We start from the raw sequence: 72089 nt of genomic DNA on the forward strand, positions 1-72089 counted from the left end.
TCACTTTTAAAATAAATGAACACCAAAACCGATTTAAAACATAGACTAAACCAAAACCACGTAAGCAAATACTTTTTTAAAATGGAACAAACGTTCTAAAGCATCAATTAAAAGCTTTTATAATACCAAGATTTTATACGTGCACTAAAAAACTATAATGACGTTTAAAAATATAAATAAAATCCCCATTATCTAAATATCTATACAGAAAAGTGAGGAGCGCTCAAAACTTTTTATTTTTAATCGACGTTTTCGACACCCACGCTTTTCATTTTAGATATTAGTTCCTTAAAAAATATATTTAGAGATTATCATATTGCGTTTTTTTTTCATTTTAAACTTATAAATAAAAAAAGTTATAAATAAGCTGGGTTTTCTTTTAATCTTTTATTTAATACTTATTAATTTTAATCAATTAGATTCGCATTGCATAGTTTACAACAAAGCACCGAAATGTGTTCAAAGCGACATAGCAGTAGAGCCATGTAAGGCAATCTGTAGTTTATTTTAGACAATAAATTAAGCATCTCAAAATGTTACATTTTACGACACTTTCTTTTGTCATCGGGTATTGAAGTATGTGTTCATTCTAAAAGAAATCGGTTCCTTAGAAGAAGTTCATATTTTGTTTTCAATTTTTAGCCAAAGATGATACTAGTGTGTGGTATCAAGCTATAAATAGAAGCGTGTAAACAGTTGATATTATGCATTTATATCAACTAGCTTCTATATAAGCGTAAAATTGAAAATTATAAAACGACTTACAAGAAATAATGCACCACTATATAAATAACTAGAAAAAGGGCAGGCATCGCTTATTAAAGGTGGGTAAAATTATTTTGAAAATTAATTATCGACCCAGACATTTCATTTACTAAAATATAGTTAAGTTTTGAATATTTGCATACGTTTTGTTTCTATGGTTATTTAACTAATTACATCAGAACAGCCCTGCCTTTACTTGCTCGCTAGCTCTAGGCCTAGGTAGTAACACAAAATAAACATTTGAGTATTTTATCCTGAAACCACATGAGTTAGCTAGGGAAGAATGCCTGCTTTAAACTGATACCAAATTTATATTTGTAATTCTATCTATTAATATGTTTTTTTGTTAACATTAAAGTTATATAAAAGCTCTTTATCGGGGTGAAAGGATAAGTTAAAATTGAATATTTCTTCAAAAAAATAATTATGAATAATAAATTATGTAACAAGGGTGGTTCTCCTGCATGTATTTACCAAAGCTAAATAAATTAAATTTTTCGAATTTGTTGGTATGCTATTTTTACAAAAAGCAGATTTAACTATCACTAATTATTCAGAAAAAAATAAGATGGCTAGCAAACAAAATTTGACAAGATCTTTAAAAAATGTAATAATATTCAATATCAACAGTTGATTTACATTTACCAAATTAATTAAGAATAATTTGTGAATCGTGTAACTAATTTCACATAATTAAATAGAATTCTATAGGCTTGCCAATACAAATAAATTTAGAGCAAGCGTAGTTTTCAAATTATTATGTTTTTAAGGAAAAACACATTTAAAAATGAAAAGAAGGTGTAGCCTACTAGATATATGTTTCAACTGAACCTGTTAATATTTTTAAAATGTGGTTGATTTGTAATATGGGAAAGAATATCATAATACCAACCTATATTGAAAATAATAAGAAATGGTAGACAGAAAAAGAAATTAGGGAACTCAATGAAGATACTCTAGACAAATTGTATTTAAAAATATCTTCCTTTTGGCTTTTGGTCTAAATCTACAGTCTGCACTTACATTTACTCTAACAGTTAGCTCAGTGCTTACCTTTATTTTATCGTTATGCCTAATCTTTACCCTAGCTGCAATAATAATATTTTCACTAAATTTATTTCATTTAGACTTTAGACTGTTAAATAATATTTCTTAAAACTGGAAGGGCTGAACTTACTATTCGTGTTTGTTGCTTAAACCTATCTTCATTCACTAGTGCAAAAATTAATGGCGAGTACATTATGGTGCGCAGCACCTAAAAGGCAGCGATCGTATTCGACCTAAGTTATCATGTAGACTATTCAATCCATTGTAGGTTGTAGATTGATTTAGAAAAATAATAATACAAATCTCAAAAGAACAAACAACACTAAAATAAAGTAAACAAGATGTCATGTATAAAATGATATTTTTGAGAAAAACTTAGTGAGAAAGAATATTTAAAATAATTTCAGGGTTTTAGTTGATTTTGTTTGTTTACTTTATAGTTCAAGTACACTGTAAAATACTCGTGAATGGTAGTTATTAACCATAGCTTACACTGTAACCTACCTACACTGGTTAATGTAATTTTCTTTCCTGGAACCACTCGAACCGTTACCTTTCCATAAACTCTCAATAACCTCATCACGTCACCGATCAGAGTTTCTTCCAGGAATATCTCAGGGGTCAGAGACTCCCCCCCCCCCCACCCCGAAAAACGGTTACTTCTCTTTGAGACGAACATATACTTTAACCAGTGTCCGCTGACGGTTCTAAAATCTGCAATAGGAAACAACACTAGGACCAGCTGTGATAGGTTGCAATGATTTTATCCTTTTAAAAATCTTCACTGTGGGATTCTATCTCCGAAATGTCAGGCACAAAACGGAACATTTAAGCCTCAATACATATCTATACAACAATATGGACATATTGTAGGGCTGGAAATCAAATTATATATTTTTGTATTGTCAGCAGTATCAAAAGCGAACTGCTTCAAAGAATCTCGCTCCATTCACTTAATTTATCGACTTGCCTTCATGTTATTGGCTAATATCCTGACGAAAATATCTGTATTTTCGAGCGATTGGTCAAGTAAACAAACGTGTATTCAGTGAGTTAATTCACTAGACTAGACCAGCTTATCCAAGACTTAATGCTTATAATATTATTCTCTTTTCATATAAAATGTCACCATTAATCTGTAGCTTATTTTAAGTATCCGATTATGAACAAACTTAATGGTGAGACCTTTATATCCATGAACCGTGTTTCATTGGTGCAACACTTTTTGTATTAGCACAGACTTAAAATAGATCCAATGTAGGCATAGTTTAGTTAGAAGATACGTTTCTTTGTCTTTAAAACAGTAATTTTTTACTTTCTCGTATATACGAAGTATAGAGAAAGTATTGTATTCGTGCACAAAAATAACATGAAATTTTGACAGTTTTAACCGTTTTACTCCTCAGTCCTTCATCACATCCGGAGTACAGAGGACTTATTTTAATCAGGCAAAAATTATAAATACAAATATATAAACATTTTGGCGTTTTATGCGTTATCGAGTCGTAAAAACTGGACTTTGCAATTATGTCCGTATGTCTATGTGTGTGTGTCTGTTTGTAAACACGAGAGTACCGTTAGATTTTATCAAAATCGTAGATCCTGATCAAATTTTCAGCGATTTCCGATAACTGGAAGTGGTACTTTTTCTACTTTGAATTTTTCAAAAGCCTATAACTTGAGTACTATTTCAGATAGATAAATGAAATTTCACATGTAAGTAAAAGATCTAATTCTCTACCTTCTTTCAAATTTTGAGTAATTTCCGTTGATTGAAAGTACTAATTTACGCTATTTCCGATTTCTCAAAAAAAAAAGAATGTAAATTTATAAAGTACTAATAATATACCGCACTATTTATTATGCACAATTTATTTGGCGTTCACAGGTGTGCTATTCTTTTTTCCATGAGATTTTATTCTATTTTAAAAAGTTTAATTTTTTAAAATGGATTAAAATTCATGTCTATATCCCGAGTTCCCATTCCCTGTTTTTTTTATTAAAGAATATTCGAGAAAGTTTAAGGGAGATCGCTTCCGGTTTATTTTAATGAAGTTTTGTTGGTGTAGGTGACAACAAATAATGTTCTTTCAATTTTTAGCACTTACAATATCTAATGAAAATACCTGTGTAAAATTCAACCCCTTAGTATGACGGTACATTGAAACCTTAGTAAACACATAGACAATGTGTGAAATTAAAGTATTTCAACCATTTTTGTTTTTAAATCAGCCTATATTTTCTATCATATGATACATCATTAATTAGAAATATCTCTATGACATGAGTTCAACACTTACGTTGACAACATCATAGTGATAACAATCGTACAAAAAGATGCTGAACCAAATCTACAACCCTACCATTAACCACATGAACATCACTATCACAGTCTACTTATACTCCTTCTATAAAATACCTAGGCAATGTATGTAATGTTCGGAATGGGTCGTCAAAATATGTAATACATTATTTTCCTTTCATATTTCATACATTTCTTTTTCATTCTATAGAATACCAAATAACAAACAGGCAGAGTGGAGAATTTCACACATAGTCTTAAAACGTCAGGTATTGTTTTCATTGCCCAGGTACTATATATAAGCCCAGAGAAGTTGGGTGGCTATTCTACCTTCCTAGACTTATATAAATAAACTTTCAAGTCAGTGCAAGTTTGGTCGAACTCAGACTGGTTAAAATCCTAACCTTGGCCTTATACTAAAATAAAACAAACAAAAAAGCTGAGAGTTTATAAAATTTATTTCACAAAAAAATTGAACCAAATGTCAAAAGAAAATTTAATTTTTAAAAAAGATTAAAAGGAACAGAACAAAACAGACTAAACCACTAATTGGACTACAACCTGAAAAGAGAACATATTAATGAGACGGGTAATAACGACAAAAACGTATTTAAAAAAGCTGGATTAAACAAATTGTAACAGTCTAGGAGTAGTCCACGTCAGGACAACTCACGATAATATCATATAGGTCCAACTGAACCAAGTCTTCCTCTCTCAATAACGTTATCCCTAAGGAGTGACAATCAGTCGACATTTAATGCTAATCATACTATAATTCTGGCTACACATAGTGACCTGGATGAGCCAAACGCTCCCCTGTGGATACAATAAACATCTCCATAGGAAGTGCTGGTCAACTACAATTAAAACAGTATTAAATAAAACAGTTACTAAAATTCAGGAGCATAACTCAACCTTATAGTCAGCAATGAACCATAACTTTGGGTCAAGTCTAAATAACCAAGCCAATCCCTGGAATAATTTAAATCCAGGAGACAACTAACAATAACCAATGCTGTGAAACATTCCCTCCACAGGAGGTTCACAAGCATGAGCCTTAATATTAGGAAAAATGCATAACATGAATAAAAAAATTGACTTTAAAATAAAGTCTTTCTACCACCACGTGGTCAGACACTACTTCCATTGTGGCTAAAAGTCTAAATGAACATGGTAGGGAGAAGTTAACCTATGACAAAAATACATATTTATATAAAAAAAAAAAATATATATATATAAAAGATTTTTAAAAAGCAACTATCATACTAGAATTCAAAAACGTAGAATCAAAATGTACAACTTTAGATGGACAGTAATAACTGTCGATGCCATGGATGGTCTCGGTTCTGACCTTTCTTATACCTCCCCTTCACACACACACACACACACACACACACACTCCTGCGCTCGAAAAGGAATTTGAAACTTGCGAACAATACGGACATACATACACTTTGCACACTACGCTTCAACAAATAGTTCCTGAACCACTGATAACAAACAATACGTCACGAAACATTGACCATAATTATACAAAATATACCCAGACTAGCAGTAGACAGCGACATAAACAAACAGCGGTGCCATAATTCTGGACTACTTAACGAAAAATTGCGAACAGTTTACGACCGTTAAATGAAACGGTACATTCGCGTTTTAATCTACATATAATAATAATAATAATCAGACGTACTTCAGCCACGCACATATAGAATGCAGGGTTTTGTAAATTGCATGTAACATATGTGTGTGTCTGTATCTGCACGTGTGTGTGTGTGTGTGTGTGTGCGTGTATACAATAAAAATAAAATAATAAACTTCTGGTTTCAACAACAGCTTCAGTACGACAGCATTGATTTGTCATTTTACTAAAATGATGATGCTGCCCGTCTCCGTAAAAGCGAAGTACATTTCAAAACCAAGCACTATTATTTACGCAAGGGAAGTAAATCATCTTTTGATATTATGAAAGGAAGAAAACATAAACTGTCCCAGTCATTTCCATGATATGATATTCTCGAGAAATGGTCCGGCAACTCTCTTATTTTTGTCTTGTTAGGCGGGTCATTTTTAGGGCAGTTACCAAAAATTATTAGTTTACTCTGAAAGGTTAACGCACCATACAGCTTCTTTGTAAAATTCCAAAGTTTGACAAGAAATTTAAATTCGACACTACCGGTGCCAGATGTGTAATCTACCTGCCACAAACTGCCATTGGTATGTAAAATGTAGTTGTGTTTGTCATTTTTAAAACTAATCAGCTGTTCAGCTGGTCCATCCAGATTGTCTAATCTGGTCCAAACTTTGGACAAAATCTCAAATTTATGAACGGCTATCTGCTCTACACCGTTCACAGATTCAGAGCAAAATAATAGAAGGAAATTTTCCAGAATCATTGCATGATTAACATCAACCATAGTTGAAGGGAAATCTGTAATTTTTTCTAAATTCGGTTTCCTCTTTTTTGGATTGACGTTATATAAAACTTTATCGTCTTTGTTTATGACGTAGATAAAATCACCATGTGACACCAATAACAAATCGTAACTTGGCATTTCCATCACCTCCTTCCAGCTGCTGCCACAGAAAACAAACATTCGATAATGTCCGTTTTGTTGAATGTTTTGTCTTCCCGTAGCATAAAGTTCACCGTCAAAACTGACCAGCTGAATATTCTGTTCTAAATATTTACATTTTTCAGCAATGAACACTTCTTCTTTGCATGCAGTTAGAAAATAAAACCACCCACCTCTTCTTACAAACACACCACCATTTATGTACTCACTACACGATCTGTGTATAGCCGCTGACGACCACTGACCGTGTCTAAACTCTTGGACATGATGTGACATGGCGTCCAGAATTAATTCTCGTGAATCTTTATTTTCTAAAAACAAATTCATCTTTAGCACGCGACATAAAGTAGCAGGACTTACAAGACACGTCCTCACTAGTTTCAGCAGCTCTGGGAGAACGCTTTTTCTAGAAGAATTTACACACTTCATCAAATCAGCTGATTGAGCAGTGAGTGATTCACCTTGCTCGCAATTTGTTTCAAAATCATCGCCATTTTGGTTAGGTTCGTAAACAGGGTTATCCACTCTTGGGTCAAACTCGTTCATATCTCCACTGGGGATAACATTTTTAAATGTCAAATGATTATTTCTGATTGAAAAATCAGGATTATCGTTCAAACATTTGTTAATGTTTATCCGACTTGTAGGTACATAATGTATCCAATTAATCACGGATTCCAGAACTAAATCTTCTTTGACGACGACAAGATCTTGGCTTTTAATAAAATTCTGAAATTCCGCGAAAGAAAGTTCTAGAAAAGTTTTTGAACATCTAATATGTTCAAAGTTCTTTAACATAAAATTACGGAGATGATCGAGAACTTTTTCTGAACACAAAAGTTCTGCATGGAAATATATGTTTTCCCAGGTGTCCAATGAACATGTTTCAATAGCAAACTCCTCACAAAATTTCACCAGAAAGTTTACCTGAAGCATATGAGCTGTCCGCCAAACTTCGATAAAGTTATCTGGAGTTATAAGACTTGTTCCAGTGTATATGGAGTTCAAAATTAACCGAAACACTTCACATGAAACGTCATCAAGAACCATGAACTTTTCATTAGCCTCCTTCATACCAGATCTGAACAGCGCCTTGAAAAAATCTGAACACGCCGCTAGGATGAGACGATGACATTTGATGGTATCATTCTGAACTTTCACAGCGAAGTCAAATAAAATGTTTTCATCCCACACATTCTCAAGACCCTTGACGATCTGGACACAAAATTCTTGTCTATTCATTGTAGTCTGTAACAATCTGTAAGATATTTCATAAACAACGCGTTGAATTAAGTTTGTAGAAATGATCATTATATACACTGATAAAATATGAAATTTGACTGTTTTTATATGCATGTTGATATATATTTTGTTATATTTATAAAGCAAAAATGCAGCTAAAATGAGATTGTAATTTGTTTTTCCAACACATTTTGGCGCCCTCTAAGGTCGGCGCCCGGGGACATATGTACCCCCCTGCCCCCCCCCCCCTCCCCTTCGCTACGCCTCTGCAAACTACAGACTGTCAGCTGTGGTTGACTCAAACATGGATCACCACTGCTCAATATACATATATGGCCTAACAGTCTCTCGTAAATACGCCAATTTTACGAAATTAATTCAAGCTTCCCTAATTTAATCCAAGCTTCCATAAAACATAATTTCCTCTTTGAGCTCAGAAAAAAAATTGTTTTTAAATCTGCAGTTATAGATTTTCGTTACCTAAAAGTAACATTGAGTTTATCTATTCACGTTACCTCAGGGTAACATTCAGTTTATCTATTCACGTTACCTCAGGGTAACATTCAGTTTATCTATTCACGTTTCCTCAGGGTAACATTCAGTTTATCTATTCACGTTACCTCAGGGTAACATTCAGTTTATCTATTCACGTTTCCTCAGGGTAACATTCAGTTTATCTATTCACGTTACCTAAGGGTAACAACATTGAGTTTAACAGACGAAACACATTTTTTTAGAATCTGCTATTCACAAAAAGATCAAATTTGAAGACACCACAGTTAAACGTTAAATTAAATCACAAATAAAAAACATACATGTACCACTTTATACAAACAGAAGCATTTTACAAATGCATTTTAATTTTAATTTGAAGAAAAGCTTCCAAAATAGTTAGAGTCGTACCAGAGTATCTTTAAAGTTTTAACCTAAAATAGAATAGAAATAGTTTACACACGATCAAATTATTTTAAAATAAATTTAATAACATAAGTAGCAACATAAATGTGCAGTTTTTCTTCCCTTTCTATTTTCATTATAAATTCTTTGTCTTATCTGCTGTAATCAGATGTATTGATCATTATTTATACTTACACCCTTTATTTACGTAATTAAGTTCTGAATGAAATTTTTTCTTAAGCAATGTGTTATCATATTGCTTTCGGCACATTTCAAGCATATATCGAAGGAAATTTCGTTTCATAAATTTTTAATGGCCCAAACATATATTGGTACTTATAAGTACCGTCAGGAATGTAGGACATTTTTTCCAAAAAAAATTTTTTTTACAAAACAGGAAAAAACGATACCATTTAGTAACTAATAACATGGCAATGATTATAAAAATAATTTTTGTAATTTTCACACATAAATACAGCACAAAAGTGTATTTTGAGTACGATTTTTACTGGATTTTCTATCGTAACATATCTTAGACCTCAAAGACAGCAGAAGTTGCCGACATGTCATGCTCCCTCATTCTTATCTGTGGTCTTTTTGGTGTAGCAACGGTTGCCGGACTAAACATGCTTTTTCTGAAAGCTTCCAACAGCTATTACAATGAGCCGCATGAACAAACAAAAGCCTAGTCATTCAGCACACAACTAGGGCCTACTAGTAATACTAGTCATAACATTATAGTAGGCTACAATTATACAAGTCTACACTACAGTGTAAAGTTCATAAATAGAAGTGAGCTCAATATGTTTAGGATAGTCGTAGTGGCCTACTGTTGTCTGTTTGTTGATTAAAATGTACCATATAGATCTATACTATATGCAGAAATATGGGCTTTTACTAGTCTACATGTATACAGTACGTAAATGCTAGTTATTGTAGGCAAGACAGTTTATTGCAGTAAATATAACTAACAAATTAAATATTACTACTAGAACTAGGCTTTGGTATACAAATGAAGTATACTAAACCTAGTAAATGAGCCTGCAACTGCTACCTTTATTATTGTTATTCTTTTACTACTAGAAATCAACATATAATTACAATATTTCTATGGTAAAACATATGCTAACCTTCTTATAAATGTGTAAATATCATTTTTTGAGTACATTTCGATAATTAATTTTCAAAATAATATTTATGTCATTTTCTAAAAATCCTAAAAAATGACCGTGTGCCCTGACGGTACTTATAAGTCCACTTGTAAACATCGATCTATTACATAGACAATTTGATAAAAATTGTAAAACTAGAAGCTAAACGCGTTTGCCTGACTGTTGAAGGTGCCAATAAAAAATATTTGGGGATGAAAACTTGAAAAATAAGGTAAAACAAAGGAAAATCAGGAAAAAATGTGAGAACTGTACAGAACAATTGTGAACTACCGTTACAGCAAGACATTTAAAATGGCGCCACACCAGAAATTTTCTAAAACCATCGATACCTCCAACTACCGGCGACTCAGGGGAGATAATACTATTAATTACCTCAAACAAAATTAAAATTCGTATTAAATTAAAAATAATACAGGCATCTAATTAAAGTGGTACTTATAAGTACCGTCAGTAGATAAAGGGTTAAAATTAATAAATAATGATTCGATTAATAAGTAACTTATGACAGACCAGAAATAACACAATTGTGAAGTATTTCACCTCGCTTTTGATTCTTATTAATTCTCTGTTGCAGCTGTAATAGTATAGCTAGATAATTATGTATACCTTATTATTCATACTTAATCAAATTAACCATTTCTGTTAATTTAGTATCTCAAGACAATCTTGTCAAAACTTGAACAATCTACTTTCTCAATTTAGAGAGCGATAATCTACACTTTACATTTTAAACAAAAAAACTTATTTTCTATAATTAAAGCAAGATAATTTACACTTTTCAAGCAAGACAGCCTACTTTCATGAATCAAAGACAGATAATCTATACTTTTCATTTCAAGCAAGACAGCCTAAAATTTATATTCCCATTTTTAGCTAGTAAACAAATCTCAGCGATTATGTTCTGTAATAGAAGGTATCGGAAATATCAAGCGGACACTGTGTTTAACTTAAGAACAGATAATTTAGTGCCTCTGATAAATATAATAGGCAAACTATATTTCCCATGGACATCATGTATAAAATCGTGTTTTGACGATTTTTCCATTATAGCGGTCGTAAAAATCCAAACTTTTTATTAGCAAAAATTTCAGAAATTTTATTTTTAAAGAATCAATGTTATAAAAGTTTCATATGTAGTGAACTTGAATATATAATTTTTTTGCGTTTATGGCAAGATTTAATTTTATTTTCATTAAGTCTAAACTATAACCTGAAGCTTCACTTTCGTAAGAGACGAACATGGATTGACAGTGTAGAAATTTGTAATCAATCTTCTGAAAACGCCACTATGTAGTAATTTGTACTCAAAACAGCCGATAAAAGTTTTTAAATACAATTATTCTTTTTTAAACCACATGCACTAATTTATGCTAAGTTTATTTACAATTTCAGTGATTAAAAAACTCGTATACTACAGACATCAAATACATACAATCTTTATAAGTGCCGACAGAAATGTCACCATTAAATTTTTATAACCAAATTGCTATTATTAACACCGCAAACCATCTTAAAAATCTCTTTTATCTATGATGTTCATTGAGATACAGCAGCACTGGGTATAGTTCTAGATTCTACAATAAATATTTAACTGTTATTTTGCTTCCAGAGCTATTAAATAGAAAATGGGCAAAGGTTTACTAAATGGTTATTGTAAACACAAAAATGGCATCAAAATACAATGAAAGCTTTTCTGCTAGAGCCCACAACTCTTACCACAATAATAACATTTTCGTTGGGATATTTTATATAAAAATAACGTCTTTAATCTGTCATATTGTAATCAGATTCTCAGAATTCTTAAGGTCGGAAGTAAACAATGTTGTTTTTAGATCTAGATCTACATACGGGTGTCTTCGGTGCGAAAGAAGTTTTTTTTTTTTTAAAAATAGATATTATTTTTAGTGCGTAAATTGAACTGGAATGTATTTTTTTTAATTTATATCAATCACCATCATCTTCATTACGTGCCCATCGCCGATGAAGGGTTATAGTCCGCTAACCAAATGTTGCCCATCTTTGTGGTTTAAGCCTCAAGGTCCCGTCTCCAGGTGTAGCCCATCTTTGTGGTTTAAGCTTCAAGGTCCCGTCTCCAGATGTAGCCCATCTTTGTGGTTTAAGCTTCAAGGTCCCGTCTCCAGGTGTAGCCCATCTTTGTGGTTTAAGCTTCAAGGTCCCGTCTCCAGGTGTAGCCCATCTTTGTGGTTTAAGCTTCAAGGTCCCGTCTCCAGATGTAGCCCATCTTTGTGGTTTAAGCTTCAAGGTCCCGTCTCCAGATGTAGCCCATCTTTGTGGTTTAAGCTTCAAGGTCCCTTCTCTAGGTGTAGCCCATCTTTGTGGTTTAAGCTTCAAGGTCCCTTCTCCAGATGTAGCCCATCTTTGTGGTTTAAGCTTCAAGGTCCCGTCTCCAGGTGTTTTTTTTTATGCCAACCTCTTTTGCGCTTTCCTCACTGCCTACCTGATAATGTGGGTTGGCGGTCTGCGCCATGTGTGTCCTATCCAACCCCATATTTTCTTTTTCTTCATCAGTGGCAAGTTTTTTTTTATTGTAGTTAAACTTTGTTGATAGTGTCGGACCAGAGGCTATTAGTAAAAGATCTCGCTCTGTCGTGTTTTAAGGAGGGGGGGGGGGGGCATAAGTCTAGTGTTTAGCCGAGAAATTAGGAAGTGCCGGATCTAGAGAAGACCTAGTAACAATGTTTCATCCAGACTTTCTCCGGGTGGACGACACTTTAAATTTTCCTGGGGGGGGGGGGGGGGGGGCAGACTAAGATTTCGTGGGCATAAATGGGCAATATTGTTGCCGTACTTAAAAGTTGATTTCAAGGGTTCAAAAGTCTGTCAACGAACCGATGGATGGAAAGCGAATTCTATGGCCTGGCCTGATTCAAAGTTCCTATACATAATTTAGCATTCACGTATGCCTAGCTATTCTGTTAACCTTTATCCTTGTCTTTATCCTTAGTTTCCTTAACATGAGCCGGGTACTCATCAGCATTGGGTGACTGTAAGATGTCCTATGGACTCAAGCCCGTAAATCGAACTTGAGAAATTCGGGTTAGCAATCTAGCGTTCTACCATCCTATCGTCGTTTGTATATTTTGAGTACATATATATATATATATATATATATATATATATATATATATATATATATATATATATATATATATATATATATAAAATTATATACGGGACTTTGTGGTCTAGAGATAGAGCGCTAAACTTTGAGTTCGAAACATGGTTCGAGTAAGTTGAACGTCCCATAGTCCACCCAGCTCTGAAGGGAAAGTAAAGGTGGCTCGGCGTAGTGCTGACTATATTATCTCTTCATATGCCGAAGTCAAGCAACATATGAACTCTACTTCATCTGTTAAATGCATAGTTAGATTTAAAGAGGAATACTTTGTTTAATATCTATTTTAATTTATACACTAAGGGCTATAAAATCTGCAATAGGACAAAACACGAGGACCAGCTGTGATATGTTGCAATGATTTTATCCTTTAGAAATCTTCACTGTGGAATTCTTTCTCCAAAATGTCAGACACGAAACGGAACATTAAAGCCTCAATAGGCCTACATACCTATACAACAATATGGACATATTGTAGGGGGTGGAAATCAAATTATATATTTTTGTATTGTCATCAGTATCAAAAGCGACGAAAATATCTGTAGTTTCGAGCGATTGATCAAGTAAACAAAAGTGTATTCAGTGAGTTAATTCACTAGACTAGACCAGCTTATCCAAGACGTAAGGCTTATAATATTATTCTCTTTTTATATAAAATGTCACCATTAATCTGTAGCTTATTTTAAGTATCCGATTATCAACTAACTTAATGGTGAGAGCTTTAAAAATGTGTTTTATATCGATGAACCGTTTTTCATTGGTGCAACACTTTTTGTATAAGCACAGACTTTAAACAGATAAATGTAGGCATAGTTTAGTTAGAAGATACATTTCTTTGTCTTTAAAACAGTAGTTTTTAATGAAGTTTTGTTGGTGTAGGTGAAAACAAATAATGTTCTTTCAATTTTTAGCACTTACAATATCCAATGAAAATACCTGTGTAAAATTTAACCCCTTAGTATGACAGTACTTTGAAACTTTAGTAAAAACATAGACAATGTGTGAAATTAATGTATTTCAACCATTTTTGTTTTTAAATTAGCCTTTATTTTCTATCATATGATATATCATTAATTAGAAATATCTCTATGCCATGAGTTCAACACTTACGTTGACAACATCATAGTGATAACAATCTTAAAAAAGATGTTTAACCAAATCTACAACCCACCGTTAGACCACACAATCACTATCACAGTCTACTTATACTCCTTCTATAAAATAACTAGGCAATGTATGTAATGCCCGGAATGGGTCGTCAAATTATGTAATACATCATTTTCCTTTCATATTTCATACGTTTCTTTGTCGTTCTATAGAATACCATATAACAAACAGGCAGAGTGGAGAATTTCACACATTGCCTTCAAAGGTTAGCGGTTGTATTCATTGCCCAGGTACTATATATAAGCCCAGAGAAGTTGGGTGGCTATTCTACCATCCTAGACTTATATAAATAAACTTTCAGGTCAGTGCAAGTTTGGTCGAACTCAGACTGGTTAAAATCCTAACCTTGGCCTTATACTAAAATAATACAAACAAAAAAGCTAAGAGGCTATAAAATTTATTTCACAAAAAAATTGAACCAAATGTCGAAAGAAAATTTAATTTAAAAAAACAAATACTAAATAGAGAGAACAAAACAGACTAAACACCAAATTGAACTACAACCTGAAAAGAGAACAGACAAATGAGACGTGTAATAACGACAAAAAGGTATACACACAGCAGGATTAAATAAATTGTAACTGTCTAGGAGTAGTCCACGTCAGGACAACTCACGATAATATCATATTAGTCCACTGAACCAAGTCTTCCTCTCTCAATAAAGTTATCCCTAAGGAGTGACAATCAGTCGACATTCAATGCCAACCATACTATAATTCTGACTACACATAGTGACCTGGATGAGCCAAACACTCCCCTGTGGATACAATAAACATCTCCCTAGGAAGTGATGCTCAACTACAATGGCATTAAAACAGTATTAAATAAAACAGTTACTTAAATTCAGGAGCATAACTCAACCCTATAGTCAGCAGTGAACCATAACTTTGGGTCAAGTCTAAATAACCAAGCCTATCCCTGGAATAATTTAAATCCAGGAGACAACTAGCAATAACCAATGCTGTGAAACATTCCCTCCACAGGAGGTTCACAAGCATGAGCCTTAATATTAGGAAAAATGCATAACATGAATAAAAAAAATTGACTTTAAAATAAAGTCTTTCTGCCACCACGTGGTCAGACACTACTTCCATTGTGGCTAAAAGTCTAAATGAACATGGTAGGGAGAAGTTAACCTATGACAAAAATACATATTTATATAAATATATATATATATATAAAACATTTAAAAAAGCAACTATCATACTAGAATTCAAAAACATGGAATCAAAATGTACAACTTTAGATGGACAGTAATAACTGTCGATGCCATGGATGGTCTAGTTCTGACACGACAGAAAACCTTCCTCGGCGCCATAATTCTGGACTACTTAACGAAAATTTTCGAACAGTTTACGACAGCTAAATGAAACGGTACATTCGCCTTTTAACCTACAGATAATAATAATCAGACGCACTCCAGACACGCACATATAGAATGCAGTGTTTTGTATATTGCATGTAACAAGTGTTTGTGTGGGTGTCTGTGTGCGTGTGTTTGCGCGCGCATGTATATAATTAAAATAAAATTTTAAAATTCTGGTTTCTACAACCACTTCAGTACGATATTATTTGTCGTTTTACTAAAATGATGGAAATATTTGAGACTGTCATTCGCCGCAAGAACTACGAACATTTAAAAAACAAAGAAATAAGCGAGGGAGATAAATCATTCTTTGATATTGTGATGGGAACAAAACATAAACTGTCCCAGTCATTTCCCTGATAAGATATTCTTGAAAAATGGTCCGGGAATTCTCTTATTTTTGTCTTGTTAGGCGGGTCGTTGTCAGGGTTGTTACCTAAAATTATCAACTTACTCTTAAAGGTTAAGGCGCCTTTCAGCATCTTTGTAAAATTCCAAAGTTTGGCAAGAAATTTAAATTCAATGTTTCCAGTGTGTGATGAGTGAAGTATCAACCATAAACTGCCATTTGTCTGTAAAATGTAGTCGTGCTTGTCATTTTTAAAACTAATCAGCTGTTCAGCTGGTCCATCAAGATTGTCTAATCTGTTCCAAACTTTGGACAAAATCTCAAATTTATAAACGGCCGTTTTCTCGATACCGTTGACAGATTCTGAACAAAATAATAGAAGGAAATTTTTCAGAACCATTACATGTTTCACATTAACATCATTTGAAGGAAAATGTGTAATTTGTCCTAATTTCGGTTCCTTCCCTTTTGGATTGATGTTATATATAACTTGATTGTCTTTGTTTATGACGTAAATGAAGTCCCTGTGTGACACTAACAACATATTGTTACTTGGCACTTCCGTCACTTTTTTCCAGTTGTTGTTACAGAACACAAACATTCGACAAGGTCCGTTTGGTTGGTTCTGTTGTCTTCCCGTAGCATAAAGGTCACCGTCAAAAGTGACCAGCTGAATATTCTCATCTAAATAATTACATTTTAAAACATTGAACACTTCTTCTTTGCATGCAGTTAGAAACCTAAAGTACCCACCTCTTCCTGCAAACACACCACCATTTATGTACTCACTACAAGATCTGTGTATAGCCGCTGACAACCACTGACCGTGTCTAAAATCTTGGACATGATGTGACATAGCGTCGAGAATTAATTCTCGTGAATCTTTATTTTCTAAAAACAAATTCATCTTTAGCACGCGAAATAAAGTAGCATGACTTACAAGACATATCTTTACTTGAATTAACAGTTCTATAAGTTTATCTTTTCTAGAATGCTTTACAATTTCTACAGAATCCATTGATTGATTAGCGCGTACTTCAGTTACTGCTTGTCTTGCCGTTTGTAACCAATTATCATGATTTATATTATTATCATTTTTTGCTTTAAAGGTGTTTTCTTCATTTTTATTGTGGAAATCAGTTTCATTTCCCAAATCCTTATTGCTATTTGTCATAATTTTTTTACCACTTAAATGCTCGCGTGGCGGCATTTCATCAACATATTCGACCCATCTTATCACAGCTTCAAGAACTACATCTTCGTTGCTGACAAACAGATCCTCATTTTCTATCAATTCCTGAACTTCTTGAAAGGACATCTGAAGATACGTTGTTGACTGTTGAATTTGTTCAAAGTTTTTCAACATGAATGTGTGGATTTTATCGAGAACTTTTACTGAACCCAAAAGTTTTGCGTGTAGATAATAGTTTTCCCAGGTGTCCAATGAACATGTTTTAATAGCAAACTCCTCACAAAATGTTACCAGAAAGTTTATCTGCAGCATATGTGCTGCTCGCCACACTTCATTAAAATTGTCTACAGTTATCAGATTTGTTCCTGTATAAATAGTATTGATGATTAAGCGGAAAACTTCACATGAAACATCTTTTAGCACAACACAGTTTTCTGTGACTTCTTTCATACCAGATCTGAACAGCGCCTTGAAAAAATCTGAACACGCCGCTAGGATGAGACGATGACATTGGATGGTTTCATCCTGAACTTTCACAGCGAAGTCAAATAAAATGTTTTCATTCCACACATTTTCTAGACCCTTAACGATCTGGTCACAAAACGTTTGTCTGTTCATTTTGTATCAAATCTGTAAGGTTTTTTTTTTTAAATTTAAGTTTATAAGATTAATTAGTACAAACAAAAATAGTGCGTCAAATAAATAATAATAATAATAATAATAAATAATAAAAAGATTCTTTTAATGGCATAAGTCAGATCTTTAGCTCATTCAAGACAATGTTCTCTTTTAGCTTGAGACCGCATATCTAATTTTTCAGGTACATAAAAGCACACATTCTAGCTATTCATTTTATTTTATTTTGAATAATGAATTATTTAATTTCTAAAAACAGTTTTTGTTGCTAGGTTAGTTGTAATTATAAAGTCGTGTAAACAATTAGCAACACAGTGATGACTTTCTTTGATTCAATGTATCGTAAGCATCAAGAGTGAATAGTTGTGTACTCCGTCCCTTTTACTTCAGAGCATCTCATATAATAATGTGTAGATTCTAATTATTATTTCAGTTATCGTATAACTAGATATAGATCTAGATACATTGTTTCACTGTTGTTGACACCCCAAGCTATTCAATAGTAAATGAATAAAGTTTTTTTATATATATATTTGTTGTAAATATAGAGCACTATAGCCAGACGGGAGTCGATTATTTGAAAGTTTATCTAGGGTCTAAACCTTACCACTATTTATATTGATGTTCTTGCGGAATTTTAAAATATACCTTCTTTTTTACCTGTCAAATGGTAATGAGTATCTTAAAACCATTAAAGCCGGAAGTAAAGAAATGTTTTTTATATTGGTTTACATCTAGATCTACGTGCGTTTCGGTGCGACAAAAACGTTCAAATCTGTAAATTTTTAAATGCGTAACTTAAAAAAAAAAATATTTAGTTACAGAAAAATATAAGTGGAGGGAATTCGTGTTTCGTCGCATTTCTTGTACAAGTTGTTTACGATAGAGTAACTTGAATTGGTCTTAAATTGGATTTGATGACCATACACTAATATAAATTGCTGTGAGATATTTTGTCTGAGATTATTTGTCCATGATATCATTTGTCCTGATATGTTTTTCCTCATATCTTTTGTCCGTGAGATCATTTGTCCTGAGATCATTTGTCCTGAGATAATTTGTCCGTAAGATATTTTGTCTGCGATATTTTGTCTATGATCATTTATCCTGTAACCATATTGATTGTTATCACCGTATTAGTATGCGAATGTTATATAATGAAAGTTACCGCTAAGCCAGCCTACCTCCCCCCCCCCCCACCCTGCAAGCGTCCACAAAGCTTTACTTTACTATGACACCCTCCTCCTACCCCGCATGGACGTCAGAAAATGGATATCACAGAGGCGTTACGAGCGGGGGGTGGGGGCCGACCGTACCAGGTGACACCATATAGGGAGGTGTCACAAAGGCAAAAGTTAGCAAAATATATACAGAAACAAATTATTATTCCGGTTAAATAAATGATTAATTAGAATTAAATAAACTTTTAGGAGTAATGTTGACAAGTCCCGACAAGGGTGGGGGGAACGACGACACCATGACGTAAACCTGCTACATTAAGCTGTAGAACCTACTATAGATAAACATCGTTAGTATCATCTGAGCATAGTTTAAAGCTATCACCAGTGAGGGGGGGGGGGGCTACATCAACTAAACGTTTCAAAATTTGCCAGAGAAAAAAGGTTTCATTAAAAAATCATAATGACTTTATATTCAATCCACGTCTGGGGTGAGGGGGGTGACACCACTAGCTGCTGCACCGGGTGACACCCGACCTTTCTACGCCACTGGGATATCCTAAAGGGATGTGGCGGGTCTTCGGGTCTAAATTTGGGGACAAAAAGCTATATGAAGGGTGGGGGTGGGTGCAATGAAATATCAGTAAGTATTATGCAGTGCAGCCGACAGACCGTTTTCCAATAGTGAACTGGGTCGCCTAGTACGTCTTGATAGTGTTTTCAGAAAACCTCAAACTTTTGCGCACTTTGTTTAATTCCAATATTAGATCTATTTATGTGTGTCGCACCAATGAAGCACGCATGTTTGCAATCAACATTATTATATTTTTTACTCCAGACCTTGTAAACAACTAGATCTACAACTTTTTAAGATACATCATAAAATCCAAATTATTAATGAAGGTACTTTAAATAATTACGCGAGAAGCTGGTATAAGAGTAAAGAGGAGAGTTTTGACGTTTTATGTCGGTGTTGATGTTGGTTTACTTTTAAAGTTAGGGTCTTTATTAGGTTTCGTGTTTAAATTAGAGTTTAGGTAGGCAGTTTTAAATTTTAGATAGCATTCATAGTTATATAATCCCTAACTGACAAAATGATACTTTAGTTCATAGAAATAAATTTCTGATCAGGGGCCCATGTAGTCGAATGGTAGAGCTTACGACAGCAAACCCCTAAGTGTCGAGTTCGGATCCCGACTTGAGATCTCTAGGATGTCCCTGTGTCCATGTTAGTGAAACAAAGTGCTGACCACAATCCCGAGGTCACTGAAATAGATGAACTATGTTTCATCATTTTGTTTGGTCTCGTAATTAATATGGTGTTTCAATCGAGGTAGAGATAGAGGTAGAAGAATTTGGTGGGGTGATGCTCAAGAGCAAAATATATGCAAGATACTGTATACCACATATCGGTATTCAAGTTAGTATGAAATTTATGTAGATGGTTATAGGGCTGGTAAGTAGGTCACCAATCAGTTCTACGGCTCAATAAAACCTGCATGAGCCAAAGAACTGGTTGGTGACCTACTTACCAGCCCTATTGTTAATGTTAGGGTAAGTTGGTGAGACAGGATTGAGTTTCCGATTTTAAAATATTGTTTAAAAAGGGATAGGTATGTTACAGCGGCTTAGTTAGTGGTATTTGGAAAAAAAAAACAGCATTGAAAACGCCCGTTTAAAAATCATTCTCCCAATAAAAACTAGACTGTAAGTAGAGTAATTTAAAGCTAGTCTTCATAAGCGACTCTTTAAACAGTCTTAATCCAAGCATCTTTCAATGCAATAAAGGCCAAATAAACAAGAATTAATCCAGAGTAAATTAGCGCTGGTGTTAATTAATGAATCACATGCGTCTAGTTCTTCTGGAAAAAAGAAATGTGGCTTTTTACAACAACAAATCTCCATTACACTAGCCCATGCATGACTGAGCTCTTCAAATTAGACTTCATACAATTTCACCAGAACTCAACAATATTCAATTCTGTAAACTATTGTCATAGAACAGCCGGGTGAATCTGGTGAGGCCTAGGATCAATAAATATTTAATATACAACATATGTACATGGGCTTACAAAAAAAGTTGATACATATTCAGATACATCGGTATTCCGCTATAGGTTATGGACAAATTACGTTCATCGTACTATGTATTAATCTATTTAATACTAGATAAAGCTTAATAATTCTAACCGTAAAAAATAATAACTGACAAAGCTAAATTTTGAAAAAAATTAAACTCTTACAAAATACTTTACATTGGTAAAAAAAAAATATAGAATTTTTGTAAAAAAAAATACAACACATAATTTTGAAGTTTATTTAAACTATAGACCAGAACATTTTTAATGAGTTTTTTACAGGCATTTCCCCCCCCCCCCCCCCCCAAGATAGTCTACCGCCTCCCCCCCCCTCCCAAAAATTTCAAGTGCTCCCACATTATTGGTTGAAAAAAAACTCAGCTACATTGTTTGAACGTTTCAGGGTATAGATAAAAATTATGTTTAAATCATTTTACTGCATTTCTAGTATGAACAAAAGAAAACATTAAGAACCTTGTAATTACTTAAGAAGTAATGTTTACAAGAAACAAATATTAGTATTAAAGTATTAAAGACGGATTTAAAATTAATGCATAGATCATTAATGTCAGGGTTGTGTATTTTTTATAAAAAAATGTTACCACATATTGCCGGACTCTATTATCATATGTTATATATTGGCTAATTCTATGATGATTTGCTACAGATTTGCTGAATCTTTGATAATTTGTTACAGATTGGCTGACTCTTTGATCATTTGTTACAGATTGGCTGACTCTTTGATCATTTGTTACTGATTGGATGACTCTATGATCATTTGTTACTGATTGGATGACTCTATGATCATTTGTTACAGATTGACTGACTCGTTGATTATTTGTTACAGATTGGCTGACTCTTTGCTTTGATCATTTGTTACAGATTAGCTGACTCTATGGTCATTTGTTACAGATTGGCTAACTCTTTGATCATTTGTTACTGATTGGATGACTCTATAATCATTTGTTACATATTGGCTGACTCTATGATCATTTGTTACATATTGGCTGACTCTATTATCATTAATTGTTACAGATTAGCTGACTCTTTGATCATTTGTTACAGATTAGCTGACTCTATGATTATTTGTTACAGATTAGCTGATTCTTTGATCATTTGTTACAGATTAGCTGATTCTTTGATCATTTGTTACAGATTAACTGACTTAACTGACACCATGAACCCACCAAATATCTGTGCTCCGATCGTCAAGTGTCTAGAGAATGTGTGGAATGACAAAATGTTCTTTGACTTTAGTGTCAAGATCACCGACGTAACAATCGAATGTCATCGAGTCATCCTAGCGGGCTGTTCGGATTTTTTTCGCGGACTTTTCCGTTCTGGCATGAGGGAAGTCACAGAGAACTGTGTTGCTCTACAAGATGTCTCCTGCGACGTTTTTCAGTTAATTTTAAAAACAATATACACAGGTGAAAATATTTTAAATTCAGAAAATCTTTTTGAAGTATGGCGAGCGGTTCATCAGCTGCAGATTACATTCATGGTCAATCTGTGTGAAAACTTTGCAATTGAATTAATAGCAATGGATATTTGGGAGAAAATTTACACTAATGCAAGTATTTTGGGTTCAGAAAGAGTTCTAAACCAGACGTTTACATTCATGTTGAATAATTTTGACCAAATTAGTCTGTCGTTAACATTTCTTCAACTGTCTTACACTGAAGTTCGTGATTTGGTCAAAAACCAAGCGCTCGTTGTCAGAAGTGAGGATGTAGTTTTTGGTGCTGTAATCAAGTGGGTAGACCACGCACTAATCGATGGAACTAATCAATACGTGGATTTATCTAATGATTCGAAAACTACGATTGACAATTCCAACTTCATATGTGAAACGGATACGTACCAGAGTGAAATTAACGTAAGTGTCCAAAATCTAAATCAAGAAACCTACAATGAATTAGACTCTGGCGTTGAGATACTCAACAATGATGACAGTTCATCCAATGATGTTGCAGTAAAGAGGAATAGTTCTAGAAAAGATAAGCTTACGTCATTGCTGAAGTTGGTGAGGATTTATCAAATCGTGAACTTCCTTGAAAGAAAGTTGTAGAAATGTTATTGAAAATCTAATTTTTACAAAGTTTTTCAGCATAAATGTATGGAGTTTATCTAGCACTTTATCTGAACCGAAAAGCTTTGCATGTAGATAAATGTTTCCCCAGGTGTCCAATGAACATGATCTGATAGCAAACTCCTCACAAACATTAACCATCAGTTTAACCTGTAGCATATGAGCTGCTCGCCACACTTCAATAAAATTGTCTAAAGTCAACAGACTTGTTCCTGTATAAATAGTATTGATGATTAAGCGGAATGTTTCACACGAAACATCTTTTAGGATTAGACAGTTTTCTTTCACCTCTCTCATCCCAGAACGAAAACATGCCTTAAAAAATTCTGAACACGCCGCTAGGATGAGACGATGACATTGGATGGTTTCATCCTGAACTTTCACAGCGAAGTCAAATAAAATGTTCTCGTTCCACACATTCTCCAGACTCTGGACGATCTGGACACAAAATTCTTTTTTGTTCATCTTTGAAACGTAGATCGGATGTTAATAATAAAATAAAATGCGGCATTTCCTGACTAGATAACAATAGTGCTTTATTGGTGCGAAAGAAATTTCAATGCAACTTCGTTAACACATAGTACGCAAAATTAGATAGGTATTTTAATGATAAGCATGAAAGTCTATGTAATCACCCCAAATTTTTAAAACAACATTTTTAAAAAATATTGCAAGCGATAACATCACTGTAACATGTGTAAAAATTAAAGCCTTTTCTGAACCATCGATTACACTCAGTTTTTATAAGTTTCTATCGAATATAAGCCTTTGAAAAGCTGTTTAGAATTATTTTAACTGTTTGAAAAATTTAAAAAAAAACTGACCTCAACCTCTCAAAGAAGTCAACCGAGAGTAAAACAATAAAAATGAGAACCATTGTTTTCCATAATAAAAATACACAATAGTGATGTATGGTGTATAGCTTAATGTTGTATTTATATTAAATACTATAATATCCCAAATCACCACAATACTCCTACTCTACTAATCCAAATTAAAAATAAAAGTATTTGCTAAATTACTATTAACTTACTGGTAATTATTTCTTTGACTATGTCTAGCTTTAAAAAACCGGAAGTAATTTTGTACTTATTACACAAATGTTATACAATATTAAATATTAAATTTTGGTTGAAAAATATACTTTCTGGCAACAAAAATGTGGAACCATTGTAACGAGCTTTTCAAGTCTAAATCTATTTTATAAATTGCAAGTTGTTTTTATGTGAACTACATCCTAGCTCTAATTAATTTTTAACAAATCTTTTATCCCGAATGTTTTGAGTTTGTCTTCCGTCGCGAGAATGTAGCACGTCATTGATTACAACCATGAAGTATGATAGGGAACATAATGCACGCTGAGCGTGTAAAATATTGCCCTATCCAAACGTCTAGACTAATACACTTTATCTTTCTAGACAACTACACTTTAGCTCAAACCAACCTTAATGATTAATACACATTATCTCTAACCAACCTTTTAGACGATTACACATTATTTCTAACTAACCTTCTAGACTAATACGCTTCAGCTTAAACCAACCTTCTACATGTATAAACTTTAGCTCTAACCAATCTTCTAGGCTAATATGGACTTTAGCTCTAAATATCCTCGATTGTCTGTATCTTTTAAAGAAATAACATAACATATTTTCAAACAAGGTCTACACTCACTCGGCAATAGTCAAACAAGCATACTTTTTTAATGATCCATTTACTTTGATTTCTACTTTGATAATTTCAAATGAGAGTTAAAATAAATAAAAGTAACCATTATTAAATCTAAATCAGCCATTTCAGGGAGAGAAATGCATTAACCAAAATGTAAGAGAGTGTAATCAAAATGTTTATATTATTCGCGAGTTGGTGTAAGAGTTGTAGTAAGTTTATTAAGAGTTAGCACCAATGGCTTTTGAGCAAAAAAAACAAATTTGTTCCCTGAAATTGTTACAGAATCGCATAAATTATGTAAGTCAAATACCGCAAGCTCTCAGGCGTCTGTCGAAATTTTTTCTGTATAAAAAAAAATATTCGATACATTTCTAGATCGTTGGTTTGGTGACCACTTAAGTTTGCCTTATTTCAAACTTACCGAGTTCTAGTTCATTACCATACTACTCTTCTCATCCGTGTATACTCTACATTACCCGTCCCGTCAATTAAATCTCTTCCACAATCACCCCTCACTCAAAACACACAAACACACACACACACACGTACATGCACAGTCTAAGTGATTTATAAATATTAAATGCAACAGTGACACCGGTAATAAGTTTTGTTTTATTTATTTAATTATTTTCAGGGGGGAAATATATAAACGTATAGGCTATTCAAAAAAATTAAACTGTACTTTTGTATTAACTAATGTCTGCCTATCGTGTAAAAATGATATAAATAACACATAAAAAGATGTATAGAAAGATGACCTAGTAGACCAAACGACGTTTAAACCTATATAAACATATTGAACTGTGTGTCGTCACACGCATTTCGTGTATTCCACACTAGACCTTTTTTATCGGAACTAAATCATTCTTTCTTATGGTGATGGGAATAAAATTTGAACTGCAAAAGTCATTTTCCCAGTGGGATATTTCCGTAAAGTGCTCAGAAAGCAAAGGCAGTTGTTTTTCATTATGTGGATCATTGTTGGGGTTGTTTCCCAAAATTATTAGTTTACTTTGAAACGTTAACGCTCCATAGAGCTTCTTTCTAAAATTCCAAAGTTTGTCTAGAAATTTAAATTCAATACTACCATTGCCAGATAACTTTTCTAGCAGCCACAAACTGCCATTTGTCTGTAAAATGTAGTTGTGTTTGTCATTTTTAAAACTAATCAGCTGTTCGGATGGTCCATCAAGATTGTCTAATCTGGTCCAAACTTTAGACAACATCTCATATTTATGGACGGCCGTTTTTTCTATACCGTTGACAGATTCAGAGCAAAATAAAAGAAACAAATTTTCAAGAACCATTGCATAATTTACTTCAGTATCATTTGAAAGAAAATCTGTAATTTTTTCTAAATTCGGTTCCCTCTCTTTTGGGTTGATGTTATATAAAACTTTATCGTCTTTGTTTATGATGTAGATAAAGTCTCCGTGTGAAACTAATAACAAATTGTGACTTGGCATTTCCATGACTTCCTTCCAGTTTTTGCCACAGAAGACAAACATTCGACCTGGAGAGTTTCCTACTTCTTTACCTGTAGCATAAAGTTCACCATCAAACGTGACGAGTTGAATGTTTTCTTTCAAATATCTACATTTTGTAATATTAAACTGTTGCTCTTTGTCAGCAGTTATTATTTCAAAAATCCCACCACCATATGCATTAACACCAGCATTTATGTAACCACTACAAGATCTGTGTAAAGCCGATGACGACCACTGACCGTGTCTAAACTCTTGGACATGATGTGACATGCCGTTCAGAATCAATTCTCTCGAATTTTCATCTTCAGAAAACAGTCTCAACTTAAGAACTCGATATAAAGCAGCATGACTAACCAGGCAGGTTCTGACTTCCATTAACAGTTCTTTAAGTTTAACTTTTCTAGAAGACTTTACAGTATTAGTTGAATGAGTAGTAGTTACTTCTTGCACTGCTGTAATTTCAGTCTTATTTGAATTCTGTAAGCAATTATTACGATGAAGTCCATCCTCACTTTCTTTAATTTCCTTCGCTTCATCAATGGATAAACTGATATCTGTCTTTACGTCATTACAGCTGATTGTATGGTTATGATCCTCATTTAAATTATGATTTAGCTGATTTCCGTCAACATATTCAACCCACTGTATCACAGATTCAAGAACTAAATCTTCTTTACTGACAACGAGATCTTGGCTTTTAATCAAATCTTGAACTTCCTTGAAAGATAGCTGTAAAAATGTTGTCGATTGTCTAATTTCTTCAAAGTTTTTTATCATGAATGTATGGAGCTTATCGAGCACTTTTACTGAACAGAAAAGTTTAGCATGTAGATAAATGTTTTCCCAGGTGTCCAATGAACATAATCTGATAGCAAACTCCTCACAAACATTAACCATAACTTTAACCTGTAGCATATGTGCCGCTTGCCACACTTCAATAAAATTGTCTAAGGTTAACAGACTTGTCCCTGTGTACATAGTGTTGATGATTAAGCGGAAAACTTCACATGAAACATCTTTTAGGACTACACAGTTCTCTGTGACTTCTTTCATACCAGATCTGAACAGCGCCTTGAAAAATTCCGAACACGCCGCTAGGATGAGACGATGGCATTGGATTGTTTCATCTTGAACTTTCACAGCGAAGTCAAATAAAATGTTTTCACTCCACACATTCTCCAGACTCTGGACGATCTGGAAACAAACCTCTTGTTTGTCCATCGTGTTAACAAAGTTCAGATGTTGACGATACAAAGTTTATTCTTACTTCCGAAAAAAAAGTAGTGCTTTGTTGGTGCGTCAGAAATAAATACAAATCCGATTAATTTCAGTGTGCAAAATTAAACAAACATTCCGAACGCAATTCTTTTGGCCACATTTAAAAAAAAATTCATAAAAAACGTTTTAATAACAAGCTTTTATGTAATGATGCACTAAAAAGTAGAAAATAAATTATAGACTACTATTTAAATAACTGTAAAGAAAAGCGTGGGTCACGTTAGTATCTATTGGATACCTTTACTAATGTTAAGGAAGACACCCACGCTTTTCTTTATAGTTATTTAAATAGTAGTCTATAATTTATTTTCTACTTTTTAGTGCATCATTACATAAAAGCTTGTTATTAAAACGTTTTTTATGAATTTTTTTTCAGTACTTTACATGTTTTATCTACAATAGAGTTACATGACTAAAAACCATTGCGCGCCTACTGAATATCACGTTCAGTAGGCGCGCAATGGTTTTTGAACGCAGCCATTACGTGGTCGTGATGGCGCAGCTATTGATGACGCGTGTGGTGTGGTTGACTAGACATGCCTACTAATTCGGTCCAAATTTTAATTAATTCATAAAAAATCAATTAGGCATCCAATTAAGTCAAATTTAGTTTCAGATTGCATTGTCTTCATGTCTTGACCCACGTGCCAACTGTGAATCGTGTCGGTCAAGTAGAACTGTCCAAATTTTCACTCCTGCGTTTCCGTCAAGACAGACTGACGACAGACTGACGACAGACTGTCGAGGAAGTGAGTTAAATAAAAGCTTGTAAAAAAAGAAGTTAGACTCCCAATTAAAGTAATCATTCCAGGAGATTTCTTTGATTTTGTGTACAGGCACCACAGAGTTGACGAAAATCCTTCCATCATATTGCTGACATGGATAAAATTTGTTTTTATTTTTATTTTTTGACTACGTAACGGCAGTAAAAATAATACAAAAATAAATCTTTAGCCTAAAAATGAATTAGAACTTTAATATTATTAGAATCAATGTTATAAATGTTGCAAATCCAGAAAACTTGAAAATAATTTCGTGAGTTTAAGTCTACATATCTATTTATTTTCATGAAACGTATGTTATAACCGGATGTTTCACTTTCGTAAGACAAACATTGATTCGATGTACGGGAACTCTGTGTTTTATTTTCTCCTTTTTAGTGCATTATTACATAAAAGCTTGTAATTCAAACGTTTTTACAAGCTTTTATTTAACTCACTGACTCTGTCTTTCTGTCTACAGTCTTTCGACTGTTTGTCTAGAACAAAACGGCCGAGCGAAATTACAGGCACTTCTATGCGACAAATACGGTTCGTGGTTGGTACGTAGGTCAAGACATGAACACAATGCAACATGACATTAAATTTGACTTAATTGGTTGCCTAATTAATTTTTTTATGAATTAATTAAAATTTTGACCAGATTAGTAGGTAGTCTTACCCAACTATTTCGCACTTTTATACACGCGTCATCAGGTTCATTAAGTGCGCAATGGGTTTTTAGTCATGCAACTCTATTGTAATTTTTAAAATTTAAACTACTGAAACAAATTCATAAAAAAACGTTTTAATCACAATCTTTTAAAGTAATAATGCACTAAAAAGTAGAAAATAATTTATACTCTACAATTTAAATACTATAAAGAAAAGCGTGGGTCTCTTCCTAAATATTAGGAAAGGTATACAATAGATAATAAAGTGACCCGCGCTTTTCTTTATATCATAGAGGCGTAGCGAGCGGGGCGGGGTAGGTGTTACAAAGGCAAAAATTAGCAAAATTTATACAGAAAAAAAAATATTTTTCCGGTTAAATAAATGATTAATTAGAATTAAATAAACTTCTAAGAGTAAAGTTGACAAGTTCCGACAAGGGTGGGGGGAACGACGACACCATGACGTAAACCTGCTACATTAAGCTGTAGAACCTACTATAGATAAACATCGTTAGTATCATCTGAGAATAGTTTAAAGTAAAGGGATGTGGCGGGTCTACGGGTCTAAATTTTAGAGATAAAAAGCTTTATAAAGGGTGGGGGTGGGTGCAATGGAATATCAGTATGTGTTATGCAGTGCAGCCGACAGACCGTTTTCCAACACTAAACTGAGTCGTCTAGTACGTCTTGATAGTGTTTTCAAAAAACCTCACACTTTTGCGCACTTTGTTTGATTCCAATATTAGATGTATTTATGTGTGTCGCACTAAAGTAGCACGCCTGTTTGCAATCAACATATTTGTTTTTACTCCAGACCTTGTAAACAACTAGATCTACAACTTTTAAAGATACACCATATAATCCAAAATATTAATGAAGGTACTTTAAATAATTATGCGAGAAGCTGGTATAAGAGTAAAGAGGAGAGTTTTGACGTTTTATGTCGGTGTTGATGTTGGTTTACTTTTAAAGTTAGGGTCTTTATTAGGTTTCGTGTTTAAATTTGAGTTTAGGTAGGCAGTTATAAATTTTAGACAGCATTCATAGTTATATGATCCCTAACTGACAAAATGATACTTTAACTCATAGAAATATATTTCTGATCAGGGGCCGATGTGGTTGAATGGTCAAATGGTAGAGCTTACGACAGCAAACCCCTAAGATCCCGACTTGATGTGAGGATGTCCCTGTTAGTGAAACAAAGTGCTGACCCGAATGCCGAGGTCACTGAAATAGATGAACTATGTTTCATCTGCCCAATGTGTCTTGGGCACGAACGGGCAGAGGCGTAGCGACCCTTCCCGGCGCCCGGGAACAAACTTTCAATTTGGCACCCCCCTCGGGAGCAAATTTTCAAATTGTACCCCCCCCCCTCAAACTTTCGATTTGCAACCCCCTCTCAAACTTTCTATTTGCACTCCCTCTCTACAAACTGTTTATAATGCAAAAATGCAGCTAAAATGACATTTAATTTTTTTTACAGCCCATTTTGGCGCCCCCTAAGGTCGGCGCCCGGGGACATATGTACCCCCCTGCCCCCCCCCCCCCCCCCCATCGCTACGCCTCTGCAAACGGGAAAAAGATTAAATGGTTAGAGTTTGTTTTGGTTTATAGTTTGGTTTAAGGATATCGTTAGGGAAATGTTTGGGTGCTATACATTGTTGATACTCTGTAGATTCGAACGACATTCTATCATTGTCAATCATATAAGGCGTGGTCTAGAGAAAGGTTTAAGACTAAGGCATAGTTATTGTTACAAAATATCCTTGAGATACTGGCGATGAGAATGCGGACAAAATGAACTGACAAATACCAAATATGAGTTTTTAGGGTTGTGGTAGTTTATTTAAATTATCGAAGCCTTAAGTTATTTACCATAGCTTAATCGTAGTTCAGAAATTAACGCTTTGGTATTTTGTTTGGTCTTGTAATTAACATGGTGTTTCAATCGAGTTAGAGGTAGAAGAAATTGGTGCGGTAATGCTCAAGAGCAAAATATATGCAAGATACTGTATACCACATATCGGTATTCAAGTTAGTATAACATTTTATGTAGATGGTTATTGTTAATGTTAGGGTGAGTTGGTGAGACAGGATTGAGTTTCAGATTTTAAAATATTGTTTAAAAAGGGATTAGCTAGTGGTATTTGGGGGAAAAAACAACACTGAAAACGCCCCGCTTAAAAATCATTCTTCATAAGCGACTCTTTAAACAGCGCTGGTGTCAATTAATGAATCACGTGAGTCTAGTTCTTTTGGAAAAAAGTAATATGGCTTTCTACAAAAACAAATCTCCAATTCACTAGTTTATCCATGACTGTGCGCTTTTAATTAGACTCCATTACAATTTCACCCGATCTCAACAATATTCAATTCTGTAAACTATTGTCATAGAACAGCCAGGTGAATCTGGTGAGGCCTAGGATCAATAAATATTTAATATACAACATATTTACTTGGGCTTACAAAAAAAGTCGATACATATTCAGATACATCGGTATTCCGCTATAGGTTATGGGCAAATTACGTTGATCATATTATGTATTGATCTATTTAATACTAGATAAATCTTAATAATTCTAACCTTAAAATATAATAACTGACAAAGCTAAATTTTGAAAAAAATAAAACTTACAAAATGCTTTACATTGGTAAAAAAAAAATTATAGAAGTATTGTAAAAAAAAAAAAAACAACACATAATTTTGAGGTTTCTTTAAACTATAGACCAGAACCTTTTAATGAGTTTTTTACAGGCATTCCCCCCCCCCCCCAAAGATAGTGTACCGCCTCCCCCCTCCCAAAAATTTCAAGTGCTCCCCCCCTCGGAGAAAAAATTCATGAAGAAACTGATCACACCCCCACGTAAATATCAATTGTTGTCACAATTGTTATTTTATTTCGATCATTTTATTATTTGTGGAAAACAAACTCAGCTATATTGTTTGAAAAGTGTCAGGGTATAGATAAAATTATGTTTAAATCATTTTACTGCATTTCTAGTATGAACAAAAGAAAACATTACGAACTTTGTAATTACTTAAGAAGTAATGTTTACAAGAAACAAATATTTGTATTAATGTATTTAAGTATTTAAGTATTAAAGACAGATTTAAAATTAATGCATAGATCATTAATGTCAGGATTGTGTATTTTTTATAAAAAAATTTACCACATATTGCCGAACGCTATTATCATATGTTATATATTGGCTAACTCTATGATGATTTGCTACAGATTGGCTAACTCTTTGATCATTTGTTACAGATTAGCTGACTCTTTAATCATTTGTTACAGATTAGATGACTCTTTGATCATTTGTTACAGATTAGCTGACTCTTTGATCATTTGTTACAGATTAACTGACACCATGAACCCACCAAACATCTGTACTCAAATCGTCAAGTGTCTGGAGAATGTGTAGAATGACAAAATGCTCTTTGACTTTCGTGTCAAGATCACCGACGTAACAATCGAATGTCATCGAGTCATCCTAGCGGGCTGTTCGGATTTTTTCCGCGGACTTTTCCGTTCTGGTATGAGGGAAGTCACAGAGAACTGTGTTGTTCTACAAGATGTCTCCTGCAACGTTTTTCAGTTAATTTTAAAAACAATATACACAGGTGAAAATATTTTAAATTCAGAAAATCTTTTTGAAGTATGGCGAGCGGTTCATCAGCTGCAGATTACATTCATGGTCAATCTGTGTGAAAACTTTGCAATTGAATTAATAGCAATGAATAATTGGGAGAAAATTTACACTAATGCCAGTATTTTGGGTTCAGAAAGAGTTCTAAACCAGATATTTACATTCATGTTGAATAATTTTGATTAAATTAGTCTGTCGTTAACATTCCTGCAACTGTCTTACACTGAAGTTCGTAATTTGGTCAAAAACCAAGCGCTTGTTGTTAGAAGTGAGGATGTAGTTTTTGATGCTGTAATCAAGTGGGTAGACCACGCACTAATCGATGGCACTAATAAATTCGTGGATTTATCTAATGATTCGAAAACTACGATTGACAATTCCAACTTCATAAGTGAAACGGATACGTACCAGAGTGAAATTAACGTAAATGTCCAAAATCTAAATCAAGAAACCTACAATGGATTAGACTCTGGCGTTGAGATACTCAACAATGATGACAGTTCATCCAATGATGTTGCAGTAAAGAGGAATAGTTCTAGAAAAGATAAGCTTACGTCATTGCTGAAGTTGGTGAGGACGTGTCTGGTGAATCCTACCTTCTTATCCCGTGCTTTGAAAACGAAATTATTCTCAGAAAATTTTGCCTCAAGAAACATCATTGTTGACGCATTGTCATACCATGTCCAAGATTTCAGGCATGGTCAGTGGTCATCCGCCGCTGTACACAGATCTTGCAGCGAGTTCACACAAGGTGGATTTGGAGCCAAAGGACACGGTGAGTTTGTATTTATAAATGCACTCGATGAAAAACGGTTCCGTATTTCCAAGTCTGATTTTTTACAAGAGGATATCCAGGTCGTCACTTTTGACAACGAACTTTATGCAACAGAAAAAAAAAACGTTACCGATTCAGTAAAATGTTTGTCTTTTGTGACCACAGCTGGGAGGAAGTTATCACAATGCCCAGTAGTAATGTTTTATTAGTTTCACATGGCAAATACATTTACGTATTAAACAAAGCAGATAAAATGATATACAACATCAGCCCAAGAGAAAAGAAAATGAATTTAGAAAAGTTTACAGACTTTCCGGCAAATGTGGATGTTAAATATGTAACGATTTTTGAAAACTCTCTTTTAATTTTTTACCCTGAAAATCAAAACGGTGTAGACAAAACAGCCGTTCATAAAATTGATATTTTTACAAAAACATGGACTAAATTAGACAATCTTGATGGACCAGCAGAACACTTGATTAGTTTCAGGAACGACAAACACACCTATATTTTATAGGCTAACGGCAGTTTGTGGTTCATAAACAAAACGTCTTGTTTCTCAAAAATGGAAGTAAAATTTCTTTTTAAACTCTGGAACTACCAAAAGAAATTGTACGGAGCTATCACCTACAATGAAAAACTGATAATTCTGGGCAACAGGCCCAGTGAAGATACTCCATATAAAAAGAAAATACACACAGTCCCTGGGCATTTAAATTCAATATCGTACTGGGAGACTGAGAGTAACTATTCTAATTTTATACCAGTTACTCTTCCGAAGAAGTTTTTACTTCAAAAATTGTAATAGATTGGTCAAAAAGAGAAAAGGTGTTTGTTTAAAGATTTTAATTAGCCCAAATCTAATACTGTAACTGCAAATTGCTCAGTGTAAAAATGGCATTTATTTTTTATCAGCTACTGACATGTATTTCACAATATTACAATTGTCTAAACTTGAGCAGGTGAGATTACCAACAAATGGTTAAAACATCACTATACATGTATCTAGCTGTCGCATTACAGGAATAAGCTATGGCAGTAACAGATCATCGCTTCATCAAAACACACGACACCGAGATTTTTCTTGATGGCGAATTTTAAATTTGAATATCTTTTTTAAAATTGTTTTTGTTGACGTAAAACATATCAGATTGTTTTGGATTATTTATATTAACATTTTTATATCTATGCAAGTCTACTTATAATAATCTTTTAAAATTCGATAAAAACATATGTTATACACGTTAGTACACCATGTGTGTAAGAACTTGAAACATTTTATTATTTAATCACTGAAATGGAGTCTCAATTCGATAGGTATTGATTATAAAAGATATTGTGTCATTTGATAAAAGTAAAACTTTAAATTTGATTAAACCTTACGTGCAGTATGTTATCAAGTTAATCTGTAAATAATGTTAAACAAAATAAATCGAGATATTGGATTTTTCATAAGGTTTTGTTTAATTTGTCATGTAACCAGTCTATGAAGACATCGTGTTTACAGTCCATCTAACCAGTCTATGAAGACATCGTGTTTACAGTCCATCTAACCAGTCTATGAAGACAGCGTATTTACAGTCCATCTAACCAGTCTATGAAGACATCGTGTTTACAGTCCATCTAACCAGTCTATGAAGACATCGTGTTTACAGTCCATCTAACCAGTCTATGAAGACAGCGTATTTACAGTCCATCTAACCAGTCTATGAAGACATCGTGTTTACAGTCCATCTAACCAGTCTATAAAGACATCGTGTTAACAGTCCATCTAACCAGTCTATGAAGACATCGTGTTTACAGTCCATCTAACCAGTCTATGAAGACATCGTGTTTACAGTCCATCTAACCAGTCTATGAAGACAGCATATTTACAGTCCATCTAACCAGTCTATAAAGACATAGTGTTTACAGTCCATCTAACCAGTCTATGAAGACATCATGTTTACAGTCCATCTAACCAGTCTATGAAGACAGCGTGTTTACAGTCCATCTAACCAGTCTATGAAGACATCGTGTTTACAGTCCATCTAACCAGTCGACGTACACATCTATAAAACTTCCAACTTTTTTCTCACAATTATGTCGTCACCCAAATGACAGGTCTTAGGTGACATTTGTTGCTCACGTTGTGTGATGAATCCAACTTGCTGAGCAAACATCAAGAGCTACCTAGTGTTACACACCAGCATGCAGCTGGTAATAAGGAGAGACGGTGATCCCTGTTGGACGTGTTCGTAGAGAATGTTTACACACACACTCCCCTTCCCCAACACACACACTACAGTAGGACGTGTTTTTGAGCATGTCTACGTAAACCCTTCCCTCCCCCCCCCCACGACATTTTGACGTGTTTTAAAGCAGGTCTACACACACCCTACACCCTCCTACTCCCCCACACACTATATTCGGACGTGTTTGTAGAGCAAATCTACACACACCCTCCCATCCCCCACACCCTACCCTACCCTTCCCCTCCCCACTCACACAAATACCGATATGCTACTATTCGACAAAAAACGCACAAACACATTGTAGATTTAAAGCGTGAAAGAGATAATATTTTTAAAACGATCAAATATAGCCGGGCTGCTTTATGAATGGTTGAATAAATCTACAAACCCAATTAGTGTTATATCGTCAGACATTGGCTTATCCAAAGCTATAAATTAGACCATTGACAGTAACGTGCTTCTTTAGACGATCCATTAGGCAGGTGAAGTAGAGGTCACGTTTCTTAACCTAGGCATATGAAGGCACCATGCCCAGCCGCCTTTACTTTCCCAATGTAAATCTCCTAACCGAGATCCGAACTCATACACTTTTTACCATTACCCAACACATAATCTAACATATATTCTTGAACATAACCCTAATCTAAGCCCGGTTCATATCCCTTACAGATGTGATTTGTAGGTGATTAGGGAATGTTGAATACGTCTTTCCCTTCAAATGTCAACAAAACATAAACTCTACTAAAAAAATCTGAGAAGTGCTTTAGATGATGACTTGTCATAAAAGTTATAAGGTTTCCACTGGTTACCAAACTTTAAGTCGGTGCAAGGCCTTTTGAAAAAAGGAGAGTTTTGCTGCTGGGCTAGCAACACTGGCTCGTAAAATTAAAACCTAAGTACAGAAATGGAGAGAACATTAACTCTTGTTTGTATAGTTGTAGCTGTTTAGTGTGTTGTGTTCTTCTGTCTAGGGTATGCAGGACAACAAACGTGTACCGCATGATAAAACTTACTTATTAATACTAACAATGAAACTAAATAATAATAAAGAGTTTGATATACATATATATATATATATAAATATATATATATATATATATATATATATATATATATATATATGTGTGTGTGTGTGTGTGTGTGTGTGTGTGTGTGTGTGTGTGTGTGTGTGTGTGTGTGTGTGTGTGTGTGTGTGTGTGTGTGTGTGTGTGTGTGTGTGTGTGTGTAAATTACATACTGTAATAATATAATGAATAATAAAAGTTTAGGAAGCAAATTAGGATACACAGTAATTAACACACTCGTCCATGCCATCTCATCCACACACGCCACTCAACAGCCCGCTGCCTAGCACACGTTCTGACACCCGTCAACTGTCAATCCTCACGTTAACACCTCTCGCTCCCTGTTAACACACCAACGGCTACAACTCTATACAAAAAGAGGGTAGGTCGAGCACACAACACACAATCAGGGGACGCTAAATGTAAGGGACGTAACACGGGGCTTTACACAACCGTCAGTTGATAAAGGAACGTTTTCAAGAATGAAGTAGTAAGTTACGAGCTGCTTATGGATAATGTTTGAATCGCAACTCTCAGGTGAGCGTAAGTAGTGTTCTTGATGACAGAAAATGGACAACTACCCAGGCCTTAATAACGATAGAGTACCAACAATTGTGTTCAGCGATATTATCTCAATATTTTGAAATAGCCTATGGCTAACATAAAACTGTATCAATCAGATAGTATGGGAGGAGCAGCGATACAGCTAAAGCCAGACAGTAAATGTAAACCTCCCCGTGGGCCCAGGGGCTGTGTGGAGAGAAGAGATATGTGTAGGGGGTCGTCTTCCTCAATTAGACTTGATCACTGCCTAGGTTCTTCACCTTGATTAAGAAGTGTGTGTATGAGTGCTTGTTTACACGCATGCATGCGTGGGTGTCTTGCTAATCAAATTTAAAATCAAAGAATTTAACAGAGTAGAATCGCTTCCAGCCAATGCCCCAAATTTGTATCACTATATTATACATCGTATCATAATATTGAGAATGTCAAACAACGGCCCTCCACAACACACAAAACAAACAAAACACACGCATAAGCACACACTAATTTTCTAGTCGTTTTGGAGATTAATTAAATACCAGACTAAACGCAACAACAACAAGAAACTCTTGGTTACCATAAAATATGTTATTTTATTTATTAACTTTTAGACAGTTTACATGTGTTGGGTATATTTTAAAATATTCATAAAATGTCTATGCAAATATATGTTTTTGCTTGCATATCGTATATAAAATAATATCATAAACACCTAAAGTTATGCGTTAGAGGATGATCTAATATAGAATTTTAAACGTTGTTTTAAAAAGATGGATTTTGTTTTTGAGTGGTAAATTCTTGATAAAGCTTGATTAAGGGGAAAACCCATTTTTTGTTATTGTGATAGGAACAAAACTTGATTTGCACGAGTCATTTCCCCAATATATTATTCTCGTAAAGTGCTCAGGTAGCTCATATGTTTTTTTTCCATTAGGCGGGTCACTTCGGTAGTAGTTTCCCAAAATTATTAGTTTATTTTGAAAGGTTAACGCACCATATAGCTTCTTTGTAAAATTCCAAAGTTTGACAAGAAATTTAAATTCAATACTACCGGTGCCAGATGTGTAATCTACCAGCCACAAACTGCCATTTGTCTGTAAAATGTAGTTGTGCTTGTCATTTTTAAAACTAATCAGCTGTTCAGCTGGTCCATCAAGATTGTCTAATCTGGTCCAAACTTTAGACAAAATCTCAAATTTATGAACGGCCGTTTTCTCTATACCGTTAACCGATTCAGAACAAAATAACAAAAGAAAATTTTCCAGAATCATTGCATGTTTTACATCAACATCATTTGAAGGAAGATCTGTAAATTTTTCCAAATTTGGTTCCCTCTTTTTTGGATTGATGTTATATATAACTTTATCGTCTTTGTTTATGATGTAGATAAAATCTCCGTGTGAAACTAATAACAAATTGTGACTTGGCATTTCCATGACTTTTTTCCAGCTTTTGTCAGAGAACACAAACATTCGACAGTCTGGGTTTTGTTCTTCAGTTCCTGTAGCATAAAGTTCACCATCAAAAGTGACGAGTTGAAAGTTCTTTTTTAAACTTTTGCATTGTGTAATTGTAAACTGGTGTTCTTTGTCAGCGGTTATTATTTTAAAAATCCCACTACCATATACATAAACTCCAGCATTTGTGTACTCACTACAAGATCTGTGTATAGCCGCTGAAGACCACTGACCGTGTCTAAACTCTTGGATCTGATATGACATGGCGTCAAGAATCAATTCTCTAGAATTTTTAATTTCAGTAAACAGTCTCATTTTAAGAACTCGAAATAAGAAAGCGTGACTGACAAGGCAGGTTCTGACATGCATTAACAGTTCTATAAATTTATCTTTTCTTGAAGAGTTTACATGATCAAATGAATGAGCAGTGTCTACTTCATGCATTCCTCTACCTATTGTCTTATTAGAATTGGTTAAGCAATTATTACGATGAAGTCCATCCTCACTTTCTTTAATTTCCTTCGCTTCATCACTGGATAAATTGATATCAGTCTTTGCGTCGTTACAGCTGATTGTATGGTTATGATCCTCATTTAAATTATGATTTAGCTGATTTCCGTCAACATATTCAACCCATCGTATCACAGATTCAAGAACTAAATCTTCTTTACTGACAACGAGATCTTGGCTTTTAATCAAATCTTGAACTTCCTTGAGAGAAAGCTGTAGAAATGTTGTTGAAAATCTAATTTTTTCAAAGTTTTTCAACATGAATGTGTGGAGTTTATCTAGAACTTTATCTGAACCGAAAAGCTTTGCATGTAGATAAATGTTTTCCCAGGTGTCCAATGAACATGATCTGATAGCAAACTCCTCACAAACATTAACCATAACTTTAACCTGTAGCATATGTGCTGCTCGCCACACTTCAATAAAATTTTCTGCAGTCAACAGACTTGTTCCAGTGTAAATAGTATTGATGATTAAGCGGAAAGCTTCACACGAAACATCTTTTAGGACTAGACAGTTTTCTGTGACCTCTCTCATCCCAGAACGAAAACATGCCTTAAAAAATTCTGAACACGCCGCTAGGATAAGACGATGACATTGGATGGTTTCATCCTGAACTTTAACAGCGAAGTCGAATAAAATGTTCTCGTTCCACACATTCTCCAGACTCTGGACGATCTGGACACAAAATTCCTTTTTGTTCATCTTTTTATCGTAGATCGGATGTAAATAATAAAATAAAATGCGGCATTTCCTGACCAGATAACAGTAGTGCTTTATTGGTGCGAAAGAAATTTCAATGCAACTTCGTTAACCATAGTGCGCAAAATTAGATAGGTATTTTAATGATAGGCATGAAAGTCTTTGTAATCACCCCAAATTTTTAAAGCAACATTTTTAAAAAATATTGCAAGCGATAACATCACTATAACATATGTAAAAATTAAAGCCTTTTGGGAACCATCGATTACACTCAGTTTTTATAAGTTTCTATCATATATAAGCCTTTAAAAAGCTGTTTGGAATTATTTTAACTGTTTGAATAATTTAAAAAAAACTGACCTCAACCTCTCAAAGAAGTCAACCGAGAGTAAAACAATACAAGTGAGAACCATTGTATTCCATAACAAAAAATACACATTAGTGATGTATGGTGTATAGCGTAGTATTGTATTTATATTAAATAATATAACATCCCCGATCACCACAATACTCTGACTCTACTAATCCAAATGAAAAATAAAAGTATTTGCTAAATTACTATTAACTTACTGGTAATTATTTCTTTGACTATTTCTAAGCCTTATCGAAACCGGAAGTAATTTTATACTTATTACACACATTTTATAAAATATTCAATTTTGGTTGAAAAATATCCTTTCTGGAAACAAAAATGTGGAACCATTGGGAACCAGCTTTTCAAGTCTATAACTATTTTATAAATTGTAAGTTGTTTTCCTGTGAACTACAACCTATCTCTAATTAATTTTTAACAAGCCTTCTATACCGATTGTTTTGAATTCGGCTCCCGTCACGAGAATGGTCTTAGGCGCTTTGACCACAGGTGCTTTGACCATAAGGGGTTTGACCATAGGGGGTTTGACCACAGATGACCTTTGACCAAGGGGGGGGGGTAACTATAATATATAGATTTAAAAATAGAAATTAGAAACTGTTATTTGATTTAAATTTATGATACTATTCATACGATTTTATTCATGTTTCCCGAGAGTCCATTAATTGAAATTAACATGTTCTAAAAAATCAACAACGATATTTTAGTCTCTATATAAAGGCTGGTGCTAGGTCTCATAGATTTAATTTAAGTCTAAATATAAATGGAACACAAATAATGAGAGATAAAAAGATTCACAAATAAATAATGTAGATGTATCTGAAAATACATGACATATATAAAGGATAAAAAAGCATGCTAACACCATAGTCAAAGAAGTAATACTTGTATGGTTAACTAAATGACAGATGTGCTATAGCACGGAAATATGTCTGTACATCTGTATGACCATATGTCTGAACAGCACGTTGTAGTTTTTTGTTTATCATACTGTATAGCTTCTCAGCAGGGTAGCCTGCACCTGCGACACCTTGCAAGTAAGTTGTCTATTTTCGTATGCAGTCTATATGTAGACCTTTAAAGAAACGCCACATTGTTTGGTGACTACATTGGAGGAGAGATTGAAGACTGTAATGCCATCCTTCACAAATGTTATTTTTTCGTGCTATTCCATCGCCAATAGTGTGTATTTGATTCCAGTTTTTAAATTAATCCGTACCATATATGGACGAAGCGCTTGTTATCAAACGCCCGCATTGGACAAACCACCTGTGATCAAAGACCATTTGCTGAGAAAACACCTTTTGTCAAACCCCCTATGATCAAAGCCCCTATGGTCAAAGCCTCGATGTGGCCAAAGCCCCTATGGTCCAAGCCCCTCTGTGGTCAAACCACCTACGGTCAAACCCCCTATGGTCAAAGCACCTGTGGTCAAAGGTCCGCGCACCCATAACAACGCGAGAATGTAGCGCGTCATTAATTAAATCCAGCTTTGAAGTGTACATGACGTATGTTAAAAAACATAATGCACGCTGAGCGTATAAAATATTGCCCAAAATAACCTTCTAGGCTGATACATTTTATCTATAACCAACCTTCTAGACTAATACGTTTTAGCTCTAACCAACTTTCAAGACTAATACACTTTAGCTCTAAACAGTCTTCTAGACTAGTACACTTTAACTCTAATCAACTTTCTAGACTTTAAAAAATTAGCTCTAACCAACCTTCTAGACTAATACGCTTTAGCTCAAAACAACTTTCTACACGTATAAACTTTAGCTCTAACCAATTTTCAAGGCTATATAGACTTTAGCTCTGAATATTCTCCTTTTTGTAACATATTTTCAAACATGGTCTACACTCACTCGACAATAGTCAAACAAGCATACTTTTTTAAAAGATCCGTTAACTTTGATTTTTACTTTGATCATTTCAAATGTGAGTCAAAATAAATAACGTTTATTAAATCTAAATCAGCCATTTCAGAGAGAAAAATACATTAACCAAAATGTAAGAGAATGTAATCAAAATGTTTATTTTATTCGCGAGTTGGTGTTAGAGTTGTAGAAAGTTTATTAAGAGTTATCACCGATGGCTTTTGAACAAATAAAACAAATTTGTTCCCTGAAATTGTTACAGAATCGCATACATTATTTAAGTCATATACCGCAAACGCTCTAAGTGTCTGTCAAAAAATTTTTCTGTATAAAAAAAGGCTATTCGATAACTTTCTGAATCGTTGGTTTGGTGACCACTTAAGTTTGCCTTAATTCAAACTTAACGAGTTCTAGTTCATTACCATACTACTCTTCTCATCCATGTATACTCTACATTACTCGTCCCGTCAATTAAATCTCCTCCACAATCTACCCTCACTCAAAACAAACACACACACACATACATCCACAGTTTAAGTGATTTATAAATATCAAATGCAACAGTGACTCCATTAATAAATTTTGTTTTATTTATTTAATTATTTTCAGGGGGAATAAATGAATAAACGTATAGACTATTCAAAAACAAAATTAAACTGTAGTTTTGTATTAACGAATATCTGCCTATCGTGTAAAAATGATAGAAATAAACATAGTGATATATAAAAGGATGATCTAGTAGACCAAACGACGATTAAACCTATACAAAAATCTTGAACTGTGTGTCGTCACACGCATTTCATATATTCCACACTAGACCATTTTAACGGGAACTAAATCATTCTTTGTTATGTTGATGGGAATAAAATTTGAACAGCAAAAGTTATTTCCCCAGTAGGATATTTCCGTAAAGTGCTCAGGAAGCAAAGGGAGTTTTTTTTCATTACGTTTATCATTGTTGGGTTTGTTTCCCAAAACTATTAGTTTACTTTGAAACGTTAACGCACTGTAAAGTTTCTTTCTAAAACCCATTTTTTGTTATTGTGATAGGAACAAAATTTGATTTGCACGAGTCATTTCCCCAATATGATATTCTCGTAAAGTGCTCAGGTAGCTCGTATGTTCTTTTTCCATTAGGCGGGTCACTACCGTAGTAGTTTCCAAAAAGTATTAGTTTACTTTGAAAGGTTAACGCACCATAAAGCTTCTTTGTAAAATTCCAAAGTTTGACAAGAAATTTAAATCCAATACTACCGGTGCCAGATGTGTAATCTACCTGCCATAAACTGCCATTTGTCTGTAAAATGTAGTCGTGCTGGTCATTTTTAAAACTTATCAGCTGTTCAGCTGGTCCATCAAGATTGTCTAATCTGGTCCAAACTTTGGACAAAATCTCAAATTTATGGACGGCTATCTGCTCTACACCGTTCACAGATTCAGAGCAAAATAATAGAAGTAAGTTTTTCAGAACCATTACATGTTTTACTTCAACATCATTTGAAGGAAAATCTGTAATTTTTTCTAAAATTGGTTCCCTCTTTTTTGGGTTCATGCTATATAAAACTTTATCGTCTTTGTTTATGATGTAGATGAAGTCCATGTGTGAAACTAATAACAAATTGGGACAGGGCATTTTTATCACTTCCTTCCAGTTGTTATCACAGAAAACAAACATTCGACAAAGTTCATTTGGTTGATTCAGTTGTTTTCCAGTAGCATAAAGTTCACCGTCAAAAATAACGAGTTGAATGTTCTCTTTCAAATATTTACATTGTGTAAAATTAAAATTTTGCTGTTTATCAGCAGTTATTAATTCGAAAATCCCATCACTACCATATACAAGAACTCCAGCATTTGTGTACTCACTACAAGATCTGTGTATAGCCGCTGACGACCACTGCCCGTGTCTAAACTCTTGGATCTGATATGACATGGCGTCCAGAATCAATTCTCTCGAATTTTCAATTTCAGAAAACAGTTTCAACTTCAAAACTCGATATAAGACAGCATGATTGACAAGGCAAGTTCTGACATGTATTAACAGTTCTATAAATTTATCTTTTCTAGAAGATTTTACAGGATCAAATGAATGAGCAGTGTGTACTTCATGCATTGCTGCACTTACAGTCTTATGGGAATTTTGTAAGCAATCATTAGGATGAAGTCCATCCTCACTATTTCTAATTTCCTTCGCTTCATCACTGGGTAAACTAATAGCAGTCTTTACGTCGTTACAGCTTATTGTATAGTTATGATTGTCATTTAATATATGATTTTGCTGCTTTCCGTCAACATATTCAACCCATTGTATCACAGATTCAAGAACTAAATCTTCTTTGCTTACAACGAGATCTTGACTTTTAATCAAATCCTGAACTTCTTTGAACGAGAGTTGTAGAAATGTTGTTGAATGTCTAATTACTTCAAAGTTTTTCAACATGAATGAATGGAGCTTATCGAGAACTTTTACTGAACCGAAAAGCTTTGCATGTAGATAAATGTTTTCCCAGGTGTCCAATGAACATGATCTTATAGCAAACTCCTCGCAAACATTAATCATAACTTCAACCTGTAGCATATTTGCTGCGCGCCACACTTCAGTAAAATTGTCTAAAGTCAACAGACTTGTTCCTGTATAAATAGTATTGATGATTAAGCGGAAAACTTCACATGAAACATCTTTTAGGACTAGACAGTTTTCTGTCACCTCTCTCATCCCAGAACGAAAACATGCCTTAAAAAATTCTGAACACGCCGCTAGGATGAGACGATGACATTGGACGGTTTCATCCTGAACTTTCACAGCGAAGTCAAATAAAATGTTCTCACTCCACACATTCGCCAGACTGTTAACGATCTGGACACAAACCTCTTGTTTGCTCATGTTGTATCCGTAGGTCGGATGAAAATAATAAAATAAGATGTGGTTTTCGCTGACCAGATAACAAGAGTGCTTTATTGGTGCGAAACAAAATTAAAGGCAAATATAGTTATCCATAGTGCGCAAAATGAAATAGGTATTTTATTAACAATCTATCTATCTAATACTACTAAAAGTCAAGTTTGTTTACATGTTTGAATATTTATTTGTTTGTTTTTTTATTTGTCCGATCGAGTATTGTGATATGTTCTACTCTATCTGGAGAGCTGTAAAATAGTATGTAGGTAGAGAATAATTTTTTAATGCAGACTGTTAATCACAAATTTATTTAAAGACGTTAATTAATTTATTGATTTATTCATACGTAGAGTAACCCTATTTTTTTAAAAAGATTAGAACGACCACTACACTCGGCGGGACCGTGACGTCACAGTTTTTTGTTTACTCTTTATTACAATAAAATGGCGGCGTCTATCGAAGAAAATTGTGTTCCCATTCAAAAGTTTAACGCGTTCTAAATCTAATTTTCTGTCGGTCATAACTTTAACAATACGTCCGTTTGCTGTATTTATTACGTTCCAACACTTATATCAATTTTCAACTGTCTTTTTTCATTTAGTTTTACAATAAATTTCTCTAGATCTAAAGATCAGCTGTCGAAGGAAAGTTATGAACGTAGCCTAGATTCTAGTTCTAGATCTAGATCTAGATCTAGCCTAGATCTAGGTCACTCTAGTCTCAATGTAAATTCTAGATCTAGACTTAATGTAAATTCTACATCTAGAATCTATTTCAGGCCTTAATTATTTTATATAAATCTTTGTTTAGCTTCAATGATCATCTAATTCGAGAATACATGGGATTTTTAAAATCTAGGTTCTATATCTAGATATAGTAGGATTACTCACTAACTTGGAGGCGTGGTCGGCTGCTAACAACAATATGGCGTCCGGACCGGACACATGACTTCCGACCATTTTTAGGCCATGTTTACCACGAGCAAAATGGCGGGTGTTCACATTATTTAAACATGGTATAGGTGGCCAGGGCTAGATATGCCAGAAAAGCATTTTAAAATTTGCTTTGGAGAATGAAGGCTAAATTTTAAAGTCAGTGTCATAAAAATTAATAGAACTTTTTTTTTTACGTTTTCAATTATTTTTTCTTAAGCCCTATATGTGAATGATAAGGTTGACTATCAGGACCTCGCGGGACACAGGGCAGGTGAAGTAGGGTTCATCTGTTTCTTTGTCCTAAGCATATGAAGGGATAGTGTGGTCAGAGACATGCTCGGCTGGAATCGTTTTTTAAACGATAAAAACATGTTGTCTGAGACTTGGCGGGACACTGGGCAGGTGAAGTAGAGTTGAGTAGGTCACCTGTGACGTCAGTATATGAAGGGATAGTCCGAAATCGGTGTTTTCGGTGTTTTTAAAAGATAAAAAACATATTTTTGAATGTGGGGTCTGTTTTTTGTGACGATAAGTGACACTGCAGTAGCGTAGCGAGGAGGGGGGGCAAGGGGGGGGGGGACATATGTCCCCGGGCGCCGACCTCAGGGGGCGCCAAAATGGGTTGGAAAAATAAATTGAAAGGTTGAGGGGTGCAAATCGAAAGTTTGAGGGGGGGGGGGGGTGCACATCAAAAGTTTGAGGGGGGGGGGGGTTGCAAATGGAAATCCTGCGGGGGGGGGGAGGGGGGTTCAAATCGAAAAGTTTGTCCTCGGGCGCCGGGAAGGGTCGCTATGCCTCTGAGTGACAGACGTGATGTTTTTTGATGGATGACCCCCGAAACCCACAGTTATCCAACGGATGACGGGTAGTCTAGTCATTTCATAAAATGCATGTTTTTCTCTAATGGAAGCAACCGTGTTAACGATGAGTTTTCGATCTTACTGTTGGCATAGAAAAAATTACTTTTTTTTTTTTATTTAATAATTAAATTTTCGACAAAATTCCAGACGGCATAGAAAGCAACGTAACATTTTCTTAAACAAATAATCTTACACCTTTCCGTGTGCATTAAAGTAGTTGTAATGTCGAGCCTCCTTACGTCCCTAACCTGTTGTAGGTACCCATCAGAGCTGCTTTGACTACGAGACATTCCACGCACTCGAACACGGATTAGAACTGGAGACTTTCAGGTTAGAAGTAGTATGGTCTGTCATTCGACCATGAAGTCAGAGCATACGACTACCAACTAGAAAGTTTTGGATTCGAACTCCTGGCTCGAGTCTGTAAGACGTCTGTGAGTCCACTCAGTTATGATTGGTACCTAACCTGTACTAACCCTTGAGATCTGGACAAAACTGAGGCAATCACACACGTTTTCAAACACCTTATATACCCTTTCATAAACTGGTACAAACTGGACTATTATAACTCACAGCACGAGAACTGAAGAAGGTCGAAAGGGACAGGGTACCAAGTACGACAACATTCACCCCCATTCATCCACCTTCACTCGTTCACTACAATTAGTAATTCTGTTCAACGGAAATTACTCAAAATTTGAAAGAAGTTAGAGTATTAGATCTTTTACTTACATGTGAAATTTCATTTATCTATCTGAAATAGTACTCAAGTTATAGGCTTTTGAAAAATTCAAAGTAGAAAAAGTACCACTTCCGGTTATCCGAAATCGCTCAAAAGTTGATCAGGATCTACGATGTTGATAAAATACTTATATATGAAATTTCATCGACCTAGATCTAACGGTACTCAAGTTATCGTGTTTACACATACACGCAAGACTTTCTCTATACTTCGTATATACGAGAAAGTAAAAATATTATTTTACAAATTTGGTGTGATTACATAGACTTTCATGCCTATTATTAAAATACCCAATTTAATTTTGCGCACTATGGTTAACGAATTGGCATTGAAATTTCTTTCGCACCAATAAAGCACTAGTGTTATCTGGTCAGCAAATGCCGCACTTTATTTTATTATTTACATCCGATCTACGATAAAAAGATGAACAAAAAAGAATTTTGTGTCCAGATCGTCCAGAGTCTGGAGAATGTGTGGAATGAGAACATTTTATTTGACTTCGCTGTGAAAGTTCAGGATGAAACCATCCAATGTCATCGACTCATCCTAGCGGCGTGTTCAGAATTTTTTAAGGCATGTTTTCGTTCTGGGATGAGAGAGGTCACGGAAAACTGTCTAGTCCTAAAAGATGTGTCGAGTGAAGTTTTCCGTCTAATCATCAATACTATTTACACTGGAACAAGTCTGTTAACCGTAGAAAATATTATTGAAGTGTGGCAAGCAGCTCATATGCTACAGGTTAAACTTATGGTTAATGTTTGTGAGGAGTTTGCTATCAGATCATGTTCATTGGACACATGGGAAAACATTTATCTACATGCAAAGCGTTTCGGTTCAGATTTAGTGCTAGATAAACTCCATACATTCATGTTAAAAAACTTTGAAAAAATTAGATTTTCAACAACATTTCTACAGCTTTCTTTCGAGGAAGTTCTGGATTTGATTAAAAGCCAAGATCTCGTTGTCAGTAAAGAAGATTTAGTTCTTGAATTTGTGATACAATGGGTTGAATATGTTGACGGAAATCAGCTAAATCAGATTTTAAATGAGGATCATAACTATACAATAAGCTGTAACGACGTAAATACTGATATCAATTTATCCAGTGATGAAGCGAAGAAATTTAAAGAAAGTGAGGATGAACTTCATCATAATAATTGCTTACAGAATTCAAATAAGACTGAAATTACAGCAGTGCAAGAAGTAACTACTACTCATTCAACTAATACTGTAAAGTCTTCTAGAAAAGTTAAACTTACAGAACTGTTAATGCAAGTCAGAACCTGCCTGATCAGTCATGCTGCTTTATATCGAGTTCTTAAGTTGAGACTGTTTTCTGAAATTGAACATTCGAGAGAATTGATTCTCGACGCCATGTCATATCAGATCCAAAAGTTTAGACACGGTCAGTGGTCGTCCGCGGCTACACACAGATCTTGTAGTGAGTACACAAATGCTGGAATTTATGTTTATGGTAGTGGGATTTTTAATATAATAACCGCTGAAAAAGAACACCAGTTTACAATTACACAATGCAAATATTTGAAAAAGAACATTCAACTCGTTACTTTTGATGGTGAACTTTATGCTGCAGGAAATGAAGAACAAACCCCAGATTTTCGAATGTTTGTGTTCTCTGACAAAAGCTGGAGAAAAGTCATGGAAATGCCAAGTCACAATTTGTTATTAGTTTCACACGGAGATTTTATTTACATCATAAACAAAAACAACAAAGTAATATTTAACATCAATCCAAAAAAGAGGGAACCAAATTTAGAAAAAATTACAGATCTTCCTTCAAATGATGTTGATGTAAAGCTTGCAATTATTCTGGAAAATTTTCTTTTGTTATTTTGCACTGAATTGGTTAACGGTATAGAGAAAACGGCCGTTCATAAATTTGAGATTTCGTCTAAAGTTTGGACCAGATTAGAAACCCTTGATGGACCAGCTGAACAGCTGATTAGTTTTAAAAATGACAAACACAACTACATTTTACAGACAAATGGCAGTTTGTGGCAGGTAGATTACACATCTGGCACCGGTAGTGTCGAATTTAAATTTCTTGTCAAACTTTGGAATTTTAGAAAGCAGCTGTATGGTGCGTTAACCTTTCAGAGTAAACTAATAATTTTGGGAAACTCAAACCGTAGAGACCCGCCTAATGGAAAAAAAACATACGAGCTACCTGAGCACTTTACGAGAATATCATATTGGGGAAATGACTCGTGCAAATCAAGTTTTGTTCCTATCACAATAACAAAAAGTGGGTTTTCCCCTTAGTCAAGCTTTTCCAAGAATTTTCCACTCAAAAACAAAATCTATCTTTTTAAAATAGCGTTTTAATATCTATATTAGATCATCTTCTAACACATCATTTTAGGTGTTTATGATATTATTTTATATACAATATGTAAGCAAAAACATATATTTACATAGAAATTTTTGAATATTTTAAATTACACCCAATACATGTAAACTGTCTAAATGATAATAAATAAAATAACATATTTTATGGTAACCAAAAGTTTGTTGTTGTTGCGTTTGGTCTGTTGGTTAATTAATATCTAAAACCAAATGAAAATGAGTGTGTGCTTGAGTGTTTTTTTTGTGTTTTGTGGAGGGACGTTGTTGGACATTCTCAATATTATGATACGATGTTTAATGTAGTGATACAAATTTGGGCCATTGGCTGGAAGTGATTCTACTCTGTTAAATTCTTTTATTTCAAATTTGATTAGCAAGACACCCACGCATGCATGCGCGTTAACATACACACACTTGTCAATAAAGGTGAAGAACCTAGGCAGTGATCAAGTCTAAGTGAGGAAGATGTACCCCACAAATCATATCTCTTCTCTCCACACAGCCCCTGGGCCCACGGGGAGGTTTACATTTACTGTCTGGCTTTAGCTGTATCGCCATTCCTACCATACTACCTGACTGATACAGTTTAACGTTTCTCATAGGGCATTTCAAAATTTTGAGGTAATATCGCTGAACACAATTGTTGGTACTCTATCGTTATTAAGGACTAGGCAGTTGTACAATTTACGTTCACAAGAGAGTTGCGATTCAAACATTATCCACAAGCAACTCGTAACTTACTACTTCATTCTTGAAAACGTACCTTTATCAACTGACGGTTGTGTAAAGCCCGGTGTTACGTTCCTTACTTGTAGCGTCCCCTGATTGTGAGTTGTGTGCTCGAATCACAGGTACCTACTTTTTGTATAGAGTTGTAGCCGTTGGTTAAGTGTGCTGACATGGAGCGAGAGGTGTTAACGTGAGGATAGACAGTTGACTGGTGTCAGAACGTGTGCTAGGGAGTGTGGCTGTTGAGTGGATTGTGTCAATGACAGATGGCATGGACAAGTGTGTCAAGTACTGTGTATCGTAAATTGTATCCTGCATTTTAATTCATTATACATTATATATATATATATATATATATATATATATATATATATATATATATATATATATAAACTCTTTTAGTATCATCCCTCGTGTTGTATGTATGTTGTCCTGCATACCCTAGACAGAAGAACACAACACACTAAACAGTTACAACTATACAAACAAGAGTTAATGTTCTCTCCATTTATGTACTTAGGTTTTATTTTTACGAGCCAGTGTTGCTAGCCCAGCAGCAAACCTCTCCTTTTTTTTCAAAAGGCCTAGCACCATAACCAATGAAATCTCATAACAGATATGACAAGTCATCATCTAAAGCACCTTAAAAAATTTTAATAGAGCTTATCTGTTTTGTTAACATTTGAAGAGATAGACGTCTTTAACTTTCCTTACACCAATAATCTACACATCACATCTGTAAGGAATACGAACCGGTCTTGGATTAGAGTTATGTTCAAGAATATATGTTCGATTATGTCTAGGGTAATGATTAAAGCTTTATGAGTTCGGATCTCGGTTTGGACTTGTGACTGTAGGACGTCCGTGAGTCCGACCTGATTTACATTGAGAAAGTAAAGGCGGCTGGGCATAGTGCCTTCATATGCCTAGGTTAAGAAACATGAACTCTTCTTCATCTGTCTAATGGATCGTCTAAAGAAGAACGTTACTGTCAATGGTCTAATTTATAGCTTTGGATAAGCCAATGTCTGAAGATATAACTAGGGTTAGTTCACTAATTTGGTTTGTATGTTTATTCAACCATTGATAAAATAGCCAGGCTATATGTGAACCCTTTGAAATGATGTCTCTTTCACGTTTTAAATCTACTATGCGTTTGTGCGTTTTGTGTCGAACAGAAGCATATCGGTAGTTGTGTGAGTGGGGATGGGAAGGGTAGGTTAGGGTATGGGGGATGGGAGAACGTGTGTAGATTTGCTCTACAAACACATCAAAATGTAGAGTGTGTGGGGGTAGGAGGGTGTAGGGTGAGATAATAGTGTTATTATTTTTGGTACACCAGCCAACTCTTTGTATGATACAACAAGTGATGGGTTGACACCATAGGCCGCGACAAGGTCTTATGAATTTCGTCTGCCATTTTAGAGTTTAATAGTTATGGGATTATTGATTTGCAAAAAAGCAGACGTAAGTTGTTATTGTGGTGTAATCCTGTTGTATCAAGTCCAATCCCTGATGTCATCCAGTTATCCTCCTCTGATATCCCCCCCCCCTACTTCTAACAGTGTGTCTTGCAAGATTGTCTCAGATAAACCTCTGGATCATGTCATTGTCCATTCCATTTTATTGTTTTTGGCCTGACAATGCAATTTTTTAAAAATAAGATTCTTGGTGCTTAGGCGTACGGTAGCTGAGATAAATATTAAATTATGTCTGTAAAAGAAAATTTGCATTAAATTTGATGTTAAATAGAGGTGTGTATATAGTGAGGAATCAATACAAAACGTTTAATTAAAAGAGACTTGGTTTAATTTGGTAGAGATGAGTATTTAGCGGTCATCCTATAGATCTTCAATTTAGACGTCTGTTATTTTCCCTTGCGTGCTGTTTTACCATATCAGAGTGCTATATCTGTTTGTGGTCTTCATGTTTGTAGAATTTTTGAATTTTTTTGAAATTCTGCGTCGAAGTTCTTATCGGCGTGTGTTGTTATTTTATAGCTGGATACAGACTTCCTAAGTGTGTGGCCAATCCATCTCCATTTTCTCTGGAGAATCTCTTCTTTAGCTAGCAGCTGAATTGTCTGTTTCCATGGTATCTTTTTTGTGATGGTGTTAGGCCAGCGTAATCACACGGATCTTTCTGAGGCATGAGTTTATAAATTATTATATTTTCTTTTTATTTGTGGCAGTTATTCTCCATGTCTCCGCTCCAAAGAGTAAAACAGGTTTTACTAGTATTTTGAAAACTCAGATTTTTATTCCAAAAGTTAAATCTACAGAACCCCAAACATTTTTAGTTGGTTGAAGGCTGCTTTTGCCTTACCCGTCCTTATTCTTATGTCAGTTTCTGAAACTATCCACTTTTTTACTTTTAAGGTTTCTTCTGCTAATTTTATAAGGGTGCTGCTTGATGCATTGAGAATTTTACTTTTCCCTTTATATTTCAAGTAGACGTTCTAAAACAATCACCCGACTGATCATAGAAATAATTAACAATGGATTTTTAAAGATTATCTTTAATGTATAAACACAATTAAATGTATTTGTATAAGTATATGTTGTAAAATACTAGAAACCTATGTCAGGTGTATTTAGGCAAACATATGATGTATTTGTCATTCATATAATTTAGAAAAATATACGAAACACAGTGTATTTATTCAAATATAGTAAGTATATATATTTACTAGGCAGACTATATTTAGTCAGATTCAAGGAACATATTTCCATAGGATGTAGCGAAACATCGCAAAACGCACTACGCTTCTAAGGTTTTCTGGATAATAAATTATTTAATTAACAGTTTGCCTGATTTATAGCCTTCTCACAAATAATTCTTCACAATCCTTTTTTACACACATACCCATACACACAAATACACGCCGTTAAAGTGATTACTCAAAAAATATTCTTAAATTCATCAAAGAAAATTATAGGATCATAAATTATGTCCCTTTGACCGATTACATGTGTGTAGGCGCTTTAAACAGATATTTGTAACGACTATGTGTGTGGTTGTGTGTGATTGTGTGTATGCATGTGTGTATGTGTGCATGTGTGTGCATGTAATAGAAAGAAATATATTTAAAACATGGGTTTGTGTATAGAAAGATGGTTTAAACTAGCAACAAAATAGAAAAAATATTATCATTTCATTTTACCTAGAAATATTTCAAATTATCAGTCATAGTGAATTCATTACATTACACACCAATTAAAGCGCTCTTTATTATAGTTATGGGAACAAAACTGGAACAGCAAGCGTCGTTTCCCCAGTGGGATATTCTCGTAAAGTGCTCAGGCAGCTGGCTAATTGTTTTCTGGTTGGGCGGATCATTGTTGGGGTCGTTTCCAAAAATTATCACCTTACTTTGAATCGTTAACGCACCATACAGTTTTTTTGTGAAGTTCCAAAGTTTGGTAAGAAATTTAAATTCAATGTTTCCAGTTTCAGATGAATAAAGCACCAGCCACAAACTCCCATTGGTCTGTAGAATGTAGCTGTGTTTGTCGTTCCTGAAACTAATTAGCTGTTCTGCTGGTCCATCAAGATTGTCTAATCTGGTCCAAACGTTGGACCAAATGGCAAATGTATGAACCGCTGTCTTTTCTATACCGTTAAGATTTTCAGAGCAAAATAATACAAGGAAGTTTTCCAGAGTCATTGCATGTTTAACTTCAACATTTGCTGGTAATTCTTTAATTTTTCCTAAATGAGGGTATCTCTTTTTTGGATTAATGTTATAAATAACTTTATCGTCTTGGTTTATGATGTAAATAAATTCTCCATGTGACACTAATAACAAATTGTGACTTGGCATTTCCATCATTTCCTTCCAATCATTGTCACAGAATACAAACATTCGACAAGGTCCGTTTGGTTGGTTTTGTTGTTTTCCTGTTGCAAATAGTTCACCGTCAAAAGTGACAAGCTGAATACTCTCTTCTAAATATTTACATACTTTAATGGTAAACCTTTTTTCTAAGCATGCGGAGATTATTCCATAAGATCCACCTTTTCTAGCAGATATTCCAGCATTTATGTATTCACTACAATGTCTGTGTATAGCCGCTGATGGCCACTGACCGTGTCTAATATCTTGGGCTTGGTATGACAATGCATCGATCATTATTTGTCTTGAATCTTTGTTTTCTAAAACAAAATTTATCTTTAGAATTCTAGATAAAAATTCAGGACTTACAAGACATGTTCTAACTTGCATTAACAGTTCTGTAAGTTTGTCTTTTCGATATGATTTTACAAGTGAAACTGAATCAATTGATCGAACGTTATTTGCTTCATTTATAGCTATACTTTCAGTTTTAAATAATGTTTGTATGTCATTATGAAGAGGAGGATTATCCTCTTTTTCTTTAAATGTTTTTTCATGTTCAATGGGTAAAGTAGTTTCAGTTTTCAAATCGCTACTACATACTGTAACTTTATGCTTATGAATTGAAGACTCGTTTAGATCATTTTCCGTATCCCATTCGACCCATTTGATTACAGATTCAAGAACAGCATCTTCTTTTCTGACAAAGAGATCTTGGTTTTTTATCAAGTCCTGAACTTCCCGAAAGGACATCTGAAGGAACGTTGTGGACTGTCTAATATTTTCAAAGTTTTTTAACATAAATCTATTAAGGTGATCGAGTAGGCCTACACTGTCTGAGCCTAAAAGCTTTGCATGTAGATAAATGTTTTCCCATGTGTCCAATGAACATGATCTGATAGCAAACTCCTCACAAACATTAACCATAACTTTAACCTGTAGCATATGTGCTGCTCGCCACACTTCAATAAAATTGTCTAAAGTCAACAGACTTGTTCCTGTGTATATAGATTTTAAAATTAAGCGGAAAACTTCACATGAAACATCCTTTAGTACAACACAGTTTTCTTTGACTTCTTTCATGTTAGACCTGAACAGCGCCTTGAAAAATTCTGAACAAGCTGCTAGGATCAGACGATGACATTGGATGGTTTCATCCTGAACTTTCACAGCGAAGTCAAATAAAATGTTTTCATTCCACACATTTTCCAGATTCTGTATGATCTGAGTACAAAAATTTTGTTTGTCCATCGTGTTTGCAAAGTTCAGATGTTGACACTGAAAGTTTCTTCTAACTTCAATGAATGGTGCTTCATTGGTGCGACCAAAAATATCCAAATTCAGTGCGCAATTTTTTTTTTTAAATAACATTGGTGTAGGATAACAGTTTTGTAGTATAATAATGATGAAGATAACATCTATATGCGATAAAATTAGTGTAGGGCAACAGTAATGTAGTCAAGTAGTGTATGGTAACTAAGGTGTTGGATAATTGTGGTGTGGATATCCATGGTGTTAGATAACGGTGGTGATGGATAACTGTGGTGTTGGATAACTGTGGTGTTGGATAACTGTGGTGTTGGATAACTATGGTGTTTGATAACTGTGGTGTTGGATAACTGTGGTGTTTGATAACTGTGGTGTTGGATAACTGTGGCGTTGGATGAATGTGATGTTGGATAACTGTGGTGTTGGATAACTGTGGTGTTGGATAACTGTGGCGTTAGATGAATGTGGTGTTGGATAACTGTAGTGTTTGATAACTGTGGTGTTGGATAACTGTGTGTTGGATAACTTTGGTGTTGGATAACTGTTGTGTTGGATAACTGTGGTGTTGGTTAACTGTAATTTTGGATAACTGTGATGTTGGATAACTGTGGTTTTGGATAACTGTGGTGTTGTGTAACAGTGGTGTTGGATAACTGGTGTGCATGACGTGGTGAAGAATCCGATTTTGATGTTTGTTGAGGCAGTAGCCTCATCTGATTTCCACTGAGCACAACGTCCTCCCCTCGCCCCGTATATTGTCTAAACATCCTCTACCCTGCGGCTGGACCTTAAGTAATATGGCGTTTAGGTAAGACAGAGTTAACTCCCTGTCGAGTCCAAATGTTTGTGACTGTTTGCCTTTTTATTGAGTCTAACCAAATGCTTTTTGCTGACGTCTACTCTAAGGTTATTTATCTTTGTGAGGATACTAACACTTTATGATTTTACTCTTGAACCATTATGTTGCCAGAAATGTAATTTAATTTAAATAGAGTTCGGTGTTCTCTTTCAAATAATCACATTTTATAATATTAAATTGCTTTTCTTTGTCAGCGGTTATTTTTGCATAACTTCCCTTTTGTTTTGAAGAAACTCCACCGTTTGTGAACTGAATACAAGATCTGTATATAGCCGCTGTTGGCTACTGTCATGTATAGATTCGTGAACGCAATAAAACAACGAATTGAGAATTATATTATTGGAATCCTCATGTTTCGAAAAAAGTTTCGTCTTTAGAACTCTAAAACAAAAGAGCAGGATTAAGTATACATGTCCTGGCTTGCGTTATCAGTTCTATTATTTTAACTTTACTAGACGACTACACAATTTCTTCAGAAACCATTGACTTGGCAGTATCTACTTTGTGTAGTTTTGTACATTCAGTTTTAATTAAATGGTTATATTATTGATTATATTCTGGTCTCACGAGAACACATTTAACCCACCTCATCACTGAACTTAAAACTAAATCTTCATTGCTGACAAGATCTTGGCTTTTAATCACATCCTAAAATTCCTTGAAAGATAGCTGTAGAAATGTTGAATGTCTATTACTTCAAACCTTTACAACATGAATGTGTGGAGCTTATCGAGAATATTTTCTGAGCCCAAAAGTTTTGCGTGTATATAAATGTTTTCCCAGGTGTCAAATGAACATGAGCAAACTCCTCACAAACATTAACCATAGCTTTAACTTGTAGCATATGTGCTGCTCGCCACACTTCAATTTAAAAAATGGTCCAAAGTCAACAGACTTGTTCCTGTGTATATTGATTTTATAATTAAGCAGAAAACTTCACATGAAACTTTTTTCCAGCACACCACAGTTTTCTGTGACTTTTATACCAGAACTAAATCATGGGTTTAAAAAATTCAGAAAATTTGAATTTTTTACCATAGCCCTTAGGTCTTAGGTGTATTACGAATCTATTTGTCATGTGTAGTAACCGTTAATCAGCACTATTGTGACATAAAATTAAACACAAGGCTAACTGAGATAGACTTGTATAATATTAATAATAATAATTTTGTTTGGTTGTAGGATTTAAAAAATTAAAACCGTGTATACAAAGCAGGTATTTAAACAATGTGTTCTATCGTACAATGTATCGTGTATACAGACATGACACTATTGTGATTTTTTGGTGCGATTAAAATAAACGGACATTACCTAGATGTCGAGAATCCTTCTACATTATTGTTGGCATGGAAAAAAATCGTGTGGTTTTTACAAGCTTTTATTTAACTCACTTCCTCTGTCGTAAGTCGTCAGTCGACAGTCTGTCGTCAGTCTAGATAGAAACGTGGGAGTGAAAATTCGGACAGTTATACTTGACCGATACGATTCACACTTGGCACGTGGGTCAAGACATGAAGACAATGCAATCTGAAACTAAATTTGACTTAATTGGATGCCTAATTGATTTTTTATGAATTAATTAAAATTTGGACCGAATTAGTAGGCATGTCTAGCCAACCACACCACACGCGTCATCAATAGCTGCGCCATCACGACCACGTAATGGCTGCGTTCAAAAACCATTGCGCGCCTACTGAACGTGATATTCAGTAGGCGTGCAATGGTTTTTAGTCATGTAACTCTATTGTAGATAAAACATGTAAAGTACTGAAAAAAAAATTCATAAAAAACGTTTTAATAACAAGCTTTTATGTAATGATGCACTAAAAAGTAGAAAATAAATTATAGACTACTATTTAAATAACTATAAAGAAAAGCGTGGGTGTCTTCCTTAACATTAGTAAAGGTATCCAATTGATACTAAAGTGACCCACGCTTTTCTTTATAGTTATTTAAATAGTAGTCTATAATTTATTTTCTACTTTTTAGTGCATCATTACATAAAAGCTTGTTATTAAAACGTTTTTTATGAATTTTTTTACAAGCTTTTATTTAACTCACTTCCTCTGTCGTCAGTCTGTCGTCAGTCTAGACGGAAACGCAGGAGTGAAAATTCGGACAGTTCTACTTGACCGACACGATTCACAGTTGGCACGTGGGTCAAGACATGAAGACAATGCAATCTGAAACTAAATTTGACTTAATTGGATGCCTAATTGATTTTTTATGAATTAATTAAAATTTGGACCGAATTAGTAGACATGTCTAGCCAACCACACCACACGCGTCATCAATAGCTGCGCCATCACGACCACGTAATGGCTGCGTTCAAAAACCATTGCGCGCCTACTGAACGTGATATTCAGTAGGCGCGCAATGGTTTTTAGTCATGTAACTCTATTGTAGATAAAACATGTAAAGTACTGAAAAAAAAATTCATAAAAAACGTTTTAATAACAAGCTTTTATGTAATGATGCACTAAAAAGTAGAAAATAAATAATAGACTACTATTTAAATAACTATAAAGAAAAGCGTGGGTGTCTTCCTTAACATTAGTAAAGGTATCCAATAGATACTAAAGTGACCCACGCTTTTCTTTATAGTTATTTAAATAGTAGTCTATTATTTATTTTCTACTTTTTAGTGCATCATTACATAAAAGCTTGTTATTAAAACGTTTTTTATGAATTTTTTTGTTGTTTTTTTTTAGATTTTGCAATAAAAAAAAATAATTCAGAAATGTATGTTTAGAATTAATCTTATTAAAATTGCGAATCCAGAGAACTTGAAAATATTTTTTTTTTGAGTTTAAGGCTACATTTCTATTTATTTTAATCAAACCAAAGTTATAACCTGTAGTTTCATTTTCGTAAGATAAAAGTTGATTTGCTGTAAAGGAACTCCTTGATCGAATTTCTGACAGCCCCACGTCATAGTTTTTTGTTTACACAAATTTGCGTACACAATTTTTAAATGAATATTTTTTTTAACTTATATTTGTTTTAATTTTCTGAGATAAAAACCGTCAACAAATTGTTTTTTGATGATTTTTTACATTTTTTTAAATTATCAAAACTTTTGTAAACCTTGTTAAGTTTTATAACACGTGAATAAATTTTAAAATATTCCATGGGTCTTTCGAATGATTTCGAAACTATTCATGATTGTGTCTATTGAAATACAAATACCCAAAGTGCGAAAACTTATAATACAAATATAAATTGTTTTTCTAAGGACTAAAAGAATAATAAGGTTGGAGCAAAATAAAAAAAGGTATAGGATAACAGTGAAGGATACTAGTGGTGTAGGATAACTGGTGTAGGATAACTGGTGTTGGTATCGAGTTGATTGTGTAACGCGGATGAGAAGAATTTTGGCGTGGTCGAGTAGTTAAATTGATAGCTTGGTAGAGTTTTTATATTCTTGCCTAGTCTATTAATGGGCGAAGTAGTGTTTTGACGAGTGTTTACTTTACGAGAGTTGAGTAATCGTGAAGTTGTTGGTATCGAGTTTATTGTGTAGCATAGATGTGAAAAGTTTTGAGTAGTTGATCTTTGAGAGATGTCGAGTAGTCAAATAGATTTGATGGTATCGTGACCACTTACACATACTTATACCCATAATAGTGCCACGGTCTGTCCAATTTCCGCAGCATATAGAGCAACAGAATCCATGCGAGATCCACCGAGATCACGCTTTTTTATAACATACAAAAGTTGAGGCAAAACCTCTGTTACTTTTTATTTTGAAAGGTTGGATCCCGTGCCCGGAATGGTGCCCGTCATTAATTACAACCAGCATAGATGTGTACATGAAATATGTTACGGAACATAATGCATTCTCGGCATCTAAAATATTGCACCAACCAACCTTCTAGACTAATATCCCATTTAGCTCTAAACATCCTCGATTATCCGTGATGTTTTAAGAAATTATCTAACACTTTAAAACAAAATCTACTCACTACAAATCTACCCTAACATTTTAAAATCTTACCTTTTTTTGATCCGGTAACTTTGATTTTTAGTTCGATTATTCAAATCTAATTTCAGTCAAATAAATAAACGTTTAATCAAATTAAATCAGCATTTTCAGAGAGAAAAATACGTTACTCAAAGTGTGGTAGAGTTGTATCAAAACGTTTAAGCTATTCGTGAATTGAGTCAGTGTTATTAGTGTATTTAGAGTTAGCACCAATGGCATGTAGGCAAACAAACCAAATTTTTAGTGACATTTACAAAACGCATAAATTGCGTTAGTCTTGGTGTATGTCGGCACTTTTTTTCTGTAATAAATATAGTTATTAAATAACTTTCTGCATCGCTAGTTTGTAAAGACGTAAGTTTGCCTCATTTTAAACTTAACGAGTTCTAATTCATTATCATGCTTCTCTAATCCACCGTGTATAGTCTACCTTTCCTGTCCCGTCATCTAATTCTATTTTACAAAAACACCTAAAATTAAACACACACACAAACAGTTTAAGTGATTTACAAACAGTAAAACCATTAATAAGCTTTGCTTTATTTATTCACATATTTGCAGGCTGACAATGTATAAACGTATGGGATATTCAAAATAAAATTCTTAATATAGCTTTGTATTTGCGTGTGCGTGCCGATGGAATAAAAGTGATAGAATAAACTCTTAAAGTGATGTATACAAAGATGATCCAGTAGTACGTAGACGTTGAAACCTATACAAACATGTTGAACTGTGGGTCGTAGCACTAGATCTTTTTTATGGGAACTAAATCGTTCTTTGGTATAGTGATGGGAACAAAACGTGAACAGCAATAGTCATGTCCCCAGTGGGATATTCTCGTGAAGTACTTAGGCAACTCAGTGAGTCTTTTTTCATTTCGTGTGTCATTATTGGGATTGTTTCCTAAAATTATTAGTTTACTTTGAAAGGTTAAAGCACCATGCAGCTTCTTCCTAAAATTCCAAAGTTTGGCAAGAAATTTAAATCCTTATACTACCGGTGCCAGAGGAGTAATCTACCAGCCACAAACTGCCATTTTTCTGTAAAATGTAATCGTGCTGGTCATTTTTAAAACTAATCAGTTGTTCAGCTGGTCCATCAAGGTTGTCTAATCTGGTCCAAACTTTGGACAAAATCTCAAATTTATGAATAGCTATCTGCTCTACAAAATAATAGAAATAAGGTTTCCAGAGCCATTACATGTTTTACTTCAACATCATTTGAAGGAAAATCTGTAATTTTTTCTAAATTTGGTTCCCTTTTTTTAGGATTTATGCTATATAAAACTGTATCGTCTTTGTTTATGATGTAGATAAAGTCTCCGTGTAAAACCAATAACAAATTGGGACTTGGCAATTCTAAGACTTCCTTCCAGCTTTTCCACATAAAACAAATTTCGATATGAAGTGTTTCCCAATTCTTTACCTGTAGCATAAAGTTCACCATCAAAAGTGACGAGTTGAATGTTTTCTTTCAAATATTTACATTGTGTAATACTAAACTGTTGCTCTTTGTCAGCAGTTATTATTTAAAACATCCCACCACCATATGCATTAACACCAGCATTTGTGTACCCACTACAAGATCTGTGTATAGCCGCTGAAGACCACTGATCGTGTCTAAGCTCTTGGACATGATATGACATGGCGACCAGAATCAATTCTCTCGAATGTTCAATTTCAGAAAACAGTCTCAACTTATCTTTTCTAGAAGACTTTACAGGATCAATTGAATGAGCAGTGTGTACTTCATGCATTGCTCTACCTATTGTCTTATTAGAATTTTGTAAGCAATTATTACGATGAAGTCCATCCTCACTTTCTTTAATTTCCTTCGCTTCATCACTGGATAAACTGATATCAGTCTTTACAGTGTTACCGCTGATTATATGATCCTCATTTAAATTCTGATTTTGCTGATTTCCGTCAACATATTCAACCCATCGTATCACAGATTCAAGAACTAAATCATCTTTACTGACAACGAGATCTTGGCTGATAATCAAATCCTTAGTTTCCTTGAACGAAAGTTGTAGAAATGTTTTTCAACATGAATGTATGGATCTTATCTAGCACTTTTACTGAACCCAAAACCTTTGCATGTAGATAAATGTTTTCCCAGGTGTCCAATGAACATGATCTGATAGCAAACTCCTCACAAAAAATTAACCATAACTTTAACATGTAGCATATGTGCCGCTTGCCACACTTCAAAAAAATTGTCTAAGGTTAACAGACTTGTTCCACTGTATATAGTATTGATGATTAAGCGGAAAACTTCACATGAAACATCTTTTAGCACAACACAGTTTTCTGTGACTTCTTTCATACCAGATCTGAACAGCGCCTTGAAAAATTCTGAACACGTCGCTAGGATGAGACGATGACATTGGATCGTTTCATCCTGAACTTTTACAGCGAAGTCGAATAAGATTTTCTCACTCCACACATTCTCCAGACTCTGGTCGATCTGGAAACAAACCTCTTATTTGCCCATCGTGTTTACAAAGTTCAGATGTTGACAATGCAAAGTTTATTCTTACTTCCGAAAAAAAGGTAGTGCTTTGTTGGTGCGTCAGAAATAAATATAAATCCGAGTAATTTCGTTGTGCAAAATTAAACTCAATAAAAAAAAATTGCTATTACAGTTATTTTTAATTGACAGTTGTGTGTTTTTAGAGTTCGGCGTATTTAATTATTTTACTCTTTCAATGCAATTCTTATCTCTTCTTACGCTGATATATATATATATATATATATATATATATATATATATATATATATATATATATATATATATATATATATATAGGCCCTATATATATATATATATATATATATATATATATCATGTATATAAAGTGATGTATTGGAAGAAGATCTAAAATAGAATTTAAAACGTAATTTTAATAATATGGTTTTCGAGTGGTAAATCTCTTGCTACAGTTTGGTTACGGGACGTAACCAATTCTTTGTTGTTATGATAGGAACAAAACTTGATTTGCACGAGTCATTTCCCCAATATGATATTCTCGTAAAGTGCTCAGGTAGCTCGAACCTTTTTTTTTCATTAGGCGGGTCATTACGGGAATAATTTGCTAAAATTATTAGTCTACTTTGAAAAGTTAAAGCACCATACAGCTTTTTTGTAAAATTCCAAAGTTTGGCAAGAATTTTAAATCCAATACTACCGGTGCCAGAGGAGTAATCTACCAGCCACAAACTACCATTTGTCTGTAAAATGTACATGAGTTTGTCATTTTTAAAACTAATCAGCTGTTCAGCTGGTCCATCAAGATTGTTTAATCTGGTCCAAACTTTGGACAAAATCTCAAATTTATGAATGGCTATCTGCTCTACGCCATTCACAGATTCAGAGCAAAATAATAGAAAGAAGGTTTCCAGAGCCATTACATGTTTTACTTCAACATCATTTGAAGGAAAATCTGTAATTTTTTCTAAATTTGGTTCCCTCTTTTTAGGATCCACGCTATATAAAACTTTATCGTCTTTGTTTATGATGTAGATAAAGTCTCCGTGTGAAACCAATAACAAATTGGGACTTGGCAATTCTATGACTTCCTTCCAGCTTTTTCCACAGAAGACAAACATTCGATATGGAGTGTTCCCCACTTCTTTACCTGTAGCATAAAGTTCACCATCAAAAGTGACGAGTTGAATGTTCTCTTTCAAATATTTACATTGTGCAATATTAAACTGTTGCTCTTTGTCAGCGGTTATTATTTCGAAAATCCCATTACTACCATAAGCATAAATTCCAGCATTTGTGTACTCACTACAAGATCTGTGTATAGCCGCTGAAGACCACTGACCGTGTCTAAACTCTTGGACATGATTAGACATGGCGTCCAGAATCAATTCTCTCGAATGTTCCATTTCAGAAAACAGTCTCAACTTAAGAACTCGATAGAAGGCAGCATGACTAACCAGGCATGTTCTGACTTGCATTAACAGTTCTCTAAATTTATCTTTTCTAGAAGATTTTACAGGACCAATTGAATAAGCAGTGTGTACTTCATGCATTGCTCTACCTATCGTCTTATTAGAATTTTGTAAGCAATTATTACGATGAAGTCCATCCTCACTTTCTTTAATTTCCTTTGCTTCATCACTGGGTAAACTGATATTAGACTTTACGTTGTTACCGCTGATTGTATGGTCCTCATTTGAATTCTGATTTAGCTGATTTCCGTCACCATATTCAACCCACTGTATCACAGATTCAAGAACTAAATCTTCTTTGCTGACAACGAGATCTTGGCTTTTAATCAAATCATGCGTTTCCTTGAAAGAAAGTTGAAAAAATGTTGTTGAATGACTAATTTTTTCAAAGTTTTTCAACATGAATGTATGGAGCTTATCTAGCACTTTTACTGAACCCAAAACCTTTGCCTTTAGATAAATGTTTTCCCAGGTGTCCAATGAACATGATCTGATAGCAAACTCCTCACAAACATTAACCATAACTTTAACTTGTAGCATATGTGCCGCTTGCCACACTTCAATAAAATTGTCTAAGGTTAAGAGACTTGTTCCTGTGTACATAGTATTGATGATTAAGCGGAAAACTTCACATGAAACATCTTTTAGCACAACACAGTTTTCTGTGACTTCTTTCATTCCAGACCTGAACAGCGCTTTGAAAAATTCTGAACACGCCGCTAGGATGAGACGATGACATTGGATGGTTTCATCTTGAACTTTCACAGCGAAGTCAAATAAAGTTTTCTCACTCCACACATTCTCCAGACTCTGTATGATCTAGACACAAACCTCTTGTATGTTCATTGTGTTCTGTATCAAATCTGAAATATTTTGTTTTTTTTAAATTCAATTTTCTTAGATTAATTAGTACAAACAAAAATAGTAGATCAAATAAAAAATAATAAAAATAATAATTTAAAAATGTCATTAGTCATGTCTTTAGCTCATGCAAGACAATGTTCTCGTATAGCTTGAAACAGCATATCTGCTTTATTCAGCTACATAAAAGCCCACATTCTAGCATTTCAATTTTTTTTTTAAATAGTGAATTATTTGATGTCTAAAAACAGTTTTTGTTTCTAGCTTAATTGTATTTATAAAGTCGTGTAATCAATTAGCAACACATAGATGATCTCCTTTGATTTTATGTATCGTAAGCGTAAACAGTTGTGTACTCAGCCCCTTTTACTGCAGAGCATCTGCTATAAATAATGTTTAGATTTCAATTATTATATCAGTAATTTCAGAACTCGGTATAGATCTAGTTAGATCTAAATGGTTTAACTTTTATTTTGACACCCCGAACTGTTCAATAGTAAATCGATAAAGATTTAAAAAATATTTGTTGCAAATTTTGAGCACTTTAGCCAGACGTGATTCGATTACATGAAAGCTTATCTAGGGTCAAAAACTTACCACTATTTATAATGATGTTCTTGTGGAATTTTAAAATATACCTTTTTTATGTCAAATGGTAATCAGTAGCTAATAACTGTTAAAGCCGGAAGTAAACAAATGTTTGTATATTGGTTTACATCTATATATAGATCTACGTGCGTTTAGGTGCGACAAAAATGTTCAAAATCTGTAAATGTTTATTAAGTGCGTAGCTTTAAACAAAATGAAAACATTTTAGTAACAGTAAATTATAAGTGGAGGGAATTCATGCTTCGTCGCAGTTCATGGCAGTATAGGATGTTGACGAGAGAGTAACTTGAATTGGTCTTGTAGTAGCTTTAATGATATATATTTTGCTGTGAGATATTTTGTCTTGTGATCATTTCTCCTTGGACCGTTTGTCCGTGATATATTTTGTCTGCCATATTTTGTCTTGAGAACATTTGTCCTGTAACCATATTGATTGTTATTTCCGTAATAGTATGCGAATGTTATATGATGAATGTAAGTTACCGCTAAGCCAGCCTACACCCCCCCCACCCTGCAAGCGTCCACAAAGCTTTACATTACTATGACACCCTCCTCCTAAACCGCATGGACGTCAGAAAATGGATATCCAGGAGGCATATCGAGCGGGGCGGGGGCGGACGGCACCAGGTGACACAATATAGGGAGGTGTCACAAAGGCAAAAAATAGCAAAATATATACAGGAACAAATTATTATTCCGGTTAAATAAATGATTAATTATAATTAAATAAACTTTTAAGAAAACCTACTATAGATAAACATCGTTAGTGAAATCTGAGCCTAGTTTAACGCTATCGCCGGTGGGGAGGGGGGGGGGGGGGGCTACATCAACTAAACGTTGCAAAATTTGCCTGAGGAAAAAGGTTTCATTGAAAAATCGTAATGACTTTATATTCAATCCACGTCTGGGGTGAGGGGGTGACACCATTAGCTGCTGCACCGGGTGACACTCGACCTAGCTACGCCACTGGAATATCCTAAAGGGATGTGGCGGGTCTTCTGGTCTAAAGTTGGGGATAAAAAGCTTTAAAAAGGGTGGGGATGGGTGCAATGGAATATCAGTATGTGTTATGCAGTGCAGCTGACAGACCGTTTTCCAACACTAAACTAGGTCGCCTAGTAGGCCCTACGTCTTGATAGTGTTTTCAGAAAACCCTCAATTTTTTGCGCACTTTGTTTTATTCCATTACTAGATCTATTTATGTGTGTCGCACCAATGAAGCACGGTATGTTTGCAAACAACATTATTATATTTTTTACTCCAGACCTTGTAAACAACTACATTCTTAGATCTACAGCTTTTAAGATACACCATATAATCCAAAATATTAATGAAGGTACTTTAAATAATTACGCGAGAAGCTGGTATAAGAGTAAAGAGGACAGTTTTAACGTTTTATGTCGGTGTTGATGTTGGTTTACTTTTAAAGTTAGGATCTTTATTAAGTTTCGTGTTTAAACTAGTGTTTAAGTAGGCAGTTTTAAATTTTAGATAGCATTCATCTTTTTTTTCTCGGTTGGACAGATGTAGCTGTTTAGTGTGTTGTGTTCTCCTGTCTAGGGTATGCAGGACAACATACGTGTACTGCATGATAAAACAGACTTGCTAACACGAATGATGATACTAAACGAGTTTATATATATATATATATATATATATATATATATATATATATATATATATATATATATATATATATATATATATATATAATGAATTAAAGTTTAGGATGCAATCTACGATACACAGTACTTGACACACTTGTCCATGCCATCTCTCATTGACACACGCCACCCAACTGCCACCCTCCCTAGCACACGTTCCGACATCCGTCAACTGTCACACCTCACGTTAACACTTCTGGCTCCATGTTAACACACTCAACCAAGGACTACAACTCTGTACAAAAAGTAGGTACCTGTGATTCGAGCACACAACACACAATCAGGGGACGCTACATTTAGGGAACGTAACACCGGGCTTTACACAACCGTCAGTTGATAAAGCTACGTTTTCAAGAATGAATTAGTAAGTTACGAGTTGCTTATGGATAATGTTTTAATCGCAACTCTATTGCGAACGTAAGTAGTGTTCTTATTGACAGAAAATGGACAACTATCCAGGCCTTAATAACGATAGAGTACCAACAATTGTGTTCAGCGATATTATCTCAACATTTTGAAATGCCCTATGAGAAACGTTAAACTGTATCAGTCAGGTAGTATGGTAGGAGTGTCGATACAGCTAAAGCCAGACAGTAAATGTAAACCTCCCCGTGGGCCCAGGGGCTGTGTGGAGAGAAGAGATATGAGTGAGGTGCGTCTTCCTCACTTAGACTTGATCACTGCCTAGGTTCTTCACCTTGATTAACAAGTGTGTGTGTATGAGTGCTTGTTTACACGCATGCATGCGTGGGTGTCTTGCTAATCAAATTTGAAATCAAAGAATTTAACAGATTAGAATCGCTTCCAGCCAATGCCCCAAATTTGTATCACTATATTAAACATCGTATCATAATATTGAGAATGTCCAATAACGGCCCTCCACAACACACAAAACAAACAAAACACACGCATAAGCACACACTAATTTTCTAGTCGTTTTGGAGATTAATTAAATACCAGACTAAACGCAACAACAACAAGAAACTCTTGGTTACCATAAAATATGTTATTTTATTTATTAACTTTTAGACAGTTTACATGTGTTGGGTATATTTTAAAATATTCATAAAATGTCTATGCAAATATATGTTTTTGCTTGCATATCGTATATAAAATAATATCATAAACACCTAAAGTTATGCGTTAGAGGATGATCTAATATAGAATTTTAAACGTTTTTTTAAAAAGATGGATTTTGTTTTTGAGTGGTAAATTCTTGATAAAGCTTGATTAAGGGGAAAACCCATTTTTTTTTATTGTGATAGGAACAAAACTTGATTTGCACGAGTCATTTCCCCAATATATTACTCTCGTAAAGTGCTCAGGTAGCTCATATGTTTTTTTTTCCATTAGGCGGGTCACTTCGGTAGTAGTTTCCCAAAATTATTAGTTTATTTTGAAAGGTTAACGCACCATAAAGCTTCTTTGTAAAATTCCAAAGTTTGACAAGAAATTTAAATTCAATACTACCGGTGCCAGATGTGTAATCTACCAGCCACAAACTGCCATTTGTCTGTAAAATGTAGTCGTGCTTGTCATTTTTAAAACTAATCAGCTGTTCAGCTGGTCCATCAAGATTGTCTAATCTGGTCCAAACTTTAGACAAAATCTCAAATTTATGAACGGCCGTTTTCTCTATACCGTTAACCGATTCAGAACAAAATAACAAAAGAAAATTTTCCAGAATCATTGCATGTTTTACATCAACATCATTTGAAGGAAGATCTGTAAATGTTTCCAAATTTGGTTATCTCTTTTTTGGATTGATGTTATATATAACTTTATCGTCTTTGTTTATGATGTAGATAAAATCTCCGTGTGAAACTAATAACAAATTGTGACTTGGCATTTCCATGACTTTTTTCCAGCTTTTGTCAGAGAACACAAACATTCGACAGTCTGGGTTTTGTTCTTCAGTTCCTGTAGATTAAAGTTCACCATCAAAAGTGACGAGTTGAAAGTTCTTTTTTAAACATTTGCATTGTGTAATTGTAAACTGGTTTTCTTTGTCAGCGGTTATTATTTTAAAAATCCCACTACCATATACATAAACTCCAGCATTTGTGTACTCACTACAAGATCTGTGTATAGCCGCTGAAGACCACTGACCGTGTCTAAACTCTTGGATCTGATATGACATGGCGTCAAGAATCAATTCTCTAGAATTTTTAATTTCAGTAAACAGTTTCATTTTAAGAACTCGAAATAAGAAAGCGTGACTGACAAGGCAGGTTCTGACATGCATTAACAGTTCTATAAATTTATCTTTTCTCAAAGAGTTTACAGGATCAATTGAATGAGCAGTGTCTACTTCATGCATTCCTCTACCTATTGTCTTATTAGAAATGGTTAAGCAATTATTACGATGAAGTCCATCCTCACTTTCTTTAATTTCCTTCGCTTCATCACTGGATAAATTGATATCAGTCTTTGCGTCGTTACAGCTGATTGTATGGTTATGATCCTCATTTAAATTATGATTTAGCTGATTTCCGTCAACATATTCAACCCATCGTATCACAGATTCAAGAACTAAATCTTCTTTACTGACAACGAGATCTTGGCTTTTAATCAAATCTTGAACTTCCTTGAAAGAAAGCTGTAGAAATGTTGTTGAAAATCTAATTTTTTCAAAGTTTTTCAACATGAATGTGTGGAGTTTATCTAGAACTTTATATGAACCGAAAAGCTTTGCATGTAGATAAATATTTTCCCAGGTGTCCAATGAACATAATCTGATAGCAAACTCCTCACAAACATTAACCATAACTTTAACCTGTAGCATATGTGCTGCTCGCCACACTTCAATAAAATTTGTCTGCAGTCAACAGACTTGTTCCTGTGTAAATAGTATTGATGATTAAGCGGAAAGCTTCACACGAAACATCTTTTAGGACTAGACAGTTTTCTGTGACCTCTCTCATCCCAGAACGAAAACATGCCTTAAAAAATTCTGAACACGCCGCTAGGATGAGTCGATGACATTGGATGGTTTCATCCTGAACTTTAACAGCGAAGTCGAATAAAATGTTTTCACTCCACACATTCTCCAGACTCTGGACGATCTGGACACAAAATTCCTTTTTGTTCATCTTTTTATCGTAGATCGGATGTAAATAATAAAATAAAGTGCGGCATTTGCTGACCAGATAACAATAGTGCTTTTTGGTGCGAAAGAAATGTCAATGCAACTTCGTTAACCATAGTGCGCAAAATTAGATAGGTATTTTAATGATAGGCATGACAGTCTTTGTAATCACCCCAAATTTTTAAAGCAACATTTTTAAAAAATATTGCAAGCGATAACATCACTGTAACATGTGTAAAAATTAAAGCCTTTTGGGAATCATCGATTACACTCAGTTTTTATAAGTTTCTTTCGAATATAAGCCTTTTGAAAAGCTGTTTGGAATTATTTTAACTGTTTGAATAATTTAAAAAAAAACTGACCTCAACCTCTCAATGAAGTCAACCGAGAGTAAAACAATAAAAGTGAGAACCATTGTTTTCCATAATAAAAATACACAGTAGTGATGTATGGTGTATAGCGTTGTATTGTATTTATATTAAATAATATAACATCTCCAATCACCACAATACTCTGACTCTACTAATCCAAATTAAAAATAAAAGTTTTTGCTAAATTACTATTAACTTACTGGTAATTATTTCTTTGACTATGTCTAGCTTTAATGAAACCGGAAGTAATTTTGTACTTATTACACAAATGTTATAAAATATTAAATTTTGGTTTAAAAAAAATACTTTCTGGAAACAAAAATTTGGAAACATTTAGAACCAGCTTTTCAAGTCTATATCTATTTTATAAATTAACTTACTGGTAATTATTTCTTTGACTATTTCTAAGCCTTAACGAAACCGGAAGTAATTTTATACTTATTACACAAATTTTATAAAATATTCAATTTTGGTTGAAAAATATCCTTTCTGGAAACAAAAATGTGGAACCATTTGGAACCAGCTTTTCAAGTCTATAACTATTTTATAAATTGCAAGTTGTTTTCCTGTGAACTACAACCTATCTCTAATTAATTTTTAACAAGCCTTCTATACCGATTGTTTTGAATTCGGCCCCCGTCGCGAGAATGGTCTTAGGCGCTTTGACCACAGGTGCTTTGACCATAAGGGGTTTGACCATAGGGGGTTTGTCCACAGATGACCTTTGACCAAGGGGGGGGGGTAACTTTAATATATAGATTTTAAAATAGATATTAGAAACTGTTATTTGATTTAAATTTATGAT

At 34.3% G+C, this 72089-nt stretch overlaps 5 protein-coding genes across 5 annotated transcripts; 1 reads left to right on the plus strand and 4 right to left on the minus strand.

The window, feature by feature from the left end:
• Nucleotides 1-4757: 4757 nt before the first annotated feature.
• Nucleotides 4758-7932, minus strand: LOC131955145 (uncharacterized). Its single transcript, XM_059319135.1, has 3 exons — nt 6313-7932; nt 5119-5170; nt 4758-4843 (listed from the first exon to the last, which is right to left on the minus strand). Exons 1-3 carry the CDS (start codon nt 7930-7932, stop codon nt 4758-4760), a joined length of 1758 nt encoding a protein of 585 aa, XP_059175118.1.
• A 7027-nt stretch (nt 7933-14959) lies between these two features.
• Nucleotides 14960-17829, minus strand: LOC131955146 (kelch repeat and BTB domain-containing protein 3). The gene is made up of 2 exons (XM_059319136.1): nt 16960-17829; nt 14960-15061 (listed from the first exon to the last, which is right to left on the minus strand). Exons 1-2 carry the CDS (start codon nt 17827-17829, stop codon nt 14975-14977), a joined length of 957 nt encoding a protein of 318 aa, XP_059175119.1. The 3' UTR covers nt 14960-14974.
• A 2013-nt stretch (nt 17830-19842) lies between these two features.
• Nucleotides 19843-23174, plus strand: LOC131955147 (kelch-like protein 40b). Its single transcript, XM_059319137.1, has 2 exons — nt 19843-19928; nt 22259-23174. Exon 2 carries the CDS (start codon nt 22281-22283, stop codon nt 23172-23174), a length of 894 nt encoding a protein of 297 aa, XP_059175120.1. The 5' UTR covers nt 19843-19928; nt 22259-22280.
• Nucleotides 23175-25702: 2528 nt separating this feature from the next.
• Nucleotides 25703-27574, minus strand: LOC131955150 (uncharacterized). Its single transcript, XM_059319138.1, has one exon. It carries the CDS (start codon nt 27572-27574, stop codon nt 25703-25705), a length of 1872 nt encoding a protein of 623 aa, XP_059175121.1.
• A 15291-nt stretch (nt 27575-42865) lies between these two features.
• Nucleotides 42866-45144, minus strand: LOC131955165 (uncharacterized). The gene has a single exon (XM_059319153.1). It carries the CDS (start codon nt 45131-45133, stop codon nt 43271-43273), a length of 1863 nt encoding a protein of 620 aa, XP_059175136.1. The 5' UTR covers nt 45134-45144; the 3' UTR covers nt 42866-43270.
• Nucleotides 45145-72089: the final 26945 nt, after the last annotated feature.

Source organism: Physella acuta, unplaced genomic scaffold (assembly GCF_028476545.2).
Source record: "Physella acuta isolate Inbredline_101_S28 unplaced genomic scaffold, ASM2847654v3 ptg001057l, whole genome shotgun sequence".
Classification (NCBI taxonomy): domain Eukaryota; kingdom Metazoa; phylum Mollusca; class Gastropoda; family Physidae; genus Physella; species Physella acuta.

Excerpts from the sequence above, each read along its gene's own strand:
- LOC131955145 (XM_059319135.1), bottom strand. The coding sequence starts at position 7,932 with ATGAATAGACAAGAATTTTGTGTCCAGATCGTCAAGGGTCTTGAGAAT. Across the intron at positions 5,171-6,312 it reads CCAATGGCAGTTTGTGGCAG|GCTCATGCTTGTGAACCTCC; the intron begins GTAGATTACACA and ends CCTAATATTAAG. Across the intron at positions 4,844-5,118 it reads GTTTCACAGCATTGGTTATT|GGATAACGTTATTGAGAGAG; the intron begins GTTAGTTGTCTC and ends GTCACTCCTTAG.
- LOC131955146 (XM_059319136.1), bottom strand. The coding sequence starts at position 17,829 with ATGAACAGACAAACGTTTTGTGACCAGATCGTTAAGGGTCTAGAAAAT. Across the intron at positions 15,062-16,959 it reads TTCAAGTAAAGATATGTCTT|GGGAGTGTTTGGCTCATCCA; the intron begins GTAAGTCATGCT and ends TTGTATCCACAG.
- LOC131955147 (XM_059319137.1), top strand. The coding sequence starts at position 22,281 with ATGAACCCACCAAATATCTGTGCTCCGATCGTCAAGTGTCTAGAGAAT.
- LOC131955150 (XM_059319138.1), bottom strand. The coding sequence starts at position 27,574 with ATGGACAAACAAGAGGTTTGTTTCCAGATCGTCCAGAGTCTGGAGAAT.
- LOC131955165 (XM_059319153.1), bottom strand. The coding sequence starts at position 45,133 with ATGAGCAAACAAGAGGTTTGTGTCCAGATCGTTAACAGTCTGGCGAAT.